Genomic DNA, 72,089 nt, shown 5'->3' on the forward strand with positions numbered 1-72,089 from the left:
CGTTTAAGACGCAGGAAGCTCAGCAGGGTCAAAGTTATTAAATATCCGCAAAAACCACCAAAACACGTTTATAATAAGAAACCCAGAAGACCCACATGATTTATTATTATTATTATTATTATCTGTTTACATGATGACATCACAAACAAATCTGCGATTATTTCGATTCAAGATTGAAGAAACTTTATTGTTTGTCTCGTAATAACAGAAATTCCTGTTTGACAAACGTGACAGTTAAACCGTTTTTTTTTTATTTCCGCATTGACGTGACGTTTCTGATACAACATATTCAATAAAACACAAGTATCAACCCAAAAAAATCACTATTAATAATCAATAATCTAATGTCATAAAACATATCTGATCAAACTGCATCTTTCTGACACGTGCAGCTGTTGTTTTACAGTAAATTATGATTTATATGAAGACATATATACACATTTATATTACCTTTAAAATAAAGCAAAGTTTATTTATGTAGCACATTTCATACATGAGAGTAATTTCAAAGTGTTTTAAATATTATTTTAAAAAGGAGAAAAACAACAGAACATTAAAATATGAAAATACAGAAACCAAACAATCTGTTGTTAATTAACTCAGAACTTTGTTGTTTATTTGGGAAAATGTAACAAGAAAGAAAAATATTATTATTCTTCAAAACAGAGAAAGTTTACAGGATTTAATGTTTTACATTAAAATAACAAGTTTAAATTAAACTAATTCATCCTGATCAAATTCATAAAACATTTACATTTCTTTATTTGAGTGTTTTCATGGGAAAAAAAACTGATTTATGTGTTTATAAAAAAAGAAAAATCACAAAAAAAAGAAAGAAAAGCAGCTGGAAGCCAAAAAATAATCTCTCACCTTTTTTCCTTGAATCAATCAGTTTAAAAGTATAAACGAATGTTGCTGCAGCTCCGTCGACTCACTCGGATGAATCACAGGACGACGGTTTGTCTTCAGGAGAGAAAGATGAACAGATGTGATTTCAAGCTGCCAATAAAGGAAAAGATATGTGGAATAGAGAAATGCCCTCCGGTTACTCTGAGGAGTGAAATGAATCATCACTTCAACTTCCTCCAAATATTTGCCTATCTGCCTTTCTCTCAAGTTTATGTCATGCAGCGAGAGAAGAAGAAGAAGAAGAAGAAGAAGAAGAAGAAGACTCAGGAACTTTATTTGCCAGCTTAAAGTGATGAAGAGGAGATGAAACTTTATTTATTCTGCAGCAAAAAAACCAGCTGGAATTTATTTTTTTATATGATTCTCCAGGATAGATAGATGGATTTTTATTTAAAGCTGCTCAGAGTGTGTGTGTGTGTGTGTGTGTGTGTGTTGATGCTGCTGACACAAGTCCACTGTGTAATTATTTTGGCCCAAATTACTTATCGAGTGAGCATCTTCCTGATGAAACCAGCTATTTCCTCCCGCCTGGAGGTCATCTGTCATCCAGAGCTTCATACTTCCCTTATAGGAAGAGTTTGTCTCTTCTATAATCGCTCTGGAGCCTGTCCAAAGAAAGTATTCCCCTTCTTTAAAAAAAAAAAAAAAAAAAAAAAAAAAAAACCACAGGGTAACAGTAGGCTGAGAACAATTTGTCAAATTCAAAGGTAAATGTTGTGACAGGCTGACTGGATCTTTGCCTCTACCTGTTTTCTTCCACTCTGCTGCTGCTGCTGCTGCTTTCAGATCTGCAGGGAAGGAAAAGAGGAGGTTTGCTTTCATACGGCCTCAGTAATGATCCAATAGAAGCAGAGAAATATGATAATATCATTTATTCACATGCTGCATTTCTCCATGCATGCATAATTGCATAATAAAAGCATAGTGTGTGAAATCACAGGGTGTGATGCAAATTTCAAAACAATTAGACAAATTAACATTTCTCTACCAATTACACAGGACTGTATATATATGTGTGTGTGTGTGTGTGTGTGTGTGTGTGTGTGCAGCAGTGGACTGTGTGTTTACATGTGAAGCAGAGGGACTGCAGAGTACAGACAGTAGCCACGCACTCGCCCCCCGCGGCTACGAAGCAGCTTTAATTTACATGCAAATGAAGGCAATAAAAACAGAGGCAACACTGCTGCTGTCCTCCCCGCTGATGATGATGAAGAAGAAGAAGAAGAAGAAGAACTGTATGATGGGATGTACAGTATCCGTATATATATACGACCAGGAGGGAGAGAAAACACAAAGCCTGCAGGAAGAGCTGAGCGAGGATCAGCTCCTGTGTTTCTGTCCTGAAGAAGATTATCATTAAAGTATTTTTTTTATCAGCAGATAACAAACATAAAAAGCCTAAATTATCAGTAGTTTTAATAAATGAACAGCAGTGACTGAAGATATTTTAAATCAACAGATTATCTGATCAGATTATTGCTTATGGATTTGCTAACAGACTCATTAAGTTTGCTGTCACTACTTGTGTTTATCATGTCATAATGTTTAAGTGTCGTCTCTAAACTCCCTCGTTCACACATGCAAAACATGCAAAACTATAAACAGGATTTAACTGAGTCAGTGAGTTTATGTATCACACACACACACAGATAAACAGAGTATTATGATGTGGATTTAATATCAGTATCACTCTAAAACAACGTTCTTGTTTAGAATGATAAGGCAGCAGCAGCACACACACACGTAAGTTTGGATTTATTGAAATATTTGCTGCTAAAATTCAACGTCTTTATACCGACACATGAAGAATCTGACAAAGTTTCCCAGCAGAGTTCTTGTCAGACGGAGCTTGTACGTTCACCTGCAGACCAACTGCAGAGCATTGATCATGTGCTAGAATGAATATGATCAATCAAACCTCAGCGCAAATATCATACATCATACGTTGGACGACGTTTCTTATTTATGTGTCTGGCTGCTGCTGCAGCGGCGGCGGCGGCGGCGGCGGCGGCAGCAGGGGGGCTTCGGCCTCGGCCATTTCTGGAGAGTCCGGTGTCACGTCGAGGGACGGAGAAACAGAAACCCCCCCCCCCCCCCTCCGTTCACACACCCTGCACCCAATAACTCACCCCCCCCACCACCACCCCACCCCTCCGAACTTCACTCTTTGAAGTCCTCAGCACACACACACGCATGGGCAGACGAATCGGGTACACAAACACACACACACACCGGCTTTACATGCATGCAGACTTGTATACATGTGTTCCATATGCACACACACACACACACACACACACACACACAGTGGCTGACAGTGTGGTGGGTGGTGCAGGAGGAGGCTATGACTCTAAACTCCACATGCCTCCCTCTGTCTACCAGCCTGTCAACAAGTGAGCTGTGAGGGACAGCGGAGCAGTTGTGGCACAAATGGCTGCCGTTGTTTTATCATAGGCGAGCAACAAATGTGGCATTGAGATGTACAGGCCTCCCACACTGCTGCTGCTAAACACTGTGTGTGTGTGTGTGTGTGTGTGTCAGTAAGCTGTGTAAATCATACATGGATTAGCTGGTAGATGGTTTTATATATATGTGTGTGTGTGTGTGTGTGTGTGTGTGTGTGCATCTGCCTGCCTGTCTGCTGGGCAGTGTGCGTTCAAGGATTACGCCGCTACATCATTTACTAAACATCTGATGTTTTTGGCCAGTAGGTTCACCTTCACCTGTGATGTGAAGCAGGAAGTCTTCGCTTTTATTCCTTTAATTGTTCGTCATAAACACTAAAAGAAGTTTCGGTGCTCGTGAACGTGTAAAAGCGGCTTCAGATATCGCTGTTTGTATCCGTCTCCTAAAAAGTCACGCTGGTGTTTTTGGGGTGGGGGGGCAGTGGGGGGGGGGTTTAAAGCTTCCTCAGCCCACCTCCTCACCACAGCCCGCCGCGTTTCCTCCCAGACGAAGCATGCAAACAGGATTAGCTCATCCTCACACAAGAGCGTTTCAAGAAGAAGAAGAAGAAGAAGAAGCGGGTTTGATTCCGCCGCTCTTCAACAGGACCGCCATTCAAAGGGCCCCCTCGCCCCACCTCCACCACCCCCCCCACCTCCACCTACCCCCCCACACACACACACACACACACCCGCTGAGGCGACGCCATTTTGATTCAAGACAGCCGGTAGGTGAGCGGCACCCCCCCCCCCCCCCCCCCCGACTGACGGAGTGCCTGATGTGTTTGTGGATCTCGTCACATATAAAAGTTGAACCTGAGCTAAAATCATCAGAAAGGTCTTGAAGTTTCTTGCGTCGTTTATAACATGACAACACAGACATATGGCAGCTGTAATTGTTAGTGACAGTCAGCTTTAAACACAACGGTTTGTTTGTAGTGTCACTGATGTTACTACAATCTTTAATTACGTGAGGCTCCGGATTTCAGTACAATCCCACCATCCAAGAGAACACACACTCCCACTTCAAGAAACCACCAGCAGGCAAACGCAGAACACCAAAACACACACCAGCGTCTTTTTTTATTTGTTTTCCGAGCAGCGCCGTAAAACTGTCTCCTCCGCTCTTTTCCGGGCGTCCAGTATGAAAGGTTAAAGAAGTAATAAAAGTGACAGCGCTGGCATTTCCCCAAATCATCTGTTTGCAATCGCCTTTTACTAAAAGATTGTCAAACAAAATGGCAGCGCTGCTTATGTGTGGCGGCGGGAAAAAAAAAAAAAAAAAAAGGAAAATGGTTTCCTGCAGCAGAACAATGAGCTGTGTTGAGTTTGGAAATAACAATGAACGCTATGAGAAGAAGATGTGATGCTTTTTAATAAGATGACAGACGAGGTTGTTTCTCCCTCTGGAGCCGAACATCAATCACTAAATAGATTTACTGTTTTATTCTCTTGAAATGAGACAGAAAACCGTCTTTTACTGCATGAAAAGTGAGTTTTATTACATTTTAATTGAATCAAAAGGCAAATAAACATCCACATATCTAAATATACACAAACAACCAGTATCAATAAAAATGGATTCAATTTAAATCTGCTTGTTTAGTGTTTATAGCAGCATCAGCAGGAGAATATAAACAACAACAGAAAATTAATCCTCAACTATTCTGATATTCAATCATTTTGATTCATTTTGAATGTGAATATTTTTCTTTGAGTTTTCTTTGACAGTAAAACTGAAAATCTTTCAGACACTTTATGGAACAAACAACCGATCGATTGATCGAGACAATAATCGACAGATTCAAGTTTTATACGATCGGTTTCCAGCACAGAGAACTTTATTAATAACACAACAACAGGCAGCACATGACTCACTTTATGATCTGTATTTTTTATTGTTTATAGTTAATAAATATCTGTGTAAATACAGTCAGATGTGTCTCTACAGGTTTTACGTCTTCTTATTCTGTTGAATGTATTTCAGTGACAGTTTGTGCTGCAGGTTATTTTGTTGTTTTTTAAGAAATTATGTTTTTTTATTGTTTACCAGAATAAAACAAATCAACACAAACATCCTCTGCAACACTGCACAAGCACAAACAAAAACAAACAAACAAACAAACAAACAGAGAAACTATTTTTGACTTCCAGTCTTTAACTATTGAAGTCAGATTTGATTCCCAAAATTTGAACACTAACTTTTTGCTCAATAAGAATTATCGTCCAGTCGAACGGATCCTTTATCTGAACCAGAGAAGAAGAAATAAGACACTTCAGCCTTGTAGTGAACTAACTAATAAAACATGCAGCAGAGTCTCGTTTCATTCTGCACTTGATGAATCTGAAGCTTTGATGTCAAATCTGCAGATTCACACAGTTTTTATTGCTTGTTTGTGTTTGAGTGAGAAAAGTATTAAAGACATTTAAAGGCAGTTATTGAATATTGAACAGTGTCAACGTGTCACAGTTTGCTGTTGTATCGACTGTGTGAAGAGTTTTTCAACCTGCAGGAAAACAATCATAAAAAAATAGTTGATAACATACTGAGATGTAATTATAAGCAGATAAAAGGACATTTTTTAAATTAATTTACAGTATTTTGCAACAATTATAATATTTTATATTATTAAAACTGTGATTTTACTTTTACTCTGTTATGTTTATGAGCCTTAATGATTATATTTGTCTCCACACAGATCATTTCTGTTTGTGCTTTGCCGTATCATAAATATGTATGAGTGACTGGGAGGAGGTTTTCCATCTCGGCAGCGGAGCAGACATTTATAGAGGTGTCAGAGACAGATAATCGAGGCGAGGGCTTCTCCGCATGAAATGAAAATACTTTGTGCAGGAGCCTGTGTGTGCAACCTCCTCTGGGCAATAATAGACTCGCAGCGCGTTGTGATATTGAATCTTATCGTATTCTCGCCTGATAAAAGGCTACATGGTGTTTACAGTGGAGGAGAGATGGACAGTAGCTCCGCCGTTATTACTGAGCAGCACAACGCAGGAATGCTATCAGCTGCGAGTATGCACACACACACAAACACACAGTAATGAAATGAGAGATATTAATACACAGAATGGACTCTAGTATATATATATCTATATATAGATATAGATATATATACAGTAATTGGTTTATATTGCAGGTCTGAAGATGTGTTTGTGTTTCAGGTTGTCTGTGGTTTTTCTAATCTGTTTAATATAAACTCACATTAGAAATGTTAGTGGAATAAAATGTGTCACCAGTTTAAAACCTTCACTGGAAAATAAAACTCATCTCTGAATTTATTGTACATTAATCTCACTTTTACTTTTAGGTAGTAATTGTCTCTTTTTTTTTTTTTGGAAAAAAAATGTAAAAATTCTGTTTTCAGCTTCTTAAATGTGAATATTTTCAGTTTTTTTTAGTCTTTTATGACAGTAAACTGAAGATCTTTAGGTTGTGGACAAAACAAGACATTTGAGGACATTTTTCATCTTTTATTGATACTTTATAGACCAAACAACTAATCAATTAATTGAGAAAATAATCGACAGATTTATCGATAATGAAAATAATCATTAATTGCAGTTAATTATAAACAAAGTTATGTGAAGAATGTGGATGGATGAACGGTATGATCACATTTTTATGATAATATATTTGACGTTGATATCTGGCTGTAAATGTCTTATAAAACTGCATTGATCCATATTTATATATTGACAGTTTGATAAATGATGTGTGACACATCACAGACTCTGCTGTTCCCTCCAGCTGTGCTGCTCTTCTTCTTTAGCATCTTTTAGCTCCTCGTTTTGGTTTTTACTGCCCACGACTTTAAAAAGAAAAAAAGAAAAAAGTTCACGACCTGCTCGGCTCCAAACGGCAGACAGACACAGTTACAGCTGATATTTCTCTCAGGAGCTGATAGAGAGTAAAAAAAAAAAACAGCTAAAAGAGAGTAAATATGTGACTTACATTCACCAGGTGGACACGAAACACGACTCCACATGCTGACACGCTAACGTTAGCGTTAAAATGTGTTTACAGCTTGTTCCCAAACCACAATCTTTGCCTCCGTTTCCTCTGAAGTTGCCTCTTAATTTGCATTAATGTTAATTTTTCACCATATGTGTGTTATAAATATCTAGAAACAACAAAAATAACAGACATCTGAATAAAAAACAACAGTCATTTGTCTTGTTAAAAGTGGTTCTGGTGCAGCTACTGACAGAACAACACTTCCTTCCAAAAACATCTAAAAAAATAAAAATAAAAATAAAAAATGATTTATAAGACTTTGTTATGATCTGACACCACTATGTTGGTTTCCTTTAGGCAGAAAAAGTCATAGTTAGAAAAAGATTGTGTTTCATGGTCATTTCAGGCATTTCAACAAACAACCCAAGCTGTTGTTTTTCTGTTTGACTCGTAAACTCAGACTTTAACAATTCTGCAAAACCCTGAATTACACTCAGTGACGCCTTTCAATGTGTTTATTCTGCACGGGAACGACGGCATAAAGACTGTAAAGCGTCTGTAGGGGAGGTGCTGTGGTTCCAACGTTACCTGCTGCTCAGTGATTTTAATCCGGTTCTTCTCTGTATGTGAGTCATTTTCACCTCCTACCCCCGCTAATAATTACAGCTGCACCGATCGGATGTTTCTTCAGTGAACTCGATGCTCCTCCTGTCGTTTCAGTCCCGTCCAGGGTGACGTTCCCTCTGTGTTATAAAAGTGTTTGTTTTTTTCCTTGTGCTGCAAAAATGTTTCTGATAATCTGACAGATGGAAACATGCTAACACCAATATATCGGCCTGTTTGTGAAACCAATAGAAAAAAATAAAACCATCAGGGGAGAAAGACCCCATAAAAGCTCAACACATGGGCTGTAATGTCAGCTGACTGGCTACCAATACTGATATTCTTATCAGCAGCATGTTTATAGTGTTTATAGGTAAACAGTGTACAAGTTCGTTAGATCAGCTGTTAGCAGCTCCAGCTCCTCCTAGATTACTGTGATACTGAAGAAAACTTAAAAAATGTGATGATTCTCAAGCAAGTTCTGAAGCCTCTTTAGTGGATTTATGGAGGTTTACTGGCGATGGACATCAGAGATAATGATCCTCGGGAAGTGAAAGTCACACTGAATGATATCAATATGTGTTTCATGTCTGTGTGTTCAGATTTGACTGAGTTATGACTCGGAGAAGGAGTGAGGCTTTTTTGGTTTTGTCCTGCTCGTCCAGAACCACCATTAGTTAAATTACAGAGGAGCACACACACACACACACGCACGCACACACACACACACACACGCACACACACACAGTATTTCATTCCCTGCCTCCTCTCCTCCCCGTGATCTTCATCCTGACTGAGTGGAGCTTAAGACCGGTGTGAAAATCAGACTTGCAACACGCCCATTCACACCCATTGCTTCCACTTTGCTGTAAAACCACTACTTCCTGCTCTGGAAGGGGACGGTGAGTAAGCTGCGCACGGCAGAATCATCCGATATGAAGGTAAAAAGGATCCACGCCGCTGCTCCAACCTGTCCTGGGCCCGAGGCGGCTGACATACTGGAGTCTGGGTTTTTTTAGGGGGGGGGGGGGGTGATTTTCACAGCACTAGACCGAGGTTGGGTGGCGATCAATAGATTGGGTGAAGTTTATGGTGTGTTAGGTGTTGATGTTTTAAATGATAGTGTATTTTTGCAGAAAGACAGACACACACACAGAGAGAGAGAGAGAGAGAGAGAGAGAGAGAGAGAGAGGTGGAGAGGCTCATCCCATGTGTTCCTCAAAGAGTTCAGGTTACAACTGGGAGGCATTTTGGGAATGGAGCTTAGCACAGACCGTGGCTAACAGCTTTAACACCAGCGAGCGTCATGTGTGGTCCCTGTGGAATTCTGTATGTGTGTTCAGTAAGAGAGAGAGAGAGAGAGAGAGAGAGAAAGGCATCGCATGTGTGTGTCTGGATCTGTACCTGCGGATTTCATTCACTTTATATATATGTGTGTGTGTGTGTGTGTGTGGAAGTTTGTTGAGTTAAAAATTAAAACGTCCACATTTATATAACGTTTTGTCGATTATTTAGACCAGCGACCTCAGAAGCCTTCAGCTATCTGTCTGACGATGATTTAGCTAGCGGGTGCAACGGCCAATATTTCGGGGTATGCAGTCATATCAGTTGATATCTGGGCCAAGACTTCTTCTTCTTCTTCTCTGCGCCGGTTGTTGTTTACAGTCCGATTAGCAACTTGAGACGGACATTTCAGCTAATCTCTATCAACAGATACATGCATATGAAAGCTAATAAAAAGCTAAATCGTCGTCAGATGATAGCCGATGGGCTCTGAGATTGATCTGTTCCGTCTCTTTTGCTCTACACACAGACTGTTTACCTGCAAACAAAAAGCACGCTCAAACGCGATTGGTCGAAAGGATCCAGACCACAAACCAGAACACATCTGCCTACAGATAATAATCTCTGTTATAGACCAACGCGGAGCCTCACTGGAGCGTTTCTGTGTTCACATGTAAAAACCAGAGTTGTTTGTTTCTTTACAGTCAGTGTTGTCCGACGCTGCTGAGTCGGCAGACACGGTGTAGATCACAGGTTTCACTGCTGGTCATATGGATGTCATGATGTCATCGGCAATATTTTTGGACTCCAATGTACACTGGCAGGCGTGAAGCGAGTGTGTGTGTGTGTGTGTGTGTGTGTGTAGAGGGTTGAGAGGTCAAGGTTTTTTTCTTTTTCATTAAAAGTAAAGCATTAAAATGATCTATATTTTATTGATGATGCCACGTTTGTTCTGCATATTTGTAAATCTTTACGCTGAAGCTTCATATTAGCTTCAGATAAACTTTTAAATACATTTTTTTGCACAGAAGGAGGACTGTGGATTTTGTCCTCCATCACTTCCATTGTAAGGTCATTATGAAGGGATCTTCTAATGGTCAGTATGAACAGGAGGAATGATTACAGCAAGACAAACAGCTTTAATGTTCATTTGGGCTCCTGACTGATGGTTTAAGACACACTTGACAAACTGTGATTTGTCCTTTAAGTGAACAAAATGAATTTAATGTTAACTTATTAAATATGTCTTTTTTTGCAGCCTCCTGGTTGAGATGCTCACCACATAACCTGCAGCTAGTTTGACATTTTTTGTGATTTTCTTGTGACTCCTTCTGCATATCTGGTGACACCAAGTGGATTTTTGACCTCAAGGTTGGGAAAGGACGCCTGTATGTCTCTAATATTTTAAAAAAACACACTGGAATCCTACATTTCCCATAATGCATTTCATTAAAGCCTCCTTGCCTGTAAATGCCTACATCCATAAAACTCCACACACAAAGTTTGTGACACGGTCTCTCTGCCTTTTCTGTGCATCCATTTTTATCCTCCGAGCTCAAGCCGAGATAACCCCGATGACATCACTATGACATCATCAGGGTCATTTTCTCCATGGTAACCCCGCTCACACAGGTTGAGTAACACTCCTCGTAACAGGTAAACTTACACAACAATCATGTGTAAAATTGGTGGAATGACCCTTTAATAATATTTAATTCTATAATTGATTTGTTTATTTATTTTATTCCAGACTTTTATTAATTTCTCTGTAAAGCACTTTGGTCTAAATAAATAAATTGACTTGATAATGTCAGAAAAAAGTTTTTGCATGAGAGAAAAACACAGGTATTGTCCTTTAAGAGAAAGATTATCACTGTGCCGTGATATAATTGAGGCAGCGCTGCCTTAATTAACTGGGCAGTGTGTGTAATCAGCTGAGGGCGGTGTCGACGAAATAAAAAAAAAAAAAAACGGCTAATTAATTACCTATAGCTGCTGTTACAACACGTCACAGAGGCACCAATTAGCTACAGGACACGCCACAATTAATGAGAAGGATTAGACGGGACGACCTTGATGTATGAGTCGCAATCTGCTAAAACACCATATTTATTAGAGAAGATGCTACAAAAACCCAGGTTCAGACGACGAGCCCGGATTCAGGTCAGGTCAGCTCGATTTCTGAGCTGAGAGGCAGCAAATGTGGCGACTACGTGGGCGATTCTGCGGGAGGCGGAGAATGAGGAATACATAAGATTGTGGAGCATAATTCTCGCTCATCGCTCATCCACAAGCAATTGGTTATATGCTTTTTAGCGAGGCTGAATGGCCGCCTTTGTTGGATCCTAATTTATCATCTGCCCGATTCCAGCATGAGGGGAAATGTGCTGCTTTTCCAGGGGACCCTCCAGCGTGCAGAACTGCACAGCTGGTCTGTATAAGCTGCCTGAGACACTGACTGATTAACTTACTGCAGGTGCATTTGCCAGCCTGCGCGAGCCGGGGTCCGATTCAGCAGCAGTTGCTCTTCATCACCAGCGTGTCTGAGAGCCTCTTAAAAGTGTTAACCATTGAGTTTATGTTGATATATGCAGGAGCACATTGTCTGTAACAGATATGGAATTTGATAAGTGGGAATGTCAAAGCTGTTTGGTGCAGAGTTGTATAATTAGCCTGGCAGCATATTTTTATGTTTCTGATACTGTGTGCATCTTTTTATATGTGTGTGTGTGTGTGTGCACCCACCACTTGTCTGTGTCCATGTGTGTGTGTGTGTGTGTGCTGAAGTTCATATTTGATAGCACCTCCTAATTCCAGCCACCCATGTCCTTTCCCTCGCTTGCCAAATCGTAATCTTCCAAGAAGCTGGTTAGAAGCAGCCCATAAAAGCTCTATCATCGTCCCACGATCCCCCCACTTGTTCCCAGAGCTGAACTTTGCAAAACCGCTGCATGTGCACCTCAAAGGTTTATGGACTCTCTTAGTGGTAGACTTGGAGCCGAGGACTGGCATATGGAAACCATTACACAGTTGCAAGAAACAGATTTGCTTTCAGCTCCCCTTTTGGCGTGGAGGCGAGAGAGAATGGAGGGAGAGGTCAATCACGTGTTTGCGTGTAAACAGAAGAGAAAACCGCTTTCGCAAATGAGTGCTTTGAGAGTTTTTTTGTGAAGAGCACCTATTCCGGGAGGCGCTTCGTCACGGCGGGCGTCTGCGGACGAGGGAGGTGCGCAGTGTTAGTAAATGGCAGCGTTGACCCCACAGAGGTCAAGATGAGCCTCTGTGTGGTCTCTTTCCAGCACCTTACATCTGGATCGTATGAGACACTTCTCACACAGAAACACAAACTAAAAATACCACACATTTTCTCTCTGAGAACATACACTCCTCACAGGAAAGATCTGACTTTTTAAGAAATATATTAAGGTAATGATCAGCAGATTTCTTATATAAATAGGAGTTCACTTCACTGTTTTGTGTTACGTAGAAGTTCAGTCCTGATTGTATATGTTAGCTTGTAGGACACTATAATAGCTTACATATTGTATCAGTTTGATTAACTAGTAACACCTTTAGGTCAGAGGATATACTATATACACACTAAAATAGCCAGAGATACATATCAGTGTATAGGAGGCGGTATGTTTGGAACAAACTGGTTCATACAACGTGTCAACTTTCCACGTCTGAAGGCGAAATTCTTTATAGACCCGATCGGGAAGCAGCTGTTCTTTAGGTGCAGTTTAACCAGGCCTTCATTTACCAAACCGACCAGTTAGTCTTCATCCTGAAACACCTCAATGTTCACTAACACCTGTTATCATTCAGCTAGTTGTGGAATGAAGGAGCTGCGGTAGATAAAGTAAAATATTTTGTTCAAAACTGGCCAATAAAGAAACGTTGGAGGTGAAAAACACGTTGAAGGACGACTGGACTGAGAAATACATGTTTATCCTGCCAGAGGGAAGCAGGAGACCTTTATGTTTGATTCACAATGATAATGAAGAACACAAACAACAACCTCAAAACTGAACCAGCTGAAGATATCAAAACTCCAGCAGAATAATTGTAAAATCAAACATTTTCAATAATGAATACAGTAAAAACCTCACTAATAAACACTTCCAGCAGTGTCTCTGCATGGCTGTTTCACCCTTTTTTTAGTTTAAGAAGTTGGTCGCACAATGAAGGCGTCACTTGCCGTTCATGGACAAAAATCTGGAGTTTTTGCGCTGAAATATCATCTTGTAAAGAAGCTTTACTGGACCTTTGATGTTATAGCAGAGCAAGAAACAAGGAAAAAGAACCAGGAGTAATACATACAAACACAATAATATACATCATAAATATTAAAATACTTGGATTATACACAGGACCTGACTTATGGATTGTAAAAATATAAGATGGTAGATGTAGCTATAGTTATATATATATATATATGTTATATAGGTGAAGTAATGAAAACAAAATGCATTAAATATGCAGTGGTGTTACCTACATATATATATATGTATATATATATATATATATATATATATATATACAGTACTAGGCCTCCACACACACACACACACCGTACATACACACTAGGGACGTGCAGAGTATTTGTATTTGTGTTCGAAAAAAAGTGGAAAGAGGCTCAAAAATCCTGTTTTTATTTTTTATTACGCTTTTAATATTTTTAGAAAATTATTATGATTACTGAGCTAAAACTTGACTCATCGCCTCATTGCAGACAGACCTCTACCTATTTATACACCCATAACACAGAGACAACACACTGTGTAACATGTAGGGAGGAATTTCAAAGGCGATTATTACTTTGCACTTTTCATTTATTGCTTATTTCTTTACAACCTAACTTTGTGGAAAGGAGAAGGGGAGTTCATGGAGAAGAGCTCTTTGCTTGTGTCAGTAGCTCAACTTTATCTCTGGGGAACACCCCCAACAAATAATTTTTTAAATATTTGTATGAAACACATATTCGTATAAAACCCACTATAATGTATTTGTATTCGGGCACACCCGTAATACACACATACACATACACATACTATATACATACATATATACACACATATACATATAAAGGATGGAGGAGTGTGTGGGGTGAGATGGTTATTAATAGGAATGAAATTAAAAGTAATAAATAGTATGAAATGAGAATCTTGTGCAGTTACATGAAATTTTAACTCCAGCAAAAAAAGTTTAGCTTTTCAGACATTCTTTTAATTCTCTCAAGACGAATGTTTATCACCCTGCCAGTTGCTGTATGGTTTATTAACCGTATGGTATCTGCCAAAAAACGCAGAGGGGCCATATGTGCTGCCGTGCTGTTAGCGACAGAGCTGCTGTTACAACCTGCTACCTGCTCTCAGCTCCCACAGGTAAACCCCTGATACTTTGTCTCTTCTGAGTCTTGTGATCATTATTGTTCCTTTTCACACAAATGAAAGGGATGTTCGCTTTACTTTCTACCCTGCTAACAGCGCGCCGAGCCGAGCGAGGCTTCACAGTTCTTTACACCTCAACCTTAACAATCGACCTTAACCTTCTGCTGGCGTTGTGATAGTGGCAAAGGTCACGCAGACATGGGATGAGTTTTAGGCTTTAGAATCAGGGCACGTCTGACCGTGTCTAATACGGTTCAAGCCAGAGGTAATGGCCTTTACCTGTCTGCCCGGCCGCGCTGCAGCTCGCAGACAGAAGATGAGACGCCTTCCTCCTCTTCCTCACCTTGAACAGCAGCAGCAGACACCACACACACACACACACACCTATCGCCCTTACACCTCCAAACACACACACACACACTACAGTATCTGCTAATACACACACATCCATACAAACGTACTGCACACATACACAAACATGCATATGTATGCAGAAAAGCAAACACAGAATATATGTTTATTCCCATATATGTACCTGCCACTCACTGCACACACACACACGTTCATGAATATATACAATACATATAACATGAAAACACACACACACACACACATACTACAGCTGGCACACATCTATGGTTTAGATATGTAATAAACACAAATATACATGCACATACACTCACTGAGCACTTTATTAGGAACGCCTGTGTAATCTAATGTAACAGCTCTGCCATAAATTCTACTTTTACAAGCTTATATATCTTCAGTTTTTGTTGACGTTGTTCACTCATCCACACACAAACTAAAATCATCATAATAATAATAATAATAAATAACATCCATATTAATCATCCACCACTCATTTACTGATACAAGTTTTTCTTCCTGAACTCTCAAGCATTCACCAAATAAGGTGCCAAGCTCTCACATGTGTGTGTATACTGTACATATATATGTATGTGTATATATATATATATATATATATATATATATATATATATATACATACATATACTAGAGCTGCAATGATCAGTTGATCAACAGAAAATTAATCAGCACCTATTTTGATAATTAAATAACCATTTCTTTTTTTTTAAGCAAAAATGACAATAATTGGTCGGTTACAACTTCTCAAATGAGATATTTAAGCTTTTCTGTGTCATACATGATAATAAACTGAATATCTTTGGATTTTGGACTGTTTGTCGGGAAAAATAAGACATTTAAAGACGTCACCTTGGACTCTAAGAGATTGTAACGGCTGTTTTTCTCTCATTTCTGACATTTTACAAACAAAATGTTTAATCAAGAAAATAATCGTTAGTTGCAACACTTTATTAAGAACACTTGTGCAATCTAATGTAATCCAACACAACAGCTCTGCCATACATTCTACATTTACAAAGTTTTTTTGTTGACATGACATGTGAAATGTGACCCCGACTACACACTGCTTTTTGTAAGACGTCAAAAGCCAAAAAGGTTGGAAACCACTGGTTTCATCTTTAACAATGTGTTGTATTTTAAAAGCTTGTTATATTATCCATTGTGTCAAATCTTCATCTGAAAAGTAACTAAAGCTGTCAAATAAATGTAGTGGAGTAGAAAGTACAATATTTCCCTCTGAAATGTAGAAAGTAGCATCACATGGAAATACTCAAGTAAAGTACAAGCACCTCATAATTGTACTTAAGTACAGTACAGTATACTAGTTAGGAGCAAACATCGAGACATTCTTTCTACGCGTGCATACTTGGCTAATTAACAGATTCTGATACTTGAGCAGATACTTTCCATCACTGTGAATTCTATTGGAAATATAAATTGCTTTAAATCAACTCTGCTCCTTTAAAAAATCTGGATATTTTGCGGCAAAAATCCGAAAAAAAACCCATAACTGGATACACACAGATTCCCAGACATACGACACCGTCTTACCCGTGCACATTCACAACATGCATCAACATGCAAACAATACATAGAAAAACAAATACTGCAAAGTTGAAGAACTTCCCCACACACACATCTACACACAGCAAGCACCGACACGCTAGCTAACAGCGCTGCAGCCGCTGATCTACAGCTGCTGAAGTTCAGCTCTGGCAATTCACCTGAAGGGGATTGAACATTCCTGCGCCATCAGTCAGAGTGAGGCAGGACTTCAGCTCCCTTGTATGTCTCAATCCAGCCTCTCTCTCTGACAAAACGCATCACAAAACCTCAGTGTCTGATAATTGATCACACAGGAGTGGACGCTCGAGGCGACGACCAGGCAGTAACAGATGAGTAAGAACTGTTTACAAAGATAACATCTGAAAACATATCTCTCTTTGTCTTTTTATGTCAGATGTGGGAAAAATTAAAAATGAGCCAGCTTCTTACCCAGCATGTTTTTGTTGGATCGGTTTTGGTTGATGTTACTGTTTATCCACCGAGTCTGATTGCTCTGCGGCACTTCAGCTTGTATGCTGAGTCAAAGTAAAGTCTATCTTAACCGCGGTAAACGCGGCGTCGGACACTGATGTATCAGTTACAGCAAAGACGAACGTTTGGCTTTTAACTTTGGTAGCAACATTTTTTGGTCGGACGGCCAAAATTGTGTATGTGTACTTCCTCTCTATCACTCTTTTCTCTCTCAGGCTCTTTATGTGTTTATGTGTCGCTGACTTGCCTGAAACTGGAGTTGTATCATAATTCTACATTTTACTTTGTCGATAGATTACTTAACAATAAATCCAACACCAAAATATTAATATTTAAAATTAACATATCATAGACTGTCACAATAAATGTGTAGAAACCTGCAGGTAATGTGCTGCTCTGTAACTCGCTGCTGTAAGGTTTTGTCCTTATTTCAGTTTGACAAACTCAACAGTTTCATGACACAGTGATGCTCAAACCTCAATCTTTAAATCATCTAAAAAAAAACATCTATTTGTTCTATTTTTCATTCAACTCTTGAACTTATGGCAGTTCACCTGTCTATGTGTCTGTGCTGCTGACAGGATGATACCAGACATTCATAAACATTAGTTGGATAAATAATATTCATGTGTTAATGACATATATGCAATAATAACTCTACTCCTGATCCACTCATGGGAAAGGGGAGAGATGGTATTAAATAGTAAACATTTCTTCCACGAATTTCAAAGATTAATGTTTGGATTGATTACAGAATATTCTTATTAACGAAACTCAACTGTTACTGACACTTCCTATCAAAAGTTAGTCACTAAAAAGGAAATGCACCCGGGTGCGATCTGTTGTGGCATATATCTCAGGAACGCAAGGTTGTAGAGACTCGGGAGTGGGTGGCGTCTTACCCTAACCCCTACCCCCCCTACCCTAACCCTAACCCCTAACCCCTAACCCTAATTCATGTACGCTGAACACGTCAGACTTGGTCCCATGTCTCTATGACTTACCGTTCCTGAGATACAGGCAATTTAAAGTATTCCCGCCAAGTTATGCCATGTCCCTAACGTTACAGGAAGTCGGGGGTGTCACCATTGGGAAGCCCGACCCCGAAAATGAGGGGGTGCATACAACTTCCCAGTCCATAGCACCTTCCTATCAGGAGTTATTAGATATTGAATCTTGTAAACATATTATATTACAAAGTTAAATTGTCACTTTATTAACATAGGAAAAATTCAATATTCTCTCATTCTGGCACTGAACCTCAGAGAGACAAGCTGTTTTTTGGATTTTGGACATTTAAACACAGACACATATAGACAACACCATGTCAAAAATAGCAGTCCAGCAGTATTGGCCAGATGACATTAAGATTGTGGGGACCATGAACCGCGATGCCCTCCTGGAATTGGTCCAAAGGTAGACGGATGTTGCAGATTTTCTGCATGCAGACTTTCATCTGCCAGTGCATGCAACAACTGTGCTGGAGATCTATCATCATCTCAGCTTCGCCTATGATGTGGATGGTGTTGTGATGGAGCTGGAACGCATGCAGGCGATCCAGGGTGGTATCCACCACCTTCTGATGCCCCAGCTACGACCTGGTATGCTTACCAAGCAGTACCTGTCCCGAACACCTTTGGACGTGCAAGGGCGCTGGTGACAGAGGCTGGTCAGGATGTGGAAGAATGTCTGGTGCAAGACCTCCTTGCAGAGGGCCTTGTATTTTTCCCTGACATCAAGTTCCAGGACCTGATGCAGGGAAAATAGCTGTGGTGGAATTTTAAGGATTCAGGTCCACAGGGGTGATCAGGAGCCCCTTCCCATTTCCATGGCAGTCTCAAGGACCCTTCAGGTCTTGAGCAAATTGAGAGATGTTCTCTCAGTTTTGCCAGGAACCTGGAGGTGTACCGGGATCATGGCATGCAATGGATGCCCATGGTCCTTGAGAGGCTACCAAAGGGGATGGAAGGTAGTCTCCTGCTCAACACGCTCACATGTTGATGAATGGTGGGTTTGTGGACTTTGTCCAGCTCAGGGACGTCCTACAGGAAATTTCCCAACATCAGCCGCAAAAGCTGCAGGTTCAGTCCAAGTTCACCTTGGACAAAGTCAGGAATGTCACAGTCTGGAAACTCCACCAAGACATTTCATACAGGCTGGTGCCTCAGGTGGCACCAAAGGACATTGAGGGTGGATGTGTCCAGCCCCTAGAAAATGTCCAAGAGGTGGAGAATCAGGACGCCATCAGGCCTCCCGTCCGGTCAGCAGCCAAATTCATGCCTGGAAACACGGAGTGTGATGACGTCGTGAAGCAGCGTGGGATCATGGGAGTTGTTGTCTTCATTGCACCGTTGCCAATGAAAATTGATCTGATGTCTCACTGTGTCTAGACAGAAAGCACGAGCAGCAAAATCATGTTCACGGACAGTAAAATAAATAAGTTATATTCACGACCTGGAGTATTACGTAACATTACATATATGTTACCGTACGCATTAACCTGGCGGCTGGTAGTAAGCTAACATCGCTATATATCAATGAATTAGGTCTGTGCTTGATTAGCGTGTTGCAAAATGGCAGCAATTAACAATTAATTTAACAATTAAAATATGCTGTATTACTGAGTATAATTATGTGACATTTTTATGTTAAACGTACCGAAGGACATGTGTAACTATGTATAATTTAGACTGTTGAACTGAACAAATACTATACTGCAAAACTTGTTATTCACTCTACAATAAGTAAAACTAACAGCTAAAACATATGACAGCTCTTCCAATGTAGCTGCGTATCTACTGTCAGCCGATCATGTCCTCTCGTACCTGAAGATCTTTGTAAGTGTTTCTGTTGACGTGAATATGTTCGAGGGAGACACAGATAGATCCTCACTGGATGTGAGGATCTATCTGTGATGAGACCTGGACTCCCAATAGCAGTGGGTAAGACCCATCACAGGGAAGAGCAAGAGGGAGAAGAGGGAGAGGGATGGGAAGAGCGAGTGTTGGAGCAGGAACAAGCTGGAGAGGCTGCAGGAGGACAGCAGGTTACAGACGCTGGTGTTTTCAGGACAGGGTAAGGTTGAGGGATCAAGGTTAGGTAATGTCTTTGATTTATGATCCTCAGGAGGTGATTGGGAACATGGATTTGGATGACGCTGGCAGATTCTTAACTCAGAGTCATGAGTCAGAGAAGCTGGCCTCATCTCTGATGTTCTCAAACCTGCTGTTCAGGGAGCACAAGCAACATTACGGTATGTGCTTTAATGGTGCAGGTGCACAAGATGCAGGGAAATGCGTACTGCAGCGATCCCATGAGTGCACCACTGCAGTCTCCAGAGTTTTCATATATATGTGAAAATTCTTCTTAAAGTAGGCAGACAGAGAGGAGCAGCTGGCTCACTGTCAGGGAAACACTTGGACTGTACCCGTGTCTCCTTAATAAATCAAGTTGTCAATAAATGTTTTTGCTTAAATACATCCAAAGCTTCTGGTGTTTATGAATTAGCAAGCTCAAGATGTCCATAACAGTCACAAAAGCCTTTCCGTGACCTGTCGGGGTTCATTTCACAATAATGAGCCGCTCGCTGTATGTTAATCTTTACATAATGCATTAAAAAGAAGAGAAGAAGAAGCGGCCAAATGTTGTGATCGTCATTTCCGGTAATTGCACAATAGCCGTGTTAGATTTGAGACATCACTACCCTGTCGAAATTCACGCACTACGCAAGTACATAGTGTACACTATGTACTTGCGTGTGCTACATGGAAGTATCTGAGACACATTAGCTCATCACAAAGCTCTCTCCAGCTTGGAAACGCCACATGAATATTTACCCTCGTTATCTTCTAGCATTGTTTGGTTCACCCGTATGTTTGTGTTTTACGGAGACAGCTCCAGTGACAGAATGCACAGCACACTGCAGTGAATAATCGTGCTCCATCACGAGTGAACAAGACGAACAGTAGTACAATATAGTGGCTAGCTAACGTTAGCTACTTCATCGAGTCCCTTCCTCACTCTGACGTGTCATCGATGCTGTGTCTCAAATCGCATACTCAAAACCGTCAAAAAGTTGAGTGTGGAACTATGGACACTTCTCACCCTCAATGGTCGCCATCTTGGCTACGTAGCTGAAGGGGAGGGACCATTTTTCAAACTGGAAATGGCGGCAGAGTATGTTGTAACTACGGTTATACATGTGTTTTTTAGCACTAAGCACCACTATACTGTTATCAGATATAAGCCATCAGTATGTTTTTTGGGTTAATTTAGCAGTCTGTAATGATTCGGTAGCGCGAACGATGACGCGAATGCTAACACTAGCTAATGCTAGTTTGCGATCGTCATTTTCGGTAAGTGCACAATGGCTGTGTTTGATTTGAGACGACACTACCCTGTCAAAATTCACGCACTACACCAGTAAGTACACAGTGTACTACATGAGAGTATACTAACACAAGTTTTTCCCGTGTTTCCCTGGAAGTTATATCAAGTAGAGGAAGTACAGGAGACTTAATGAAACTGGTCGTCACCTTTATTAAAATTACAGATTTCTCTTGGTTTGAATATTGTTTTGGATAATGTAAGTACACAGCAAAAAAAAATATATAACATTAGTCTAGTGGTTTTTAGATATTTTATTGTGGAAAAGTTAAGTATTGTGTCTTTAATTTATCTTCATTTTATTCTGATTACTTTTATTATTATTATTATTTGACATTGTTATTGTAACCTTTGTTCTTCTGTATCAACATATGTGAGTGTAACTCTGTGTTTAATATAATTATTGTACATTTTAGCCTCTATACACGTCTGACTGTGGTCACACATGTTCTAAGTGATGTATGTTATCAATAAACTCAAAAATAAAGAAAGAAAGAAAACGGAGGAGGTGCCGTTCCACGTACTGTATAAAACTTTCCATACTGAATAAATTCTATCTCTGAGTGATATGAAAATGGTGATAATATTTTAAAGCTTTTGACAGGAAAAAAGTCAACCACGTAAAAACCACTGAAAAGCCCAATGAATGAAGTGAAGCTTCTCTTCATGTCAGTAAACAGTTAGCGATTATCTTTCATGCCAGGAATGTTTTAAAAAAAATGGTGGCCAATGTTTCCTCAAGTAGTGCCGGATATTTAATATGAGAATTAATTATATCCCCCTTTTCTTTCTGTGACAGTCATAAAATAATAATAAAATAACGGGTGGACAGTGTGTGTTTATGTGTGTGTGTGTGTGTGAGTCCATCCGCTCAGCTCAGGCCAGATCCGTTGGAGGCCGTCAAGAGGCTGAAGTTCAGCCAGAGTTCACCGGGCTACTGCCACCACAAAACACCCAGGGAGCCTCGTTTCCATGTGTCCCTCTAATGTGGCGGAGAGATGAAGAGCCGTTCGCATCCAACCGTCTGTCTTCTGGGGCCAGACGCCGGCTCTGACAGTGACTGAAGGGGCCGAGTGTGTGTGGTGTTTGTGTCTGCTGTGTCTGCTGTGTGTTTCTTGTTTACATCGCATCTGGAAGCGTCCCAATTGAATTTTTTTTTTTTTTTTTTTTTTGCAGCCCCCGCTTTTGTGAAGCAGATCTGATGTTTTGTAATCGCTGTTTAAAAAACTGCATTTGTTTTTCCAGTTCAGTTGTAAAAAAAGAAAAAAGAAAACCCAAAATTAGATCCTAACATGTACGTATGTATGCATGCAGTGTGATTTATAGACGAGCAGCTGCATTATAAAATTGATTCGGTGGCGAATTGCAATAAGTTACGGAGCGCGGGAGGGGCCATGCGGGAAAAAAAGTAACTCATTCCTGCTTATGATTTAGGAATTTGTGCTCTTGATGTAGCAATATGTGCTCTGTAGTGATTCATGCTTCCTGTTTAGTGATTTGTGATCTCAATTTAATAATTCATGCTCTGGATTTATTAATAATTGAATTTGTGCTAACAGAATTCACCCTCATTATGGATTTCTTCAGTATTATTTTGATCTTGGACTAATATATTGTGGTTATAAACATATTTTACAGGATATCAGACTTTTTCACTGTAAAAACTCTCCTGCGTATCTCATCCAGTTCATAAAAACTCAGCTTCAGGATCGATTGATCACAAACTTGAAGTAAATCAAGTAAGTTTTCTTCCCTCTTCTTTCAAAACACATCAATACATCCATGATCAGCACATCAAAGAGTAAATGACGTTAAAGGGGAAATGTTGCTTTCTTCAAACTTTGACAGCACAAATACGTTTCCGTGCTACATAATAATCTGATAATCGATGTTTTTGCTCTTGTCATAGTAGAGACTGTTTATAGCAGTCTGACATGCAATACTGGAGATAAAAATACAGGTTGATATCTTCCCTAGCTTCCCTAACAGCTTCCTGCCTCTTCTGCGTTGTATGAGAATATGTATCCTTTATGTATAATTTATGTATTTGATATGACTATTGAAATGAAGATATGTTCTGGGTTTTCAGGGTCACAGAGTCGAGGTGAGCACTGAACTGCAGTCTTTTCCTCTTCAGCGCCAAACATATATTTTAAGGATAATTCTGGTTAATTACAGCTCGGGTCTTATTTTCAGCGCTTCAGACGGACTTTAGTGACGATGTACCGACCGACTCAGCTGTGGAGATGTGGGAACGTGGTGACCTCGCTGCAATAAAGCGATCAGACAAACATGTGAACTACTTCATTTGGAGGTAAAACTGAGTTACACCACTTTGCACAACTACAGCAACTCATGAGCTAAATCTATATACGTGATTGATTTTAATATTACACAATGATCTAACATGGTACACAGATTCTACAGTGTTTGTCCTGTTCGGGCAGTGAATGCAGTGATGTTTATTGCAACACATTCTCCAAATTAAATGACAAAATACATAATTGATCGATGAACTCTGATTCTGAACTGACGCCCAGATATCATTTTTCTGTGTCTACCAAAACTGTTACACATCACTGTTGAAAAATAAATACATTTTATGATGTGACAGCATTAAAGCATCAATAATCAATACTTTCTACCGCTGTGATCTGTTGGTGTGTAATGTGTTGTGGCTCGTAGTGATGAACCTACAGAGAATTATCAGAGACTCTGCAGCTCCTCTCGGCTTTACGGAGCTTTATAGTGAGTTTCAGCTCATTGTTTATCTGTCCGGCTGCAACTTTACTGTTTCGGTTCACTCTCAACGTCTCATAGCGTCGTTTTCAGAGAAAAAGCTGTAAAAAGCCACTGTACACTACCTGCTCAGCAACATAGAGGAGCATTTAGCAGCTAAAGAGCCAGATATTTCAGTTGGTAGAGAGTAAAAACAGAGCTAAAAGAGAGTGAATATTGGACTTACATTCACCAGGTGGACAGAAAAACGACTCCACATGAATGATAATGTTGCTCCGTAACTGCTGGATGTGGAAAAATGCTAAAAAGTTTGAAACTTCAACTTAAGTGAACTTAAAAGGTGATGATGTGTCAGTATTGTGTTAGCAACTTGTTTCTGCAGCCTCCAAGAGGATAAATAATCAGTAAATGCAGTTTTAAAGGACAAACACAGCGCCGCCGTATGCATCTTGTGTGTGTTTACTCTTTGGTAGAGGAGGTATGACGCCATCGACAGGCGACCAAATGAAACGGTCCGTTACTTTGATTAAATTACAGATTTCTCTGAGTTTGAACATTGTTGGAAACATTTGGGATAATGTAAGTACACAACTCAACAACATATATAACATAGGTCTAGTTGTTTTTACACATTTTAATGTGGAATAATTACAGATTATAACTTTAAAACTGGGAAAACATATTTTTCATTTCATGGGGCCTGATGATCCGTCCACATCGACCTCCTTCTTTATGTGACATTGTTGCTCTATAATAACCTGATTTCCTTGTTTGTTCCTGTCATAATTGCCATGACAACCGTAAAAGAAAACATCTGTCACGTCTGGACACTGAACACTCATTTGTTGCTTACGTTAAAACGTTTATTACAACTTACAAAAACTTCACCGGAGACTCAAAAAAAAAAAACCCTTGAAGTAATTGTTTGAGGTTTGTGTGTTTTTTCCGTTTCATCTGCGATATAAATATATGATATCACTCAGACGGAAATATCAATGCCTCGGTGTTTGTTTTAACTGACTCTCAGTTTTATGAGATTGAAATCAAATAAATGAATAACACATCTCATGGTCATACAGATGCTCCTTCCATTATTAAACTAAAACCCAACAGGCCAAAACAGTATCCAAAAAAGATGTGTATGAATGAGGTATCATTTTTACAATGTATGATATATATTTGAACATGTATTCATTTAGACTTGTATGTTAATGTCAGTATTTGTTCATACTGTAGTATCATAACTGATACCGACGGATTACAGCAGAGCAGAGGGTTCCCCCCCCCCCCCCCCCCCCCCCCCCCCCCCGCAGACCTCCAGCGCATTGCAAGATTATCTTTAAACACAACATCTGAGCGTTAAAAAAAAAAATCCCCCCCCCCCCCAAAAAAAAATTTTGAGTTCCTGTGTTACTGTGATCTGCCAGTCAGCCCAGCATACCACACCTCATTGCTCAATCTCAGAAGCTGTGTTCCATTTTCTCCAAAATCAAATGCACAGTTTTTCTGAGGAGAAAAAAAGACATATCAAAGGAGAGAAAAAAAAACCGGAGCATAAGAATGTCCTAATATATTGAACGGGCGGGGAGTACAAAGCAGACTCTGACACTGGAGAACGCGGTTCACATGCCGCTGTGGTTAATTTAGTTTATCTGACATTGTGAAAAGAGGGGACATTAAAGGAACATTTCGACTTAACATACAGTATTTCCCCATAGATGTGGCCGTCGTCGTGTCTCTACGGGTCACGCTAACTTTGCACCCGCTGCTCCGCTGCGTTGGGAGGAAACGAGGACTCGCACAAAACGAGCTGCTGAGCCTCCTGCAACTTTCTGAATAATCCTGATACTTTACATGAATGATTTCACCTGTTTGTCTCTGAGTCTGAACAGAAGTAAACACAGAAACCAGCCGCCTGGAACGACTTTATCTTATCTACCGTGTGGAGAGCATCAACAGTCTCCATGACGACAACGTTTATCAGCTTCCTGTTTCACCAAATTTGCAACGTCAGCTGCGACTTGCAACGTAAGATAATTTCCTCTTGATGTAATTTTTGACACATTTAACTAATCAAAAGAAACATCATACTTGCCACTCATGTGTGAGCATGTGAGAGGTGTGTAAACAGTTCTCACACATCACTTTAGTGAAACGAACCCCTGAGCTGCAGATTCATCTGAGCTTCTCTCATCCGTCTCATCAACACGTCGAGGTTTTTCAAGTTTGGCATCAACGAATCTCTGCAGCGAAAGTTTTCAAGACAGTTCAGTGAGGAGAGATCAGCTGGAAAAGTATAAACAATATTTATTGATTTTAGTGACAGACGATCAGACTAAAGCATCTTCATGAAGTGAAGGTCGTTATGACGACAGGAGACAGGAGTCCAGACGCTGCTGGTGGTCTGATAACTTATTCATCTTTTCATTTTTTTTAAGCAAATATGCCAAAAATTCTCTGGTAGCATCTTCTTAGATGTGAATATTTGATAGTTTTCCAGTTTTCCATGATAGTAAACTCAACATCTTTGTGTTTGTTGACTTGCTCAGACAAAACATCTGAATATGTTCACTCGGGCTTCAGGGAATAACGATCAGCATTTTTATACACTGAACAACCGATGGATTATTAAAGAAAATAACAGTTTCTTGCAGCCTTACAGTACTAATACGACCTGTCCCTCAGTTTCCTGTGTGCAAGATGGATAAAACACAACTTTACAACAGATGAGCTCAATTTAAACTAAAACTATTAAAGTCTTCAAACTAGATTGAGCCGTCAGAGTTCACACTGGACTCATTCTCTAGAACACCTCAGGCTTTTGGGCCCCTGAGTGTCTGTATTACATAGTTTTGTTTACTTACAAGACACATAAACCCTTCATGCATGAAAAGAGTAAAAAAAAAAAAAAAAAAAAAAAAAGGAACCTAAAACCTAAAGGGCATCTCACCAAAAAAAAGGAAAAAGACAAATGTAAAGTTGAGTTTTATCAAAGCTGGTACTCATTCCACAACTGAGCTCTGCTGCGCCTGATAAAGAACAGAGTTGTTCTAAAGTTTGGAAGATGCAAATGTTTACTTGTGTGGTGTTGCACACTGTATGTGTGCATCAATGAATCTGTCTATGGGACTTGAGTCTTTTTTTTTTTTGCGGTATCAGGACTTAATAAGCGTTTGGAACAATTCAGCACATTTCCTTTTCAGACATAGCAGAGGCCTGAATTCCACAGGCTGGCTGGTTCTCATAGAGGCTGTTCAAAGTTATTTGGCACCATCATGCTTGTCATGTACTACACAGAGGCTCGGGTACCAACATATGGTACCACAACGCATTTTTTGACTAATGCTGTGTCAGAGTTACACAGCCTTTTTTGGATGCTCAGAGCTCATTGACAAACTAATCCATCACTGGAGTTGACTGTTTTGGCCTGTCAGAGACGAATGAAAAAAGATTGCAGCCATTTCAGATATTTTTATTGAGACCGTGAGGCTTTTCCAAGGTTTTCATATGTAATCCTCAGCTCTGTAACCACATTATAGGTTCACTGGCATGAGACTGAACCCAGCTCAGGTCATCTCTCTGCTTTCTATCTAAAGCTTTACTGTCTTTATGAAGACTGAGAGAACTGTGCAACTGATATCCTGATTTATACTGCAGAGCGGAAACAGCGTGTTACTCAGGCATGTTTCCAGTTCACTGAGACTTCGGCACGAGCTGTTGGATTTGTGAAATTACTAAAAAAAAAAAGATCCTATAACATCAATTTGAGTTTCAATCTCAAATTTTTATGGGACAAAAAAGTTTTATTGTTTTCACCCAGAGACAGGCAACAGTATGGTTTGCACCTCTTGGTAGGAGGATTAACTTATAAACAAAAACAGGAAGTAAGTTTGGAAATACAGTTCCCATAATGATCGGGGGGGATGTAAACAGGAAGTGATTTAGCTGTGGGCTACAACCAAGCGGCAACCTCCGGGGCTGGTTTTGGTCTCTGTAGCTAATTTCTCCTTTCATGACAACTGTACGGAGGGGGGGGGGAATTTTTTTATAACTCACCTGTTTAAATGTTATTAAACCATAAAGTTATGCATAATGAAGGACATGGCTGCTTTGAGTGACAGGTCCGCCAGCCGCTAGGTGGCTTGTTTCAGCTATTCGGCCCGCCTCTTTGCCCATTTTTGATTGGCTGGGAGTTAGGCAGCGTCACACACTGCCAAGATGGCGACGGCCGGAGCTTCAAAACCGCTCTTCAGAAACCAACGGGTGACGTCACGGTAACTATCTGGTAACATGGTAACTTTTTTAGCTTATGTTGTTTAAATGTTTTTGCATCTGTTCTTCATGCATCTGTTTTCTTGAATCTATGGTCATAACAATAGACTGTATAAAAATATGGACGTAGTTACCGTGACGTAAATAACATTTAAACAGGTGAGTTATAAAAAAATTCACCCCCGTACAGTTGTCATGAAAGGAGAAATTAGCTACAGAGACCAAAACCGTTGTTTGTACCAGGCTGTAAACATGTTTATTTCTGCTGTAAAGTTGGGTATTTTAACATGGGGGTCTATGGGGAATGACTCGTTTTTCAAGCTTCAAATGGTCATTCAAGGAACTGCAGCTTTTGGCACTTCCACATTGGCTTCATTTTACAGCCCCGGAGGTTGCCGCTTGGTCATAACCTGACTTACAGCAACGTTGGAGGAGCTTTTTCAGGCGCACCTGGTTCTGGAAGTAAAAATCCTGTTAATTTTTCTAATAGATCATCTTCAAGACTCACAGTTTGAGCACTTCTGCAGCTTAGATTGGCAAAACTTTAACCTCAAGTTTCAGAACTTTGAACATGAGAACAGGATATAAACAACAGAAAACCACAAAGAGCACAATATGGCTGAAACGTACTGAACACATATACTCTCCTCTTTACTATCACCACACTGGCCGAGCACGTTTGCACCTGATCTCATATCCTGCTTTCAGTACATAAACACATCATCACCAATCACAGCTCACTCTGTCACACTCCAGACAACCAAAGCATTTAGATCCAAGTTTTACACACCACAAAAAATGGTAATGAGACAAACACAGAGCCCCGTGAGGCTCCACAAAGGATTTAGTAAGTTTAGAAACTGGTATTAAAATGTTAAAAACTTCACTCTGACCTGACTGTGCTTTGGTAAAAAGGGTTGGGAAGAAAGGGGGGGGGGGGGGGGCGTTGTGCTTGTTATCAGTGCATTATTTGCAATTTCTGGCTCAAGATTTGGGTTCACAAAACACACAATATCTCTCCCAGGCACAATTTTGGTTTGGACAGGAGTATGTTGGGGTCTGGGTGGTGCCAGTGGTCTGAGGTCAACGCATTTTTTAACTCCTGACTCGAGCTCAAAAATCTGAATATATCTGTAATCTGATAGCCGCAAATCAATTGCATGTTAACAAATACAAGGGGAAAGGAGACATTCAGCTGAACAAAAAGTACAGCAGTATAAAAGGTAATGTCACCATAGGGTGTGGAGGCGATGACAAGTCAAATATATTATAGTGTTATCTACGATCTGCGGAGGGTCTGTCACCAATTTAATTTTTGCTCGGCATTCTGCGAGTGCTTCAGAAATGCTTTCAAAGTGTGGGGTTTTTTCAGGCCCTTTCTTCAGCCCCAGAATCAGGCTCATAGCAGCAGAATTTCTCAATCACATCTACATTTCACATAATGAAAAACTGCAGCGCCTGTGTTAGTTCATATGTGCTCAATGTTAAGAGAGGCAGGGGCTCCAGAGGACCGTGCTCAGGATCAATAAACGCTCTGGCATAGGATTCCCGTGCCCCCTGGCTCATGCAGAGAGAAAATATATGAAAAACAAAAAAAAAAAAGGGCTTGCCAGCACAGCCTTTAGGGACTGTGTGTGTGTGTGTATTTAGTCTAGCTCCCGATGTCCTTCAGTGGTTTCGGTTCAAAGCACGTGGAGTCTGAGCCAAAAGCAACTGTGAAACCAGCCCCTTGATCACAGTGGCGTTGCCTTTGATTGAATTTAGCATTCAGTGGTGGGTCGAGAAGGTGTGTGAGGTAGAACACGCAGAGGTCGAAGTAGTCATGTTCAATTTCCCACTTATGTGAGGTTCCGAGAGAAAAAGAGGGGAAAGAGAAGGAAAACATTTAGAAGTCACACACACACACACAAAAAAGAAAATCACGTGGTTGCAGAGACGTTGTTGGATGTTACAGCAGGGAGACGTAAAGATGAGCTGAAGTACAGAAGTGTAGGATGTAAACACAAGTGTTTAGTGCTTTATTACAGGAGAAACTCAACTGGAACACTTTAACACACAAACAGCTTTTCCAGGATTAAACAACGTTCTCTGCAGGGTTCATCTCCTCAACGAAAACTGTGACAAATCTATTTGTTGACGACCTTTTTTCACGAGGAAAAAGACACTAAAACTAAACAAAAATAAACCTTTGAAAACGAAAACTGTAACAAAGTTGTGGTGGAAAGTGTGAGTGTGCAGAGATAAGAGACAGTTCCCAGGGAGTTAGCAAGAAGGCTAATATGTGATAAAGCAACTTGTTTTTCTGTGTGAAATGATTAAAGGTCCATTTTTAGTGTAAGAAAAGGTGGAAGATGCTGAGACATTGACATCATTTCTAAGATAAGTCACACTTGTATTATCACTAAAGCGTCAAGGTCACTTATGAATCTCAGAAATAAAGACCAGATGGTTGAATATAATTAAAAATGAGGCAGAGACTAGAAACTAAGCTCCACAATAGGAGGCACTATGAAAAGTATATAATATGAGGTTTTTCTTTGTCCCGGGACGAGGAGGCCTCGGCTTGCTCTTCACATTGAACTCTACCAGCTTCCTGTGTGTTTCTTGAGTCTTTCTCTTCTAAAGTTTTGAGTTTAACACTAAGTTGTGGGTGACCTGACGATTTATTGGATCATTTGAAGATTTTTCCACGACAAAGTGCGTTACGTTAATCAACGAATAAAAATAAAACAATGTGAAAGACGGACAAATGAACTAATTACAGTTTTTACTGTGGATACCTTTAAAAAGCTGCCCAGTTTGCATTGAAGTAGTTTTCTTTTCTATCTATTTCTATCTGTTTTATTCATTGTTTTTATATTGTGTCTCTGCTTCGTCTTTCCTTTATCTCTAATTGTGAAGCACTTTGTGACGTCTGATCAAGAAACTTTCTGTATATTAATAAACTTTATTTATTGAAGGAGCTGCAACATCTGCAGAACTGAGTTGTTTGATGCGTCACTCTGCTGTTAATAAGAACCATCTTCATTCAGTAACACATTCAGCGTACAGACAAGCTAAGCTAACGCAACATTATTAAGTTAACATTACTTTCAGTTGGCTATCTTTCCTGTTGCTATCAGGAGGAATGAGTCTATGTACGGTCACAAAGAAGCTAATCATAGATCAATAACTGGATTGTTTTAAATGTGACAACTCATGAAGAATGTTTCCTTTATACATAAACAACTGCCAGCGATCAAAACGGAGGCATTACAACCTTAAAACTGTAAAACTTTACTATCTGCGCTGTTCTCCCCAAAAACATAACTGGACAACTACAGTTAAGTTTACTCAACTACTGCACTTAAGTACAATATTGAGGTACTTGTACTTTACTTGAGTATTTCCATGTGATGCTACTTTCTACATTTCATAGGGAAATATTGTACTTTCTACTCCACTACATTTATTTGACAGCTTTAGTTACTTTTCAGATGAAGATTTGACACAATGGATAATATAACAAGCTTTTAAAATACAACACATTGTTAAAGATGAAACCAGTGGTTTCCAACCTTTTTGGCTTTTGACGTCTTACAAAAAGCAGTGTGTAGTCGGGGTCACATTTCACATGTCTATGAGTTGTTAACAGCTCCACCAAATAGTGATTTTTCCCTCTAAACTTCTCACATGCTTTCATTCCAATAAATGTTCAAATGATCCAATATTTCAGCAAAAATCAAAGATTAGAGAAAAAGTCCAAAAACTGAAAACAGATTTGTGTATCAGAACTTTGTTTTTTCTTCTTTCCTCTCCCATTAATCATCTCACCACCCCTCAGATTTATCTGCTGACCCTTTGGAGGGGCCCGACCCCTAGGTTGGGAACCACTGGACTAAACTAGCTAACTGTATATAAAGTAGTGTAAACTAGCTCCACCTCCAGCAGCTACAACAGTAACATGCTGCTCTAACACTGATGCTTCACTATTAATAATCTAATGATGTCATATATAATAATATATCAGTCAGAGGGACCAAACCACTACTTTTACTGCAATACTTTAACTACATCAAGCTCATAATACTTATGTACTTTTACTGCAATACTTTAACTACATCAAGCTCATAATACTTATGTACTTTTACTGCAATACTTTAACTACATCAAGCTCATAATACTTATGTACTTTTACTGTAGTAGGATTTTTCATGCAGGACTTTTACTTACTTCACACCTTCATTTCCTCTCACTTCATCTGTATGTAAGTTAAATAGTAGATTAATTTTTTGGTAGTTCTGTACATGATAACATCTCACGCTGTGGAACTCTACCACTGATCGACACAAAGACGAGGTGGCGCTGTTGTCAAACCTCAGGTAAGACTATAGACATCTGAGCTCACTAATGTCTCCCCCCTTCTCTCTCTCAGTCCGTCTCTCTCTCACCTGACTAATGACTAATTATCCTCAGGAAGCCTCATCAGGATCGAGGTGGGGGACAGGACGGGCGACGGAGCATTCAGACAGAGAGAAGAGGCAGACGGTGGGTGTCTGTCTCCTCCCTGGGCGTGAATCAGGCACCGCCGCCTGGCTGCTCACGGCGCACTAGCCAGCCAGAGAGGAGGCACTCACATGGCAGCGTCAGGAGCCACTGGATGGTATGATTACAGTGTGCTGTTCTCCATGTTGGCCTGGTTGTCTTGCTTCACTTCCCTGGTGCGTCGCGTACATCTGTCGCTGCTGAGAGCGAATCACTCGCTGTTTCAGCCACTGATGGAAGGCTCGAGTGTATTCCTCTCGTTAAGAAACAGTGCACAATTAATCGGGTGACGCTTAAAGACAAATATACCCCACAAATATCACTTAAGCCTGAATAAGCCTGCGTTCAATTCTGATTTTTTTAGTCAGATCTGATCTTTTTCAACTAAACTGCCACACGTGCACAGAATAACAAGAATAACATCATTTGCGCAACAGTCAAATCATAAACATGGATGACATGTGAGCATACATGTCCAGGATCATTAGTTGTGGACGATGGCAGACAGTACAGATGATGAGGAGAACGAGAAGGCGGCATGTGTGTTTTAACCGGGCTGTGAGGTGCCGACACTGAATGATGAAGACACAACACGTATGCAAGTGGCCCAGATCTGATATGAAAAAATCAGATCTGAGTCACTTGGAGGCCAAAAAAAATCAGATTTAGGACACTTCAGCATGTAGAGTGAATGAAGACTCAGGTATTTATTAAACAGGAACTCCACTGATTTTCCAACTCAGCGTGTTTCCAGCTGTTCTCTTTGTAAAACGTAGTATAAAATGTTTTGTGTCTCCAGAGGGAGCTGTGTGAAATCTGATAAACTGCCATAAGTGATGGAGGTGTGGTTAGCAGCTCCAGGAGACTGAATGAACTGTTGCATTGTGGGTAATGTAGGCACCAGGATTCTGACAAGGAAAAGCATGCATGTGAACTCATAGACTGTATAAAAATATGGACGTTACCGTGACGTCATCCGTTGGTTTCTGAAGAGCGGTTTTGAAGCTCCGGCCGTCGCCATCTTGGCAGTGCGTGACGCTGCCTAACTCCCATCCAATCAAAAATGGGCCAGGCTGTAAACACGTTTATTTCTGCTGTAAAGTTGGGCATTTTAACATGGGGGTCTATGGGGATTGACTCACTCTTGGAGCCTCAAGTGAACTGCAGTTTTTGGCACTTCTGCATTGGCTTCATTTTACAGCCCCAGAGGTTGCTGCTTGTGTGAACTCCATTTACGGTGCTTCATTAGCTTGTTGTGCTACATAGCAGAAAAACATGATGCTGTTATTAGTCTTTGGATCCGTTTCTAAACAAACAAACGTGACCAAACTCTTCATGATGAAGGAACATGTCACCCTGTGCAGTGGTGTGACTCACTGACGTGTTTTTAATAGTTAGCAGTAAAATATATCAGGCTTTGGATACATGAACAATACTTGTAAGTAGATCAGTTCATTGTTGGAGATTTTGTGGCCTTAGAATGATCAAGTTATTCTGAACTTTGGCCTTTAGTTTTTGTGAACCAAATACATTAAATTATCTTCAACACATCCTGAACATCGACACTCACTACTGCTGGACAATTCAAAACTATGATCTCAAACCGCTTCATCTCAGGCTACAACTGTTTTCATTGAGTATTGTCCTCTGATCTATTTAACCCTACGCTTTTTGTTTTTAATTTTGCATCTTGACATTATTGCAAATGAGGAAAACTTCAATGATTTTCGAGGCTTAAATAAAGGTTTTAATGAATGAATCAGGTTTTATCTGACATTGTTGACAAAAATGAATTATTCACATTAATCTATTATTTGACAAGTTATTAATAATTTGTGTGTGTTTATAGTTTGTTTTCTGTATTATTGGCCCTTACATTTGTGAAAAGAAAAGGTTCGATCTTAAAAATAAATCTCAAACTTGGTGCTGTAAGGTTCCATCTGCAGAGCACCAATCAGTGCTCAGAATGTACACAGGAGAACCAATCAGGCTCCACCTCTTTACCATGTGACCTCACTGCTCTGTGACTGTGGTTAAAGAAGCTGAAAAGATCATGAAATGTTGCTGAAACCTCCAAACTGATTATTTTATCTAAATGATTCTGTATGACACTGATACAAACACCAACTGAGATAAAGTCAGTTTTTATCTTGTTGAGACTCAGTGAGAAGCAGATTTTTACCTTTAGCAACCATGCTAGTCAGCTAGCTTCCTAAGTTTAATCACACAGTTAGCACAGTTGTTAGCAGTAATTAATTTTATTATTAGTAACTTAAGTTACTCTGATTACTTAACAAATGATAGCAGTGAAAGGCAAAATGTTAATATGTAAAAATATGAGCTATATTGTGGCTGCTAGCTGCTAATGCTAACGCTACCCGCTGCTAACGCTACCTGCTGCTAATGCTACCTGCTGCTAACTGGGTTTGTGTGTTTAATGTTAAAACTTGAGTCCTGCAGCAGACACATTGATGACAGAGAAACATTCAGAGCTCCGACACTGACAGAGACCAGTTTGTCAAAAAAGAGTTTTTTTTAAAAATGGAGTAAATTTGGGAGCAGATAAAGACAAGAAAGGTTCTGACATGAAGAGCAACAGACAACAGCAAAAAAAAAAAAAAACAAAGCAGAGCAAATGAAGAAACATTTTTGAATGTTTTTTTAATCATATTTCATTTTGTTGTTGGTAAAACTTTGTAAACTGAATTATCAGTTTAAATCTGTCAGTGAAAACCAACATTTAAAACATGTCTAGGCCCAAATATCTTAAATCATAACTCCCTTCAGCAGTTCATATATAGATTTAGTGTATTAAAACAAGGACAGAATCATCAGTTTCTATCTGAAATCCACCTGATCATGAAAACCTTTAAACATGTCAAAACATTAAACCTCAATATCTCAAAACCAATCAGACTGCAGATAGAAACTGATCAATCAAAGGCCATGATTTGTTGACAATAAGAAAAATATAGAAAATCACTTAAAACCCAGATTTATGACGTTCACAGAGCATTTTCAACAGTTCAAAAAAGTCCCTCCACACACTACCTCCAATAGATATGCCACCAGTGCACAACAGAAGATATAACAAACATACCTAGAAGTGCCTCATGAGGAAATAAAAGTCTGCTCCCACGGGATTCCTCCTAAAAACCTGAGTAGAAAAATGCAGCAGGTCAGAGAAGACATTCTTTTTCCTTCTGGGGCTTCCAGGGACAGAGCGGTGATTCTTCATCTCTTATCTGAACAGTATCTGTGTAGGTCACCAAGGCGGGGTAATGTCTTCCTGGTACCTTGCTAATGACAGGCCTTCCACTCCTCCTTCTTAAAGGTCATGACTAATTCCCTCCATCAGCCGCCTTGACACTGTGCAGGCAGAAAGAGGCCATAAAGCACCGGAATATGAAACTCCAAAACTTTATGAGGACGGGTTGTGGGATGGCGCGCTGCTTTCAAATGGATTATTGCAAAGCAGCAGCCAAAAAAATGACACGCTTAATTAAAGAAAGACCTTCCAGAGCTCTCCTGCAAAGGTCAGGACTTACACCTTCCTCCAGACTGGCTGGGAGCCACACAGGTGGATGTTCAGGTACAATATTAACATCAGCAGCAGCAAGAAACCTGCATGTCAGCAGATATCTGCCTGCTGGAGTGTTCATGAGCAAGACACTGACACCGACCTCTGAGGGAGGAAGTTTTCAATATGGATTCATCTTTTCTCAGTTAATCGAATCAAAAGAACTTTATTGTCCACCTTTGTTGCACAAAAGTACAAATTCATCTTCAGCTTGCACATTGTTTTGTTAAAGATGAAATAAAACATTTTAAACTGTTTCAGATCACGTCCTCAGTCATTTTGTGCACCTATTAAACAATATATGACAAAATTTCTTTGTATTTTTATATCAAAATCCAATCATGTCCTGTGCTTATGTAGGCTTGAACCAACCAATTTCAACCAATAATATCATGACATCCACCCATCAATCAATATTTAACTTTTAGCAGCACAGAGTTAAGAGTCATTATGACGCCTGTCTGTCCTGTTTCACTCATTATTACATCACAATACGGAAGTTAGATACTCTCAAAATGCCGTTTCATATGGACTATTAATGAAAATGCCCATTTAATTTCTTAGAGCACATGGTGATGTCTTCAAATGTCTTGTTTTATCTGATCTACAGTCTACAAATCCAAAGATATTCAGTTTTCTATCATCTATGAGACGCAAAAGCATCAAATGCTCACATTTGAGAAGCTGCAACCAGCAAATATTTGGCCTTTTTCTTTAGAAAATGACTAAAAATCAATCAACTAATCATTGCAGCGCTAAAGCTTCATCGCCCCCAAGTTCAATGCTGGTGAACATTACAGGTAAAGGAAGGAGTCACTGGAAAATACTTGTTTCTGATTGGCTGGCAGGTGTCTGTTACAGTTGCATAACCTCTATTAAAGTGGAACTCCATATTAAATTATTATTATTATCATTATTATTATTTATATGTGCTGTACACATAATCACATACTGTAGATTCCTGTTGATGTATTATAATAGAGTTGATATACCCGCCAGCCTCGGGTCCAGGAGATGCCGACCCCGCCAGAGGTTCAAACTCCACACAACTGTCACACACACACACACACACACACACACACACACACACACACACACACACACACACACAGTTCTCCTGCCAGAAATACTCACCAGAGCAACAGTGACCAGCTGTCTTAAAACTTCACTTTGTACCTGCAATACAATGACATTATCTGGTTCAAGTTTAGGATGCTAACCTGCTGCACTAACATACTGAACATGTTTAACATTACATCTGCTAAACATTAGCATATTAGCATTTTTTTCATTGCAAGCATGTTAGTATACAGACTCAGCTAGCTGCTAACTCTTGTTTAAACAGAAAGCTAATCTGATTTACTTCTAGCAGACTCAGATTGTGAATTTTAATTTATGGAAATAGGAAAGGTCATGATGGAAACAGTATAGGGCGACAGCGTATTTTTAGCATCAGTGGAGTTTTAAAATGAGACGTGTGTGATATCACAGGGCTGTAGAGGAATGAGCCGAAAGAAATACTTGTCTGTTGAAGGGTTTGTCTATCTGTCCTGAAAATATATATGACATAAAATAATAAAAGTATATGAAAAGACATCATATCAAGGCATACATCTGCCAGGGAGGGAGCAGTGCTCCATATCCTCAACAGCAGAGAGAGATAAAAGTATGCGGTGTGAAGCATCTTCAGCCTGAGGGACACACCTAACCTTATCAGATAGATGAGAGGAGGGAGGGGAAGTATTAAAGGACGGGACGCCGGACGGTCACAGCGGGGCTCTGTGTCCTCCTCTTTCCGTCCAGACAGCAGCAGACGCCTGTTGCTGTCTGCGGGCAGGCGACGCCACATCCTCTGTTTCCCATAAATCACCCTGCGAAGATCAGCTGTGACAGGACGCTGATTCTATCAGTGAGCCGACTTCTGTACAGGTGATGACGTGACACTAACTGCACATGATGACCTCGGTTTATGGCGGAGGCTCACAATTAGACACACCCATTCAACACTGAGACAGGGAGTGATGGAATAATAGCCGCGACTGTCATCCTAATTTATTGCATTATAATGCCACTGCCAATATAATATATGTATGTAACAGACGCTGTCCAGTCAGCTGCATCACTACGTTTCTCCTCTGATCTTTTCTTATCTGCACCGTGAACTGAGTATTTATTTAAAGAGGTCTCTCTGCTCCTGTTGATTCATTACAGCCTTCCGGCTTCATGTAGCAGTGCGCCACTTATCTGATACACTGCAACCAGGCTGATTTACAATGACACTATCATCAGTGTGTCAATACCAGGCCCCGGCAGTGGCAGGCAGGCAGGCTGCAACAATACCCTCAGGCTGCTTTTATTTTCTCCTTGTTGAGCTTTAACAGACGTGCTTACAGTCGCATGTTGTCAACCATATGAAAAAAAAAACATTCAACAGATGTCAGCAGAAGCAGAAGATGGTAGCGTTCAAAGCCATGTCAATTATTTTATGCTTTGTCTTTATGTTCACCATCTCATGAGAAATCACAGCTAAAAGGTGGGAAGCTGCAAGCTCGAAGGAATGTCAGACATCTAAAAGGTCTTCCACCGACGTCCATTTCTTCTATACAGACGCTGCAAGAGCCTGCATGTGTCCTTTACTGGAAGCCTGTTGATAAAAGCTAAAGTGTCGACACATGTGCTACACATGGCTGATCTGATTTGTATCTCGGCGTGTGAGTATGTTCGCTATATTAACATTTCTTTAAAGCTGCACTTTCACAAATAATATGTGATGTGAAAAGTGTCGCCGGTAGTAACAACCTGCAAAGTATATCGATCAACCCTGCAGTTCACCCGACCCCTGTTGACCTTTTTAAGCGTCTTCTATCTCATTTACAGCCGACACTGGAAACAAGGTTGACGAGAGCAGAGACAGTGAATCAAGTCGCAGCTGTTCACTACCTGCTGCAGCAGCAGACACAGTTAGCTGTAGACTAGCTGGTGAACATAGTGGTGCATTTAGCAACTAAAGAGCCAGATATTTCCCTCAGGAGTTGGTGGAGAGCGGAAACAGAAGCTAAAAGAGAGTGAATATTGGACTTATATTCACCAGGTGGACAGAAACATGTGAATGATAATGTTGCTCTGTAACTGCTGGATGTGGATATAAGCAGGTGAAACAGTAAACTGTTGAGTTTATAGCTTGTTCTGCTGCAACCAAATGGATAAAATCCATGAATGTTTCTTTAATAAATACAATCTGCATCTTAAAATGCATAAATATTTCTTTTGTGTCGCTCTTTTAAATCCAACTCAGCCAAAACACAGTCACTGCACATCGAGTCATGTGACACAATCTTTTGAATGACAATATAGTAAAACACAGTTGCAATAATATAAAATATGTCTTCACACTAGAAGTTATAATTACTGACAAACACTGTACATTAATAAAGTCTAAAATGTCTTTATATCTGCTTATATCTACATTATATACAGTGTGTTATAAGCCATTTAATTGTAACACTACTGCATGAAAATTCAATAGTTTTCTTTACTTAAACTGTCAAACTTTTCCTTTAAATCTGTGTTTATTGTATGTAAACAACAACATTCTCGTTCACTGTCAGTGCGGTATCGATGCTGTGAGATTCTGATTCAAATGTTGAACTGCTCCTTTAAACCAGGAGTTTGTTTGTGTTGGTTGTCTGCCACCAGAGGTAACTGTATGGAACCAACATCTTGTAAAATACCCTGCCGGACTAATTAGAACATCATCAAGGTGTCATCTAACCTCCGTCGCGTCAACACGGTGGGTTTTTTAATTGGCCGACACGTCGTCTCGTCTCAGCTCGACGACTGAGACTGAGGCAACATGAAGAAAAAACACACAAACGTCAAATTAATACGGCAGCGTGTGTACATACAGACTGGTCTGTTAATAGGAAAACATGGTAGTAACATACATGTATGTTCATTTGAGGCACTTTGTCACATTTTGCGTTTTATTATCTTGATCCTCTCTGGTCTGGGTCAGCCGTGGACTCTCCAGAGTGCGAGCAGGTGCAGCAGGAAGAAGCTATCAGCTCTCACAGGATCTGTCGTCGTCGCTGCTGGTCTAAAGCTTACAGATGGAAAGCGTGCAGAGAAAGAGCACGTGTTGTCACTCCGTGTTCTGTGTCACCTTGTACAAATGTTTTGATTCAGAATGGATTTCTCTCTTGCTGAGGCTGGTGTGTGTGTGAGAGACAGACAGAGAGAGAGAGAAAGAGGAGCACCTTTTTTTTTTTACAAGCTAACTCCATGCTCTAATGAATACAAATGGGCCCTCATCTGCTCCACTTTGCATGGCTGGTGGAGGGCAGTGTGTGACACCGGCAGGCCCCGGCTCCACGGACACTACAGGAGCTAATCATTACCCTTTCAGCGGCTATCTATCACCAGGCTAGCCCTACTAATCTGCTCGTGTCTGCACATGATGGATGTTTTGCTACCTCTAATGCCAGCTCGCTCGTGCATGCAGACAGATAATCAGAAAGGGAAGTGAAAGCATATCTCATAATTACGATTATGATCCATACCGACGAATTACTACCGAGGGGTTTTTTGGCACTCTGCAACTCTGCAGCTCTATGATGACATTCATAATCATTGATCACTGCGGAGATCCCGGAGGTGATAATGAATGAGTTATGGAGAAGGGCTGAAAGACGGATGAGAGGCGTCCGACTGGATATGGAAACTGGAGGATATATAGGTTAAACTGGGGGCTGTTGTGGGAGCACAGGTTTCCCCCCAAAAGATCATCTTCATCTCCCGCTGTGAGCCAACAGACGTGCTTTGTGGAGGACAGAGATGATGCTTCTTGTGCCGTCTATTGACCTTCTGTGTTTCAGCAAAGAAGGAAATGTTCCAACTCTGTAATTTTGTCTTTTAACTTCCTTCTCCAAACAGGAAATGTCACGTTGTGTTCACTGACATCTGCTGCTTGTGATCAGCTTGAACCTGAATTTTAGCAACTATGTGAGCAGTTTTAAGGAATAATGTATGAAGGACAGACAGCAGTCAGACAAACATGGACTGGGTGTTTATAACAATATGAGATTACAACAGAGGACATTTAAAACATGCTAATCAGTGTTATTGTTACTGTGTAAATGTACTTGTGCTTTTTTTTTACCTTTTATTTTTTGGTTGTTATGCAGCACAACACCAAGGAAAATCCATGTGCAGACCTACTAAACCTACTAAAATTGTAATTAATTACTGAATACACATCATTCATTGTAAAAGTAATTAACGCTTTACATGACTTACTACTTACTTTACTTTTATTATTCAGCCATAAAGTTGCCTTTAAACAACTGAGAATGATCCACACACACACACACACACACACACATACACACACACACGCTGCATCTTTTGTATTTAACACATGTAGAAACAGAAAATGAGACGTTTGTGGTTTAACAAGCAGGCAGGAAACAGATTTACTGACCATCCAACAGCTAGCGTTAGCGTAGCCTCAGTGACTGCAACACAGACCTCAGCTGCACAATTCACACACACACACACACACACCTGAACTCTGAACTAAACCGCCGTCAGGTGACTCCTGCGGCTAACATTAGCAAGCCGGCTAAGAACACACAACATGTAAATAAGAGGACTTATTGTCTGTCAGCTGATCACACTGATATCAACCTTCCATTAATCCCAGTAAGACGGCGAGCAACAGAGTGTTACTGGGATTAATAACTGTAATATAATTACTGAATTTCAAATTAAAATTCCTCACACTACTGTTACTGAAGAAAGTGACTACTGCCCAATACTGGTGCTAATATAATATCTCTTTATCCAAAACATAGAGTTGGAGCTTAATTACACTCTTATACACAGTCTCACAAATTAAAGGCTTTTTATTGTGTAACAAACTAATTATTCCAATTTAATATCAATAAAATATATGTTGTTTTGAATGAGAGGATGTTTTAATTTATGTTGATAAGTCAGATTCCAGACTAACAAAGTAACAAAACGGTTTAATAACGATGTTAATAACTTAATATGATATTATATTTAATATTATATTAAATTAAGTAATAACCTGCATCGTCATAGCGAGACGTTAGTGTCAGAGCTCTACTGTTCTTTTTAAATCAAGTCAGTTCATCTATAGAGCACATTCATAAACAACAAAGTGCTTTACAGAGAGATGATCATAGAAAGTGTATAAACATGCAGAATAGAATCAATAAAATCCAGATAAAATCATAAAAACAGCAGATATGTCTTCATGATGACGATTAAAAGGATAAAGAAAGGAGAGAGAAATATAAATGACACCACTATTAACCACTGGATTTTAACTGGGAGTGTGAGATGAAGACCAGTGATTGGTCAGTAGATGTGAGAGTAGATAATCTGATGCCAATCAAACAATCAACAACAATCTCATAATCCAAAATAATGTTTATGTCTATAAAATGGTGAAAAATGTCGACGCAACCTCAGATGTCTTGTTTTGTCCCAACAGTCCACAGCTCGAAAATATTCAGTTTACTCTCATTGAAGACTAAATAAACCAGAAAATATTCACATTTAAAAAGCATTTTTTTCTTAAAAAGTGACTCCAAACGATTCATTGATTATAAAAATAATTGCAGTTGTAGTGTCTGGTGGACTTTGAGAGATCTGAGACATAGCAGGCAGGGTGAATTGATCAGTATTGACTTGTATTTACTGTAGCCAGCAACAGCAACCACAAGTTAAGAGACAAAAACGTCAACATGAGGTCAATATTGGCCCAAAATTACGGCTTTTCAGAAGACAATAAGCCTTCATCCTGGAAACAAAAGCCTCTAGAATAGCAGAAATGTATTCATCTAGCAGGGAGGGAGGGAGGAAGGGAGGAAGGGAGGGAGGGAGGGTAAACAAGCCAAACCAACCCCTTCCTGAGGCTAAGCCATTGTGCCAGCTCGCTAATTTCCGCCTCCTGGTCAGGCGTTGTTGATTCCAGGAGACTCTCTCTCTCTAACTGAGCGGCTGGAGGGGTGGTGGTGGTGGTGGTGGTGATGGGGGGGAAGTGTAATCCTTGGCCTTTTCACTGGCCTGTAATGATTCCGGAGCTCGGCGGCTAATAGGGCATTATCGGGGCCCCCGCCTGGCCGGACAGCTGATTAATGTCGGAGGAGATGACACGGGGCCCGGCCGGGGCCTGATAAAAGGGCGTTGGAATTGGAGGGAGCAGGATGATGAACGAGCTACAGAGCCCACGCCCGTGTCTCATTAGCGCGCCCCTGCTCTTTGGTGTTGAGCTAATGTAGCGCGTCGGCGCTGCGGCTGGCGTGGGCCGCTCAGGGGAAGAGCGGCGTGGGCTCTGAGGAGAGAGAGAGAGAGAGAGGTGACGGCAAAGAGGAAGTGGACTAGAGAGAGAGAGAGGGAGATGATAGTGACCTGTCTGGCAGCGGGAGCTAATTGACTTTCACACACACTTCCATGATAACGGCGTGTTGAGTAACTGTGTCCAAACTAATCCAGATAGATTTGAAAATGCATCTTTTTACTGTTTTAGCTCATTCCACAAATACTGAGGCAGCCTCCCAGTGAAAACTAGTGATTTTAGATGGTGTTCAGTGTGAAATACCAGTGACAATCCATGTGCAGCAGACGATGAGCCGACATCATATTGATCCAAGGAGCTTTACAACAATATCATACTATCAAACAACACTTTGACTCATACGTGAATATATGGTCTGTGTTGCATCAACACACATTTCTGTGCTGCTGCAACCTATTAGTGTTTGTGAAGAACCAATGTGTTGTTGAAGTTGTGGAGTTATAAAACAGTTACAATTCACACATTAAAATGTAATTTGGTTGGTTTATTAGACTTTATTAGACAGCTTGCAGTGTTTAAACAGCACAGTGACACCTTGGTTTAAACGCCTCTACTGGACTGATGGATGTAAACTATGGAAGTCAAAACTTATTTTCCTACTGCTGTCATACACCATGAATTGGTTGTTTTAGCTAACGTTAGCAAACATCCAGCAGAAACAGAGCAACATTAGCATTTATTTGGAATGATGCTTTTATTCAGCTGATAAGTCTGAACATTAGAGTCTCTTTTAGCTTTTTTGTCTCCACTGAGTCCTAGCTCAGCTTTACTCTACATCATTTGGTCCAATATGAACTCTGACAGGTCCTCAATCCTCCATGTTGTGGTCCTGGTCTTGAAGAGGAAGACTTTAATAGTTTCAGTTTATTTTGAGCTCATCAAACTGGACACAGAAAACTGAGAGCAGGTCATATTATTCCATGTTGTAACAGTGCAAGCAACTATTATTTTCATCATCAATTATATTCTTAAATAATCCATTGATTGTTCAGCGTAGAATGTCAGAAAATAGTGAAAAAATCATTATTATTATTATTATTCCCTGAGGCTCAAGTGAACATATTCAGATGTTTTGTCTGAGCAACAGTCAAAAACACAACGATGTTGAGTTTACGATCATAGAAAACTGTAAAACTAACAAAGATTCACATTTGAGAAGCTGCTGCCAGAGAAAGTTTTGACATTTTTTGCTTTAAAAAATGACTTAAACGATTAATCAGTTGTCAAAAGTGTTGCCAGTTAGTTTTCTGCCCAGCTCTCGAGTATTATCATGTATACTGGGAGTCAATAGAGGCCCGGCAACACTTTTCCCCCGAGACCTCATAGGACGTTAATCTAGACATAATATACATAATATATACATAATAATTTCATTTGTTGTTAAGAGTTAAGGTTTTTTTTAAAGCCTTTAGTTTTCCGAGACACTATATTGAGCTAAATCTTGCTATCATGCTGTTAACCTTTAGCTTTAGCTTAGCTCGCCAGTGACAGCAGCACCTCTGTGTACAGAGAAGTCGCCGTTCAGAGTTTATGCTGTTAAAAAACTTTATGACAGCCGTTAAAACAGTTGTGATTGGACCTCGTCCACAATGTGAATTTGTGAGTGTTTGCGAGTGTGTCTGCATGTCGTGTGTGTGTGTGTGTGTGTGTGTGTTTGTGTGTGTGTGTGTGTGTCTGCAGCACATGCTAAACATTTATGAGGATGTATCCTGTCTCATTTACTGCCACCAGCTGTACGCCCACCTCCCCCCCCCCACCCCCAACACCACCACCACCACCACCCCTTCTCACCCGCCCATAAAAAGCCAATTACATTCAGGGCTACGGAGCTCATTGATACCTAATTAGATTATTGTTAAGGGTGCTGTTGCCCTCGTGGCTGGGGTTGGCTGGGGTGGAGGGTGGGGGAGGTGGGGGGGCGATGTGACAGCATCTGAGTGACACCAGAAGTGATAGGGGGCGTTGTCACAGGCTGAACCCCTGACCCCGGCCCGCATCTGAGGGGTCACAGAGCCAAGCAGGACAGATTGAAAACACGCTGCGCCGGGGAAGATAGGCTACCTCAAGACCTAGAGAATACTTTCACATTCAAATGAGGACGAGCACCCCGTCTGCTTGTGGTCCTACTGCAGCCCCTCCACCCCCCCCCCCCCATCCTCACCAACACTAACACCCACATACATGTAAACATTTTGGCAACTACAAATACGTTAATTAACAACATTTTCTCATTATGTTGAGAGAGAAGCATTATATTTCTATGCTTGCACTGTTGATTTCTGGTTGACATATGTGATGTGCTGTTGTGTGTGGCTTTGTATTTTGTATAATGTATCCTGTGTATTTTTTTGCTTTGTACTGTTTGTCATTGTGCTGTTATATGTTTTAATTATAAGGGACTGCAAATTAGCTTTAAAGCTAACTCTGGTGCATCAAATGTTAACATTTATGTTTAAAACTGTACATTGTCCCAATAAATACAATACAACATATTTTCTGTTGCAATTTAGTCATATATGAACATGTCACAAACCGACTTCCTGTACGTTTCATTTCATATTCTTGTACAGTGAAGCGATTGCAACACTGTGGTATCACTTATTGGCAAAGCTTTGCCAAGTAGGTGTTATGACGTAACACTATGGATGAGTGGAAATACATTTTGTGCATCAGCAGAATAACACATTAATGAAATGGCAGTGACATCCACAGCTCTAGAAAAACCTCTTAAAAAGACATCACCATCGAGTAATTGTGTACAGAATAATAATGAGCCAAAGATTGAGCCCTGTGGGGCTCCACCAGGGACTTCCTGTTCTAAAAATAAGAATAATTGGATTAGTCAGTGAATAAAGGATACAGTCGACGGTGTTAGAAGAGCAGAGCACGCTACACGGAGGTGTGTTTGAAGGGTAAATGGGTACAGTGCGGTGTCTTTTGAGAAAAAAAAAAACCTCCAGCAGTGATTCACTGTGGGTGGCAGAGCAGCACAGTTGTTTAGGGATATATGACCCCATGGGGGGGTCAAAGGTTTATTAAAGAACCAGTAAGTACTTGTTCAAAATAGAGCCCTGACCCATTACCCTCTCTCCCCACCCCCCACCTGCTCTGCACACACACACACACACACACACACACACACACACACACACACACACACATTGCACCTGTTCAGGAAATGGTAGATGAGCACACTGCAGCTTCTCCACCTTAATGACATGGATTCATTCATCATGAATCATAGATATGTGTTGTATATTTGTATTATTTTACACACACATATAATACTTTTTGTCGCGGGATTCGTGAGGTTTAAGCTCCTTCAAAATAAATGTTTTGTCATGGCAACCAAAGCCGCCAACAGATGCTTAATAATTTTAGATCATATTAATATTAAGTTAAATAATTTAGGTCCATTCTCAGTCACTAAGAATAAAAGCTAACATGTGCTGTGCAGATTTACAGATAAATATTTAACTTGAAATAAACAATGAATGTAATTAAATAAGCTAATATGTTAAATGTCTTTCATTTTCTTCTAACTTAAAATGAGTTTAAATTTAAAGTGTACAAGAACAAACAAAACGAAAAGCACACACAACCTGCAGGTCAGACTCCACCGATGTGTTTCATGCGTATCCAGCGATGAGAGATTCACATCACATACATACTGTATGATGGATAATGACGGATATCTGTCTTTCACAAGCAGCCATAACAAACCTGTCCGTTACGCCGTTAGCCGAGCTGTGTTCAGTCTGATTCGAGTTTCGTTGGTCGGCTCAGATTATCATTCAAAAAGCGTCAATTTCTCTCTAGAAATACTAAGTCAGTCATTCGTCAAGTCATTCTGGTCTCAATCTCTAAATTCAGACCCTCTAATAAGTGTGCTGGTGGCCGTTTTGGAAATTATTGCTCTGTTAATAAGATTTGAAGACTTATAGTAGCTCTGATGTCTGCTGTGTGGGTGTTGATTGACAGCTGTGTTTGACAGTTGACTCACACTGAGTTGCACTATTGTTGTAATATTTCACTAAGTTTAATGTTACTTGATTATGTTAGCTGCCCTGTTAGCACAATTTAGCTAAATAGCTAACGTTAGCTCAAGTGTGCAGCACTGAGTGTTCCCAGTAAGCTAGCGTTAGCTTGGGTCCGAGGTAGCAGGACGTGAAAGGCAACACCCTGCACTCCTTATCTGGAAGCTCCTGGCTCTGAACGGTAAAGATGGCGCTAACCATAAGCTGCAACTCTGAGTTTCAAACCAGCTACAATGAAGCCAACAGGTGACATCACACCTCGCTACGTCTATCTGCATATACAGGCTGTGATTGACAGCTGAGATGTTTCAGCATTTCTTTGAGCTGTTTATCGTCTCGCTGCTCTGACGCTCGCTGTTCTTCTGACTGCTGAGCTCCTGAAAAAGCCAGAAAGCGTGTTGCGTTACTATGACAACCAGCAACCATGAGTGGATGCATAATAAAAGCAGAGTAAGCAGAGTTTTAAATAGGATGATTTTGATATCCTGATATTCTTTTTTATTTTTGTAACATACAATTTAGTTAAAGTAAATGTCGCCAACGTTATTAAAAACACACAATAACAGAACAATATGATTCTTCCTCAAAGTGCCCCAGAACACTGGGAACCACAGATGTGCAGTATAGTGTATAGTGAATGTGAACACTTTGTCATGTATGAATATGATCCTATGAGGTTCTTCCATCTGTTCATCACATTATTGTGTTTATTATTTCAGAATACATTCACAGATTGGTGGTTGAACTCCAGGTGAAATTAGATTTTACTGTCGCACACATGAAGTACCAGTGCAATGAAATGCAGTCTAGCATTAGCATTAGCATTAGCATTGGCAACATAGAGAATGAACCAGTGGGTAGTGATGGTAGATGTAACTGATTTGTCCAGACATGTTCAAGACACACTATCCAAATAATTTAAGACAAGGTTTATTACATCAGGATAAACAACTTTAGATGTATCACCCATCTCATTTACAAGGGGGTCCAGAAAATACTCAGGAAAAAAAGATATAAAAAACAATTCAAGACCCAATAATACAACAACACGACAATTAAAAATGAAGTAACAGAAACAGAAGAGCAACAACCTTAGAATAGACACTATCGAAGAAAAATGATTAATCTATAAAGTAACAGTCAGTGCCAAACAACAACAGAAACGAATATTCACAGGTAAATTATTCCAATCGTATTATGCTTTGAATAATAATTTTGTTTTTTCCACAAAAAAGTTCAATTACATCCTTAGAAATTCTTGTAAAATTGTAAAATCCAGAATCTATGAATCTGCAAATATGTTTTGCAAAACGTCTCCAACTTCACTGTTTCCACATCACACTTGTATAAGTCGCACGCTCGACCACGATTGGCTCCAAACTATTTGTGATGTCACAAATCCTGCTCGTGTGTTAAATTGAGAAACATCCAACATGTTTTTAAGTGGAGGGAGACTTTAAAAAAACTACATTCATATGCACAAAAACATTTTTTTCTTTGGGTAAATGAGGTTTTAAAGGCCTTTGAGACATGTCCAGAACTAATTACTGGTTAATACTAGAATATCTGCCCTAAACGTCAGCTATCAGTAACATCAGGCCGATAAAGATTTGAAAAGAGGCGAGTGGGCGCTGTGACATGTAAACCCTGATACAGACTGTTGTCATCACATCTCTGACATCAAGTTGTATCAGCAAGGTCAAGCTCTGCCTTGGATCACTGAATCTGACCTCCCCACCTCCCCCTGAAACACAAACCAGACTTCTTTTTTCCCACCCCAAAGCAACTAAAGAGGGGAACAAGAGTTTCTCAAAGTCATATTAAAAGAGGCTCAGGCTCTCCTGTGAAGCATTGATGTCTAGACGGCTCCTCTTCCCATGAAAGGCTCAGAGGCCTCGTCCCTCACGCTCATCCTCTCCTCCTTTTGTCCCGTCCCTGTGTCCCTCCACCTTCCCCGCTGGCACAGGACAATTACCAGCCAGCGCTACTTCCTAAACGTGTCGTCGGGGGGCTGAGCGATTCCCCCGCCGGGGCCCCGGCAGCCAGGGTCCGAGGGCGGGACCCCCGTGATCGACCATGCAGAGCCGCGACACAAGAGAACGGCTGGCTGCTCTCCAAGGCCTGGCGGATGCAGGTGTCAATCATGGCGGGAGAGGACAACAGGAGAAAAATGACCCTGATGATGACAGTAAGGCTGAATATTTATCTGGCGCTGGTCGTGATATTACCACATTGTGTGTTTCAGGCGATCCCGGTTCGATCTTGATTAGAAATCTTTCTTCATGTAAGAGCATACGTATCCGCCATAGGTTTACAGCTTTTTTTTTTTTCCTCCCCAAATTGGATCCTGCGCTGTATCCCTGGGCTTATCACTAGCTAATGACTACATCGGCACACCAGCGAGGGGGAGGTCCAACAGTGTGTCTCGGTCTTTTCATGCCAGAGGGGCCTCCGCCACAAAAGGCGCTCCACAAAAGACCACTCTTATTCTCTCATTATTGACACCCTTAATTGTTTGTGCTGTCTGATAATGGCCCTCAAAGCCTCGCCATATCAGCAATAACCTTCTGTCTCAGTTGTATGGGGAGGATCGGGGTGGGGAGGAGGAGGGCGGGGGGGGGGCGGCGGTGGTTGGATACTGTAGCCTCTGTCTGATTCTGAGCCATATCCTCACTGCTGGGGGACTGAAATAAATGTTGAACCGTCATCAAGGGTTTTGAGCTGCCACTTTCACAAGGTTGAAGCGCTCTTGTATTCATAAGCGTTTGCCCGAAATTTGTGCACGAAATGCGTGTGAATTCTCAAACCCCTCCGGAGGTCATCAGGGAATCCCATTTCCATATTGTTTATTAGCAGCTTTGTGTGTGTGTGTGTGTTTGCCAGCGCTGCTGCCGTTCGAATGCTGAACCACGGGCGCTGTGCGATATTGTTGTCTTATTAATTACGTGCGGGGGTGTAAGTACAAATCTCTTGATACGTCAAGGCACGGTCTTCAAACGCGCTGCTTTATTATGAGAGGAAACGTTAGCCTTAATTAAACGACACACTTTTATTAGCGCGGCGTGTAATGGCGGCTTCCATCCCTGTCAGCGGTGACTGCCTGACGCTGGTGGTTATGCCAGTCAATGGCCTTTAAGAAATAAAAACTGTCTAATCCCATTTCAACTTGTGTAATTAGAGGGAATGCTCTTGTCATTAGTCAGGCGCAAATTGCCCACTTACCCTGGCTTATAAATATTTAAGAGACACTTCTTATAAATTGTTAGGGTATTGAAAGGAATTTTGCCTGAAAGCAAATTAATAAGTTATTTATGAGGAGTGTTAATCAGTTATCTTTTTGCATTCATAGCTGTAACACAGTGTTTATTTGAGCAGGTCTGTTCATTGACAAAAAAAAAACAGCCGATAATAACAAGCATCTGCAGACAAGTTGAGCTGAACTGAAACTTTTGGTCTCTGGAACACAAAGTAAAACACACACACACATTACAATAACAATGTTTTCTATTTACATAAGTCTTATATTTTTTTGTCTGTTCTAAAAATGACATGTTCTCTGATTGAGATGAGAAGGTAATATTCTGTGATTATGTAAATATTTATAATTTCTAAAGTTTTCCTGCTGGACACCAGATGTCTCCTCAGTGTTTGTGCTTCAAGTTTACACATCACACTTTTTTCACCACGATTGGCTCCAAACTAGTCACTAAGTACACGTGTTAAACTGAGATTTATAAGGTGAGTTCAGATAAACTTTCCTCCTTCAGCAGATGTGACAAACTCTGCACAGAGAAGAAGAAGAATGTTTTTGAGTGGAGGGGAACTTTAAAAGTAGCAGCAAATGTCCAGTGTAAATTTTAGAGGGACTGAAATGATGAATATTCATTGATAGTTGTAAATCAATTGAGGATTTATCTCATAATTATGAGAAAAGATCTCTTGATTATGACTCATAGTGAGTTAATAAAATAGTAAAACTGACATAAATCAGTAATGCTAATGTATGCTAAATCGTCACTTTAGCATACATTAGCATTAGCATGCCACATTCGCGAATTAGTATACGCAAATTATCCATATTCCCATTTCAAAATATAGAACATAGAAACTCAGGACTCTCTAGAGGTTTATATTGTGACCATCAGTTTCAATTATCTCAGCTTCATTTCTGAAAAATCACGTTTTGTCTGTCTTTTATTTTGGTGGATGGCTAAGAATACTACAGTACCCATGAGCCTCGGCCGCTGTTGCTATGGAGAAGAAGCCATGAGCATGAATCAAAGCGGTAATGAATTCAAAACGCTGAACCCAGAAATTTGAAATGAGCTGATTCACTCTGCAGATTGTAAAATTAGTATTTTTAGTAGTATTAGTTTTTGGTTTTCAATATCGTAACTTTCAACGTTAGCGGCGCACATGGCAGAATTTTAAGCTTGGTGATTGGCCGTTTCTTGCTGAAATGCACTTTGGGAGTCGTAGTTAACTTCTATCCTGACATTTTGATGTCCCTTTGACTTTTTAATAAAGAACCAGATATATTCTAATGTAGTTTTTTAGAGTTTAATGCTGAAAACGTAGAAGAGCCCAAAGCTTGAGTCACATAACATTTTTTATGGGAAATATTAACAGGATTTTTACTTCCAGAACCAGGTTGCCTGAACTAGCTCCTCTCACTAGGCTCTGCTACACAGTGATCAAACTGTGTAATTACAACTTCCGGATCAGTCACGTGATGCACACCGGCCCAAAAAAGCATTTTTCCTGCACACAATCATTGGAAAAGGAGCAGCTGTAAAACGGTGAATACATTTCTTTAATTGTCACAACTCAATCAGAATTTGATCCATTCGGTCTGATAATATTTGGAAAGTGTAGAAGAGCCGCAGGATTAAACGATTTTATCACCATTCAAGTGAGCGGAGGGCCAATCAGAAGTTAGCGGGCTCGGCCAGCGGAAGTCTGTAGTGAGCGCGCTCCATGGACCCAGTGATCAGGAAGTGTGAGCAACATCCAGGTAACGTCTTTTAGGCTTCATGCACCACTGAGCAGCTTTCATAGGAATGAACAAGGCGCCATCTTTAAGTCCAGATCTCATAATACATCCATGGTGAGCAGTTGTAAAGGACCCCTGTCCTTGCTGAGTCGTCCTGGCTAGTGCCTGTTTCACTCGTTCACCCGGCTAATACTTCATCAGCAAATGTACAAGTAGTTGTACAAGTACAAACAGCTGTGTAGTTGTACTGTGAGCTGTATTATATAAAGTCATAATTTTCTGTTATACCTGGTGAAGGTGGAGCTAATTATAACTACTGTTGGCTACTTTAATCTACAACAACATATCATTTTCTATAAATTGATCATATCTTCCACACGTAAAATATTTATCACCAAAGCCACCAGTTAAAAAAGTAGAAATGTAATGTAAACGTAATTTCCACTGCTACCTGCACCTACATGCTACAACATTCCTTCACAGGTATTCATATCAGTTGTTTTATATTTGATGATAATTTATATGTTAGTAGCAGAACCTTGCTGTGATTGCAGAGCCTCCATCGGGCCACAGCGGTAACAAAACTGTTTCAACTGCGCTGTTGTCACCTTAAATACCGCCGGTCACACGGCGGCAGCAGGAGGGATGATATGCACCGAGCACAGGGAGGTTGCTGAGGTGACAGTGGGAAAACTGAACAGGTCTATTTGTAGTGGCTGCACCACAGAGGGGGTTTTCAACACCCCCGATGAGTGAAGATAATCTAGGGGGCAATATGAGTTCCTCCTCTGTCTAGACAGTACTGCTGGAGTGGAAGCTGCGGTGTTATGAACAAATAGGGCAAGAATACGTACAAATGAACTTGTACTACATTGTAAATTTCTCATAGACCTTCAGTACAAAGTCCAGAGATCGTGATACGTAGCAGAATAAGCTGGCGAAGCTGTAAACAGAACCATGTTCCTGCACATGCTCAGTAGCGTCTGCCTTACACAGAACTACTCTCCAGAGACTGAAAACGTGATGCTGTTATTATTCTTTGCAGCCGTTTCTAAACAAACTAACAAGACCAAACTCTTCATGACGAAGGAACATGTCACCCAGTGATTTTAATAGTTTTTGGACAACAACGGAGGAATAAGATATATCAAGCTTTGGATACACACATATCAGTTCATTGAGAGAGTCCTTTAAATTTGATGAAATGCTATTGAGCTCCATCCCTGGCGTTGTGCAGGTATACTGTAGTAAACGTCTCTCGTGGGGTTTGGATGGGAGTCGTCAGCCTGCAGCCCACCCACATTTACAGAATGTGAGAGCAGCGGCTGAGTCTCTGACCCTCTCTGCATTCCTCACTCTCTCTATTACGACTCCCTCCGATCACACACATTCACACTCGCGGGGCCTCCGTGCTCCTGCCGTTGCTTTTTGATGTGAGGGTGGGTTTAGCGAGACTGCATGTGAGCGGTTTGCCTCGTATGACCCAAACAGTTGTTTTCATTTGCATGTTTCACTCGCCGACAGCAGCGCACACATACAGTATATATATATCTATATATATATTCAGTCACCTCTGTGTCTTCACGAGTGTCAGCAGCAGTCGGCCGATCTGTCAGTGCTGCCTGAGTGGATCAAGTAAAGCTATAAGTGACCTTATAACAGCATCTGACGGCACTTCAATCCCAGCCGCAGCAGAGCGGCTGGATCCTCTTACACGTCCTGTTGGTCTGTAACTCATTCAGGGCGTCGACGGTGATGAAACAGGCTCCTTTTTCCTGACCCGCACCTCTGCTGCCATTTCTGCCAGCCGAGAGCCCCCCCCTCACTTCCACCTCAACATGCTCCCGACACAGCTGGCAAACAAGCTGCCGGACAGCTTCTTCTTTCTTAAGGTGGAATTATGGTTCTCCGGGCTCGGAGACGTTCGTGTTGATGTGTCTTTTATATACTCGTATGTAGCACGCTTATGTTTGTTTTTGTCTCCAGCAGTCACCTCTCTTGACGAGCAGGTTGTCGAGATTTGGAAGGTGTTTACATTGGCTCCTCTGCAAGTCTCTACGATTACCCATAACACCCTTCTCAGCGTAAAGGAGGGTGGGCACTCTTCTTAACTGTATCTGCACCTATTTGCCTGTAAATCCGCTTTATTGTGTGTGATTATAAAGTTCTGACATCACTTCCTCGTTAGCTGCTGCTTCAGTTCTTTCTGCAGCTCTTTCTGAAAAAGTGAAAAATGTTCCTGAAAGGTTTAATAATAATAATAATAATAATAATAATAAACTTTATATCTATATATGTACTTTCATGTTTGTCACATTAAGTGTTTCCATCCACCTGCTTTTATTCACATTTTCAATTTAGCCGTTTAGAGCAGAACCACAGAACATTAAAAAAAGAAAAAGTAGAAATATTGCAGGAAGGTTTTTCTTCACGTCTGAGGTGTAAAAATCGGTGAGTGGAGAAAAATAAACTGGAAACAGACACGAATCATGTGACTGGAAACGTCACTGAAGAGCATCCGTGTGGAGCGATGATGAGGAGACTGTAACCTTCCTCACATCAATACATGAAACTAACAAAAATCTCATATTTCCGTCACGGTTTCCCATCGTTTGAGCTTTGACTGCCGCTCTTTTAATAACGTCACTTCTTACAGGATTAAATCTCATGCTCATATGATAATTGTGAACTTGTCCTTTAATCACACTTATTCTTGTGTGTTCTGGTACAACTCCATTTCTCTACGTTCAGCAGTGAGTTTTCAGGATTGTTGTGGCTAACCGGCTCCCGCTACCATCACCGTTAGCTTAGCCGTTAGCCGCTAACTTAAAAGTCCTGAAAACTGTCATTTTAAGGCAGTTAATGAGTTTAACTGAATATTTAACGGTTTGTTTCTTATGCGTTGAACCTTTTGAGTCCTTTAGATTTTAACCTTGTGTGTTTTTTTTTTTTTTTTGGGGATATTTTTGTGTTACATAATTGATTATATTATTTATTAATACATATAGCCTTAACTAGACTGTGTTTTCTTTAAAATTTAATTTGACTATTTTGATTTAAATGAATTATGTTAATGAGAATTGTGAATGTTGTAGAACAAAGATTTAAGAACTTTTGAGGTTAATTACCTGGTCGGGGTGTTTTTTGTCCCATCAGGTTTGCTTCGATGGCGAACTTCCTCCGAATGTCTGGAAATTGGATTTAATTCCCTCACAGAGTGCAGCAGAACGAACTGAACTCTTTTCCTTTGAACTTCTGAACTCAAACTGAACTCTTTGGACTCGAGGACAAAATCCTGTTTTTGTGTTTTGTATTTATTTTGTTTTTTGGCATTATCGTGTCAGTTGTACTCAGACATCGAGCTCCTAAACGAGCCGATCTCCTGTCACCCATCTGGTCGTCGTAATCAAATTCTCATTTAACATCCAGATAATCACACGTGCTACATATGGGAAGCTTCAGGTTGTGGGTTGTTAGGTTTCTGCAGTGGAAAAAAAAAAAGCGTAAAATGTGATTTTGAATGAGGAACCCGGAAGTTCTGGTTTCATTTTGGCTCTCTGTAGTGACATCTCACATCAGTACATTTGGACAGGAAATGAATCTATCTTTGGCTTTTTCTCCTCAGCCTGAACCTGGAATTAATTACACTCGGTTGTCTCTTATATTGATGACTTGATGATTATTCTGCCACTGCTGTTGCCGTCGCATTTACAGGACAATACAACCTGCAGAACGTGCAATTTGTAAAGTATTAATTTCAGTGAAAATTACAAAGTATTATGTCGACTGCAGAGCCTCCATGATAACATTAATCACTTTTCTTCAACATCATCTTCAACCACATTAACGACTGGTTCATTACTTTATATTTGATGCCGTTTGTAGGCAAACCGTTGAAATCTCTCTGCATTAAAAGAATCCAGTTTAATAATGTCCAGGCTTGTTTGTGCACGAAATCACCCTCACTTGTCAGATCGCCACATTTGAATGTGGACACGTGAAAAGAACAGAAACGCTCGGCAATCCAGGAAATTGGTGTTGTTGACAGGTGTGTGTAGGAGAATGAAAGCAGGACAACAACAAAGAGATGAAAATGATTTTGAGTGCGGATAAATGGATGTGGTGCAGACGTGCCAACCAATTTGTTCATGCCAACTGCCTGAAATCTTTGAGATGAAACCCAGAGCAGAGCAGAGCTATTAGATTAAAGCACAACACCAGAAATCCTGAGTCATTCCTGCGTAAGCAAACTGGGCTAACACATAAAAGTAGCAATGCTTTGTAATAATATAACTGAGAGAAGGAAATAGGTGCAATTATCAAAGAAAGGGAAGGAGGATAAAGGCTAAAAGACAAGCAAGAAGAAAAAATCTCTTTTTTTTTGTTGTTTCTTTGGGTGGGGGAGGGGGTTAGGGGGGAGGGGGGGGGGTTCAGAGAGAAGGGTGCCTAATTTAAGACAGGCCAGAGGCCAGGTGTCCAGCTGGTGTTTCGATGGTGTGGCCTGGCAGCAAAGAGTAAACACACATTCCTGTCATAGGAATGCATGCATGTGTCCATGTGTAGCGCGCGTGTGTGTGCGTGTGTGTGTGTGTAGTTTACATATATTACCAAAGTCCTGTTTATTTGTGGAGGGAAAAGTATGAACCGATGCCACATATCACAGCATTTACAGCATAAACTGATCTTCAACGCCTGGATGGACCTTTAAAAGACAGAAAACTCAACAATAAAATAAAATACAGACAGAACAACACAAAACAAACAATATACAACCAATGATACAATAAAAGTACCATAAACAACAAGCAGCAGATCATTCGTGATCCCTCCAACAATCCCCAGCAGACACATTTAAACTAAAGCTGGTTTATTACACAGTAAATTATATGACATGAATACAGGAAGAATGTATTAACTGAAATATTATTAAAGATCCTCACCATACATGTTTATGACATGTAAAAATGCTCTATTATAATCAGTCTGATGTTTCCCCACAAATATGTGCATCATTAACACGTCTTAAAATGACAAAATACTCCATTTCCCTCATTGAATATGCAAATATTTTGATTGATTGAAAAGTTTAAAGATCCCCAACAGACGTGTTTTAAGACATCATAAAATACTCTTCTTAGACTGTATCTCTATCTTCTGATATGGTTTTTACATTTAAAAAAAAATAATTCAACTGCCTGGTTAAAACCTCTTAAACTCTCTTAAAACTGCTCCTCCCTCACTGGAAATCTATCTCAACTCTTGATCAATATGTCACAAGACGTCTCCATCCTAAGTGTTTTTGCACTTGATGCTTCAAGTTTCCACGTCACATTTGCACAAAAAAGTTCAATCACCTCGTTAGAAATTCTTGATATTTATCTGAAATCCAGAATAATGAATATGAGAAATAAGAGTAAATAAGAGGAAGAGGAGAAACTTTCCTCCTTCAGCAGATGAAAAACATTATTATCATTATTAACTTGCCTATATGTCAGTTTGACAAATATATCACTCCAGCACACACACATACACACCACAAACATGCTGCTATATACAGTCCACACACACACACACACACACACACACACACACACACACAGACTGCACAAACACAGGTGCATACAGCAGCAGCAGCAGGAGGAGGAGGAGGAGGGTGAGTTTTCTGGCTCTGCCTTTGCTCTCTATAATATACACAACATGCACACACAGTCTGGACATTCCTCACATATCCTCCCACCAGCCTGAAAAGTGGCCGCAGAGCTTCTGACCGCTGCTCCTGACCCCGCCGAGGACGCTGTGCAAACCTCCCACAGGCGGGACAGGTGGCGGCAGGAGGAGCTGATGGGAGCGGAGGGAAGAGCGGACCGTTTAAAACGGACTATGTGACCCGGCTCACCCCTTCGCTTCAGACCCTTGACCCCACCCCCGACCTCTTGAGGCACCTGCGCAAGCTGCTCCACGATATGTGGACAACCTGTTGCCATGCACCATCGAGCCTGATGCCAGGGTGAGTATAAACACGTGTATCTGTGTGCAGACTGTACATGAGTTAAAGTTTAGATTATTTAAACACAGACAGAGATGCACTGCAGCCTTTACTGACCCACGGAGAACATTAAGAAGGCTTTAAGTTCAGATACAGCAGACGTACTCAACAGGACCAGAACGTGACCCTTCTGAGTGACACCTCGCTACGTCATCTCAGCTGTCATCATTCAGCTGCTCGCTGCTCGCCGCCATGTTGGAGCTCTGGTTGATAAAAGTGTAAAATGTCTCGTTCAAAACTAGCCGATCAGAATAGAGAAAGGTTGACAGTGAAAAACGTGTTAAATAATGAATAATGAAGAGCAAAACGAAGGTAAGAACCAGTTGAAGTTGTGATGTCAAGACTCCAGCAGAATAATTATAAAATCAAACATTAAGAACTCATTAACGAACACTTCCTGCAGTCTTCCACCTTTTTACGCCAAAGTTTAAGTTCTTGGTTACACAACGAAGGCGTCACTTCTCCCGTTAATACAGAAATGCTGGTGATGTTCAGAGTTCTGAAATATCATCAATTATATGATGATCTGGGTGAATACTCTCTTCTGATTGGCCGGCAGGTGTGCACGTAGTTTAGCTCAAGTTTAATCACCGTTCTAAATTCATCCGCTACCCGACCTGTAACCATGGCAACATTAAAGAGCACAGCTGTCAAAGCTTACTCGTTATGAAGTTTTGAAGAACGAGACGCAGCAGAGGACGAAAAGACAGAGAAGAAGAGAAAGAAACCAACTGACAGGAAGTGAGACCTGAAGAGCTTTAAAATGAGGAAGAGGAGGATGAGATTAATATAAACAAGACAACAACATGTGAAGTTAATATACTGAGAGACTTCCTCTACCAGAAACAAAACAACACTGATTTGGAGACAAACTGCAGTTATGCTTAATGTAGGTGGATTTTAAGCCTCGGTGTGTGGTTGTCATGACAACGGTAAAATGTTGCTTCATAAGCTTTCGATTTTGAGCAAAACTTTCACCAAAAATTTGCAAATGTTTTTATTTTATATTGTTGGCGAATGAGCCTGGTGGTCTAAGCAGGAAAATCAACTTGTAGGTGTGTTAACTGGAGGCGAAAGTGCAAATATGACATCATGAATCATGTGACTCAGCGATGATGAGGAGACTGTAACCTTCCTCACATCAATACATGAAACTAACAGAAACGTCATATTTCCATCATGTTTTACATCGTTTGAGCTTTTTAATGACGTCATCTCGTTGTTTCTTCTTCTTCTTCTGCGATGGTTTTATTAGTCTTTACCAGCTGTGATTAAAGAGGAATAAATCCTGTTTCTCACAAGGAAACATTTGATTTCAGCAACTTTTTTTTACCTTTATTGGATTACAGTGATCTGTTCTTTATGAATGAACCTGAGCAGAGAATAAAGAAGTTGTTTGTCTTATTGGTTGATTTTTATATATAAATCTCTCCTTATCTATGTACATACATGTGTAGAAACCAGAATCAATATGGCTGCTCTCATGATACTCTGCAGATGTTGGTTCTCAGAGTTAAAACAGAATTACATAAAAAAGCTTTTAAAGACGCTGCTGCTGAATAACGTGCAGAAGGACTGAAACTGTCGGGGAATTTACGTCCATGTCAGAGGAAACAGTTCTCCTGGTCAGTGTGGCTCCTACATTTTCACCTGCAGCTGTTTATGCATCATAAGTGTATTTTTGTCCTTGACCTTGTGTTGCATATTAACTGGATATTGTGTGTTGTGTTTGTAGTGTGTGAACGTTGTATTTGTGTGTTTGTATTGTTTACGCTGCTCTGTTGTCCAGGTCACACTTAAAAAAGAGATTTTAATGTCAATGAGACTTTTACCTGGTTAAATAAAGGAATTATATATATATATATATATATATATATATATATATATATATATATATATATATATATATGCTCTTCATCTCCAAGATGATGGACACAAACAGCCTCATATGCTGTTATCCTCGGTGTATAATGACACAGCTGAGAAGAAGTCTGATGTTTCATATCAGCCCTTAGTTACTGCCTCCTAAGTAATCAAATTTAGATCTGAAGATCACAAATGAGACATTTTCAGCATCAGTTTTTCCACATTAACACTGAAAACAAAAGAAAATCTAATCTGAACTTGACAAAAATGATGTGATCATCAACTCAGAGATGAGGGTTGGATGTAGAGGAGACTGATCGGCAGCTTTTCTCTTCACGTTCTAGGAGCAGATTCATTCATACTTCCTGTTTATTGTGAACTGAAGAGTCCACTGACGATGAAGATCCATCAGTGCTGTTGCTCATCTTTAAAGTCTCCCTCCACTCAAAAATGTGGTTTTATTCTTCTTCCTACAGTCAGATGTTTGAGCTTCTCTGTGCAGAGTTTGTTTTCATTCATGTACTCAAAGTTTCTCTGAGTTCACTGAAAATCTGATATTAAGGGTCTACGAGCAGGATTTGTGACATCACAACTAGTTTGGAGCCAATCAGGGTCCAGTATGCAACTTACAGCACAAACACTGAGAATGAACTTTACAGTGAAGGAGGAAACATCTGCTGTGAAGTAGTAAACTTTTGAAATGAAATATATTTGCATATTCATAGACTCTGGCATTTTTAATGAGGAATTATAAGGATTTTAACGAGCTAATTACACTTTTTTTGTGGAAAAAACACAGGCAGCACCTGAGGATCTTTTTATTGAAATCACTTTGTGATCACTAGTTTGTTTTTTTTTAATTGTGTTTATGTAGTTTTAATGGTTGATAGTGTATAAATGTGTATATTGTGTTTATATGTAGTTTTAATGGTTGATAGTGTATAAATGTGTATACAGTGTAAATAGTCAGATGTGTAGCTCTCTATAGAACGTACTACAGTGTATCTACAGGAACGAGTCATGGAAATGCAGCAGGAAAGCTTTCATCTTGTGTTTTGGTTGAATATAGATGTATTTCAGTGCGGTTATGATCCGTATGAATACATGTTAGTGTTTGAACATAAACTGAAGAGTTTGTTAACATGTCAAATGTTTTGTTGCTTTGTTTGTGTTTGAGTGAGAAAAGTATTGAGGACATGTGAACGCTTTCTGTGGGAAAACAATGCAAATGTGTCACAGTTTGATCCGTAATTGTTGCTGTTGTAGACATTTTATCTGTAAGAGACATTTCCATCTATCAATAACCAACTAAACCAGTCAGATCGTTCGCTGCCACCAGAGCAGCTCCGGTTGTGAGACTGTTGGTTTCTGTAGAACTAAAACTTTAGTGTGTATGTGTGTGTGTGTGTGTGTGTGTGTGTGTGTGTGTGGACTTTCCCAGCAGTCTGGACATCAGAGCTCTCTGGGAAGCAGGAGATGGTCAAAGGTCAGGTCACAGAGCCACAACACATGCTCGCTTTAAAGCATCCACCTGCACTCTGCTCCTCCTGTTTACTGCCTGTCACTGCTCTGTTGGTTCAGCAACGCTGACAGTTTTCATACTGCGGAGGGGAAACGGGGAAGATGTTTGCTTTCGGGAGTGAAGGGGGGTACGGTACATGTAGCTGGAGAGAAGATACTGCAGGAGCTGTGAGTCTCGGGCAGCGCAGCCCTCGATGCACTGAGCTGGGTTCACTGGGCCTGCTGGACTCTTATGAACCAGGACCTCGTTTCCAGAAAGCATCTTCAGGTTAAGATGACTGTAAAATCCATCTTAGCTTAAGCATCGTAACTGAAGACTCTTAGAAATGATCGATAACTCTAAAGATTAGTAACAGTAATAAGATTGTAACTCTCAGGAGAGTAGTTCAGTGTAAGGCAGACACCACTGAGCATGTGCAGGAATGCGGTTCTGCTTAGAGCTTTGCTAGCTTGTTGTGCTACATATCACAACCTCTTGTCTTTGTGCTACATTATAAATTTCCTCAAATAACTTCAGAGGTTGTGATATGTAGCACAACAAGCTAGCAAAGCTGTAAACAGAAACACATGTCAGGTTAGGGAAGCAGGAGTGGACTCAAATGCAGAGGCCGGCATGCAGATTTGATGAAAATTTCCTTTTTCTTGCAATGGTCAAGAACAGAGCAAGGCAAACAGAGCTGAACAGAACTAGCAGACAAAACAAATGATCCAACAAGGACTGAATAGAAAACCAGGACTTAAAAAGAAACTGAACTAACGAGAGGATGAGGTGCAGGTGGGGAGATGGGTGGAGAACTCAGGAGAGGGGAGTGAACATACAGGGAGCTGATTGGCTGAGGAAACACAGGGAGCAGGGCAGTGCTGATGAGGCTAACACAGGGCAGGTGTGGGGAAAACCGAGCAGGGCAGGACTAACGAGTCCAAATGCAGAGCAGGTGTTGAGGAGGACATGAACACAAGGGAAACACAGAACAACAGAAAACCAAAACCCAGAAAACACAATACTCTAAATACCAACCCGTCCAAGAACCACCATGAACCTAAACCCAAGAATACAACACACCAGGCTAAACAACAAAAGGCAATCCAAACCCACCACCCAAATATAACAAGAAAACCCACATGACTAGAAAGACTAAACAGAAATCAAACCAGGAAACCCCAAAGAACACAAAAACACAAAGAGACCAAAAAACACACAAAGTCCAGGCAGGGCGTGACACCACATTCCTGCACATGCTCAGTAGTGTCTGCCTTACACAGAACTACTCTCTGGAGACTGAAAACATGATGCTGTTATTAGTCTTTGGAGACGTTTCTAAACAAACTAACGTGACCAAACTCTTCATGATGAAGAAACATGTAACCCAGTGCAGTGCTGTGACTCACTGATGTGTTTTTAATAGTTTCTGGAACAACAATAGAGGAATAAGATATATCAGTCTATCACGTCTATCAGCAGGTCTCAACGAAGGGAGTCACATCCACCTGCTGCATGACGCACATTTCCTAATTTGGACATCAGTCCCGGAGTTGGAGGTGTTCCCCAGAGATAAAGCTGAACTACTGACAGACGCTTCATGAACACTTATTGTAACACTTTCATTTTCTTAAAATTAAAAGTGTAATAAAAACAAAAACAAGATTTTTAAACCTCTTTCCACTTTTATTCAAATACAAATACAAATAATTTTGCTGCCTCAACAAATACAGATACAAATACAAATACTCTGCACATCCCTAGTACACACACAATACTTGTTAGTAGATCAGTTCGTTGTTGGTTTGGATCCAAACATGAGATTTGTTGACAATACGAAGAAAAATATAGAAAATCACCAGACTTGGCTTTAATTTATTAATTTTGTCAAATTGTTAATTGTTAATTAATTGAGTTTCTGTTTTAAAGAGCTTCACTTTCTACACAGACAATGTTCAGACGTGTCTCTGAGGCACAACTGTGTGTATCTATAAAGAAAAAAGGGCTTTTTGAGAAAAATTCAAGGTCACAATAAAAAAAACATCACACTGTCCTGGAAGCTGATTTTTGGGAGATTTTTTTTTTTTGTTGCAAACAGCAGATGCAGACTCATTCAGATCTAATGAGACGCCAAACTCAAGACACTGCAGCATGACAAATCTAAAAAATTACCCTGCGGGCCCCTTCCCTTTGTTTTGACTCCCAATTTACAGTCATGTGTTGTTTTTTTTTTTTGTGAATATCAACTTCCACATCTACAATGCATAAATTCATCGCACATTCAACAGAGAGGCTGGTGATTCCATGCAGAGAAATGGGGGCCTTGGATTTCAGGAGGCCATCAGGCTCCCCGCTGTGTTTCTCATCCAAACTCATTTGGATGTGTGACTGGGAACGAATCAAGGAGAATTACTTCTACTCAGCCGAAAAAAGCTATCTCACATGCACACACACACACACACGCACAAACAATACACACATCCACACATGTCGGCAAACATAAGCACGCCGTGAGCTGCAAGAGTGATTTTTTTTTTTAGCTTCATGGATTTTTAGGATCTTCTTTCAGGTAAAAAAAAAAAAAAAAAGCACCGCATTATAACTTTTTTCCGCTCTCATTTCATTTTTAAATCTCTCCTCGCTCGTCTAAAAGCACCTTTTGGATTGTTCCAACTGTTTTTAAGATAATGTAACCCAATCCGTGCCCTGGGGGAGTCATTAGCCTTCATCTTGGCCATGACTATCAAAATAATTAGCTCTTGTGGGATGGTTTGCAATTTAGCATCAGAGGGTCAGAATAATTTATCATAGCTGGAAGCTTTTATTGGATTGAACTATAACTGAAATCGACCACAGAGGTACAGCAGGTTTGGTGAGGAGCTGCTCGATGGTCATAAACTCTTGTGACTCTTGATCTTTAGCGTCTGACCTCCAAATAAACACCGAGGTAGTCGCAGTATTTCCCAAATGAACAGGAGCCATTTTTATTTATTTTTTTAAAAAAAGTCACAAAGCATCAGTTTGTGTAATCTGAAAGCTCTGAGCACAACAGGCTAACAGGCTGATTTACATAATTTAATGATTCATTTAAAGGAAAAATGTTTTCACTCAATTTTATTTACCTACAAGGAAGTCTCAGAGCAGAAAAAAAAAGTATCGCCAGGTTTCCATCCAACTTTAGCGCAAATGTTTAACTGAATATCTGCAAAAGAAGCTTTTTCATCCACAGCTGTGATCCACAGATAAACAGCAGGTGGCGCTAATCCTCCAGTCACTGCCGTTAAAGCGTCGCAGAAGAAGAAGATACACAACGAGTCGTCATTAAACGTCATTAAAAAGCTCAAACGATGGAAAATATGACGTTTCTGTTATTTTGTATGTATTGATGTGAGGAAGGTTACAGTCTCCTCATCATCAGCTCTTCAGTCACATGATTCATGTAACGTCATCATTTATTCATTTTGTCACATTTTTACTTTTATCAACTTTTTCAGCCAAACGTAGAAACTTTTTTGTGATATTTTGTGAGATTTTTTCAGGTTAAATAAAAACATGTGGATGGAAACACACACACTGACTATCTGAGGCTTTAACAGGCTACATGAAGGTCAGTCAGGTTTTATTCTGGACATTTCGGAGCCTGAGAGGATTTATCTTTTTTTATTATAATATTTTATGACAATTATAACAGTTTTATAATATTTTATAGTTTTAAATTTAACCATATTCAACTTCACTTTCATTATTGGCTGTTCTGACTGTGTTTTATGATCCAACATTTATATCAGTTGTGTTTTGACATTTTTTGTCCTTCATTGTTATTTCCTGCTAGCTGCACCTTTAATTTCAGCCTGTAGATAATTATTATCTAAAGGTTTTCTTTTGTTAAACTACTCTGCTGCTCTCAGTTCCTCTTTTTAACAGAAATATGTTATTAAATATCCGTTTTTCCACATTTAAATCCCTGAATGTGAATATTTTCTGCTTCCTTTAGTCGTCTATGACAGTAAACTGTTGTTTGAAGACATCTGAGGTTGCATTTTTGGGATCGGGAACATTTTTTTTGACATTTTTTTATAACAAACGACTAATTGATTGATAGAGAAAATAATCAACAGATTAATCTGTAATGAAAATGATTGTTGCGGCTCTAAATAAACGTCTTTTTGGAGTCGGGATACTCTTCTCCTCTCGCTCTCTGTGAAAGAAACCAAATGAGCAAATTACCCCCAAAATTTTTACCTCCTTCTTTAAAAGTTAACGGCGACTCGTTCTCATGGTCGAGTTATCAAATAAAAACTGCATGTTGTATCTTCTTATACGGCACATTTTTGAGTCTTGAATTTAAAAATAAAGTTGTATTAAGTGATTTATATAGTTGTATTTATAAGTAATTTAAAGGTGAAGATAAACTGATCTGGAAGAGCGCAGGCCTTGGACTTATGCTGAGGACACAAATCAATGCAGCTGATCAATTAAACAACTGAATGAATCAATTAATACCGGGTCTCACAGCTCCACAGTTAGTAGAGATTTTAGCTGCTTTCAAACACACGGCATGGTAAAGTGATCGTCTAGGTTTCCACCATTAAAGCTGATGTGTGTGTGTGTGTGTTGGGGGGGGGGGTTTGGATGAGGGAGGGGGGGGTCGGGCTCACGCTGGGCGGGAAGCTGCAGGTCGGCTGCTGTAGTTCCCATATATCCTGTCTTGGTTCTCTTGTCTCCCTCTTCAGCTCTTTGATGTCAGTGCGCTGTGTTCGGTGAAACTGAAGATAGCAGAGGCCGCTGCGCTGCACCACCTGAACTCTTTCCTTCATGCTCCATCATTTAAACGGCTCCAGGAAAAAAAAAGCTGTCTCTCAAACTCTGAGCAGAGGCACAGAGTCCAGAAATAGACGTTATTTAGTGTCTAATCTAAGTTCACTTTTATCTATCCTGATGACACGTTTCAGATCATCAAAATGATGAGTGATTTATTATAACGTGGGTCTTGTTTTTGTAGTTGTGGTCGTCATCCGTATTGATTATGATAGATTGTACAGTTAACTGTTGAGATGTGAGAAAACAGCAAAATATGATTTTCTAAGATGGATTTAAAAGGATGTTTTTGTACATTTGAAAGGATAAAGCTGCTGATTTCCTGTATTTGTCTTCTTATTGTCAACAAATCTCATGTTTGGATCCAAACCAACAATGAACTGCTAACAAGTATTGTGTGTGTATTAGGGATGTGCAGAGAGCCCAGTATTTGTATTTGTATCTGTATTTGTTGAGGCAGCAAAATTATTTGTATTTGTATTTGAATAAAAGTGGAAAGAGGTTTAAAAATCCAGTTTTTTGTTTTTATTACGCTTTTAATTTTAGAAAATTAACAAACACAAACACCCCAACTCTGGGAGTGATGTCCAAATTAAGAAATGTGCGTCATGTAGCAGGTGGATGTGACTCCCCTCACTGAGACCTGCTGATAGACGTCACAGCGGAGCAGAGGAGAGACACTGACCCCGGGATTCCACCAGGCAGGTGTGCGTCTGCACGGGGTGTTTTATTTTGAAAATTGACCGGATGCTCAATGCTGCTTCTGTGTCTGACTTCCTGCCCAGCTCGATCTGCTCTGTGCTGCTTGATGCTCCGTAAAAAAATAGATGAGGCACCTGTCTGCAGCGCAGCGGAGCGGAGAGCCGCTTCCGGGACGCTTCTGAACACGCTGCGGCGCCCGGTGGAATCAGATACATCGACTAGAGTGGCCACGATCAGCTCCAGCAGCCGGGCCCGGTGGAATTCAGGGGTGAGATAGTAACCTGTCCGCTGGTATTTAACCTGTTTTTTTTTTTTCTTCCCGAAAACAAATAATTTTTAAAATATTTGTATGAAACAAATATTCATAAAAAACCGACTATTTGTGCTTTGCCGAATAACGTATTTGTATTCAGACACACCCCTAGTGTGTATCCAAAGCCTGATATATCTTATTCCTCCATCGTTATCCAGAAACTATTAAAAACACGTCAGTGAGTCTCATCGCTGCACTGAGTCACATGTTCCTTCATCATGAAGAGTTTGGTCACGTTAGTTTATTTAGAAAAACTCTGCTAATAAGTAAAAATCCAGCCATCTGTTGGAAAAGAAGCTTTCTCAACAGTATGTTGTCATGTGACTCGCTACATATGTTTCGATAAGGACGGGACTTTTTTTAAAAAAGGATCTTATATCATCGTTTAATCAATGTTTCCTTTAACGAACACAGTTTCCCATAATCCTCAGATGTTTGTGGGCTAAACAGATGCTCGACAGAAGAGGTGAGTCCATGATTGAGTGGAAGGGTCACAGCTAGATCAGACATGTCTGTAATAACAGCAGCTCAGAGTGAACGCTGCGTCTTCACACAGCACAGATAAAGAGAAATGACTTTAGAGGAAAGTGTTTGACCCCTGAGATGACCCAGAGATCAACAACGGACTCGTCTATGGGAAACAGAGCAGGATGAAATAAACCTGAATCATGTTTTAAGTTTAAATAAACGTGACAGTAACATTTGAAGGAACAATCAAGGTTTTAACTCAGCTATGAAATTAGGTTCAATCTTCAGTTAAAGCTTTTGTTCTAAAGTCAAATTAACGAGTAACTGTGATTTACTGTAATCTGGACTAATGTGACTTTATACTGACACTGACTGTAACTAAATAATAACTAATATCAGCTGAACTCTGAGGATGAGAGAGACGTAAGGTGAACAAATAATAAAACAGTGATGTGGTGGAAAGAAACGTAGTACATTTACTCAACTGTACTTCAGTACTATTTGACACAATGGATAATATAACAAGCTTTTAAAATACAACACATTGTTAAAGATGAAACCAGTGGTTTCCAACCTTTTTGTCTTTTGACGTCTTACAAAAAGCAGTGTGTAGTCGGGGTCACATTTCACATGTCTATGAGTTGTTAACAGCTCCACCAAATAGTGATTTTACCCTCTAAACTTCTCACATGCTTTCATTTCAATAAATGTTCAAATGATCCAATATTTCAGCAAAAATCAAAGATTAGAGAAAAAGCCCAAAAACTGAAAACAGATTTGTGTATCAGAACTTTGTTTTTTCTTCTTTCCTCTCCCATTAATCATCTCACCACCCCTCAGATTTATCTGCTGACCCTTTGGAGGGGCCCGACCCCTAGGTTGGGAACCACTGGACTAAACTAGCTAACTGTATATAAAGTAGTGTAAACTAGCTCCACCTCCAGCAGCTACAACAGTAACATGCTGCTCTAACACTGATGCTTCACTATTAATAATCTAATGATGTCATATATAATAATATATCAGTCAGAGGGACCAAACCACTACTTTTACTGCAATACTTTAACTACATCAAGCTCATAATACTTATGTACTTTTACTGCAATACTTTAACTACATCAAGCTCATAATACTTATGTACTTTTACTGCAATACTTTAACTACATCAAGCTCATAATACTTATGTACTTTTACTGCAATACTTTAACTACATCAAGCTCATAATACTTATGTACTTTTACTTCATGCAGGACTTTTACTTTAAATGGAGTATTTCTACATTGCTGTATTGGTACTCTTACTGCAGTAAAGTATCTGAATACTTGTTCCACTGCTGTAGATACATATTTAAATCAGACAGGAGCGTGTGGATAGAAACAGGATGTGACCTTTGTGTCCCTGCAGGTGAGTCATGTGTCCACCTGATGCTGCCCTCGTCTCTCTCAATGACTGACAAAGTGCAGTCAGCCGTTGCAACTATGCGAGCAGGGCCTCTAGGATGAGAGGGCGTGAATTCCCACCTTTTATTTTTTCTTTCTTCCCAAGACAAGAATTACACACCTCATGTTCAAACCAGAGACTTCAGGATCCTTCTCTTCAAGCGCCGGCGGCGTCGCCACGGGCTTCCTGTCTCTCTCTCTCCTCCTAACAGATGATTCAGCGATTTGTGAAATATTCTTCCAGGTGTCACAGTCGTGGCCACAAGCTCGGGCAGGAGACACGCCCTTCCATAACGCTTGTGGACACAGCCATGTTGTCACGCTCTCATTTCGGTGTCACGCCACATGTCAGTCACTCAGCACTCAGACGCGAGAGGCCGGCACTTAACCTGCCTTTCACACATCTGCCTCACAACACGACTTCAGGCATCCAGCGCTCATTAAAGACCCCCTCCAGACACGTTTCCAGACATTTATAATACTCTGCTTTGCAAAATACTTCATCTGACAGTTGTTCCACCGTAAAAGTTCAATTAAATTAATCATTAAAAAATCTTAAAAATGACATCTTCTCCTTCTCTCCCATTGAGAGTTTCCACATCACACTCGTGTAAGTTGCCACCTGATTGGCTCCAGAGTGGTTGTGATGTCACAGATTATCATCATAGGTGTTAAACTGAGATTTAAGGTGAAACTCTGCACAGAGACGAACAAACATCCAACTGGAGGAACAAGAAGACAAACATGTTTTTGAGAGGACGGAGACTTTTTAGTAGACGCTTGACTTCCTTTACAACCAGTGATGGTGGTGAATAAAAGCAACGTATCTAATGCATAATTAAGGCCTGGCTGATACAGGTTAGCGTGAATTTATTTGTGTAGCACATTTCAACAACAAGGCAGTTCAAAGTGCTTTACATAGAGCATAAAAGGCATCAAGACAGAATATAAAAACAAGTAAAAAGACATTTAAATACAATTAAAAATTGTTAAATTTGGAAAAAGAAGCTACAACTAAAAAAAAGAAGAACAACATCCAACTGATGAAAGGACAAAAACTAAACATTCATAAGTGACCTCGTTGAACAAACAGGGCAAACTGACAGAAAGTAAAGTAATAACCAAATCATAAAAACTAATAATTCAGATAATTTGCTGCATAATAACTTGCTAACCGACTGACTTAAAGATGCTGAGTCAGCACACAGTAACGTAAGAGCTGTTTTTGTAAAAATGACTTTAACACTTTCGTATTTGTCCTGTTGGGAAAGTTTCCTGAGATTCTGTTAGAAGAAGAGAGTCTTCATCCTTGAAGCTTTTTCTCCTAAAAGTGAAATATTCCATTAAAGCAGAATATAAATCTCACATTTGTGTATCTTGTGTCCAGTCACACACTGTAACACTCTTCTGAAGCTCTTTGAAGTGGTCAAAACCATTTTCACCATGTTTCCTTCCTTGTTTCTCAGTAAAACACGTATCACTCTGTGTAGGTGTTGCAGCGATACTCTCAGCGGCTAACAAGTCGCTAACTGTGTCTGTTCACCGTTTGGTGCTGAGCAGGTAGTGTACAGTGGCTATTTAGAGCTTTTCCTCTGCAAACAGCTGTCGCATAACGACGCTATGAGAGCGCTGAGAGTGAAGCAGAACAGTAAAGTTGCAGCTGGACAGATAAACAATGAGCTGAAACTCACTATAAAGCTCCGTAAAGCTGAGAGGAGCTGCAGAGTCACTGTCGGTTCATCACTACGAGCCAAACACATCACACACTGGCACATCAGACTGTGTTATTATAATAATATAGATTATAGACACTTTAAGGAGCAGCAGCGAGTGGTGCAGTAACTCTCGCCTGACTATTTTGCCCTGGGTTTTGCCTCTCAGGCTACAGACAGTCTGCTTTACCTGCTGGCTGCAGCTTGTTATCGCCTGAGAGGAAGAACTATCTGAAATATGCATCTTCCCCTCCGCTGAATTATTTCAGGTGAAAA

At 40.2% G+C, this 72,089-nt stretch overlaps 3 long non-coding RNA genes across 3 annotated transcripts; 2 read left to right on the plus strand and 1 right to left on the minus strand.

Moving 5' to 3' along the window:
* Positions 1-6,686: 6,686 nt before the first annotated feature.
* Positions 6,687-9,396, minus strand: LOC137192270 (uncharacterized). The gene is made up of 2 exons (XR_010930547.1): positions 7,324-9,396; positions 6,687-7,180 (listed from the first exon to the last, which is right to left on the minus strand). It is a non-coding gene; the product is annotated as an uncharacterized lncRNA (long non-coding RNA).
* A 10,568-nt stretch (positions 9,397-19,964) lies between these two features.
* LOC137192271 (uncharacterized) lies at positions 19,965-36,727 on the plus strand. The gene is made up of 3 exons (XR_010930548.1): positions 19,965-23,730; positions 32,883-33,069; positions 36,286-36,727. It is a non-coding gene; the product is annotated as an uncharacterized lncRNA (long non-coding RNA).
* A 9,113-nt stretch (positions 36,728-45,840) lies between these two features.
* On the plus strand, positions 45,841-56,476 carry LOC137192272 (uncharacterized). The gene is made up of 2 exons (XR_010930549.1): positions 45,841-50,143; positions 56,105-56,476. It is a non-coding gene; the product is annotated as an uncharacterized lncRNA (long non-coding RNA).
* Positions 56,477-72,089: the final 15,613 nt, after the last annotated feature.

This window comes from Thunnus thynnus, chromosome 11 (assembly GCF_963924715.1).
Source record: "Thunnus thynnus chromosome 11, fThuThy2.1, whole genome shotgun sequence".
Lineage (NCBI taxonomy): Eukaryota > Metazoa > Chordata > Actinopteri > Scombriformes > Scombridae > Thunnus > Thunnus thynnus.